Source organism: Staurois parvus, unplaced genomic scaffold, assembly GCF_062004578.1.
Source record: "Staurois parvus isolate SC_StPar_1 unplaced genomic scaffold, SC_StPar_1.0 ptg000019l, whole genome shotgun sequence".
Classification (NCBI taxonomy): domain Eukaryota; kingdom Metazoa; phylum Chordata; class Amphibia; order Anura; family Ranidae; genus Staurois; species Staurois parvus.
The window spans coordinates 6,195,056-6,267,144 of NW_028317815.1; the positions used below are offsets into that span (position 1 = coordinate 6,195,056).

The window sequence follows — 72,089 nt, forward strand, 5'->3', positions numbered from 1 at the left end:
TAGCCTCAGCAATCTGCCCAGAGCCTGAGCCAGCCTTTCCACAACTCAACGCTCGAGTGCTGAAGGGACAGAACAGAGAGCAGGAGACTGAAAGTCGTGGCTCTCTGCTCAGAGTGGATGGAAGAACTGAGCAGCCAGTGGTGTTTGATTGTTCAGTTCTCACTGCAGAGCCAGTGCGGGGACAGATGCAGCATTGAATCAACCTAGGTGCATTATTTTTTTTTTTTTTTTTTTTTTAAATATAAGGCACCACCTAAGACTACGGAAGTAGGAACACAAAAGTTAACAAAACCTATGAAAACACCCACCTTATGTCTATATCTATTACTCTTCCAATCCAATTTACAGTGCTGAATACAAATGAATGCTGCTGTTCCCTTGTTGTCTTTGGACGCCATTCTGCTAATATACTATATACTCATCTAGTACTCATTTCCCCCCACACACACACCATAAAAAAAAATCATAAATAACCATATAGCAAAAAAAAAATACACTCACCAGCCACATTATTGGGTACACATTGCAAGTACCAAGAAAATACCCCCCCCACACCATTACACCGCCACCAAGAACCACTGATACAAGGCAGGATGGATCTATGCCTGCGTATTGTTTACATCAAATTTTGACCCTACCATCAGAATGCCGCAGCGAGTCTACTCATTCTCCTTTGCCCTCAACAAGGCATTTTCATCCACCCAGCTGCTTCTCACTCGCTATTTTCTTTTTGAAACATTCTCTGTAAACCCTAGAGATGGTTGTGCATGAAAATCTCAATAGATTGCCCGTGCCATGTTCAAAGTCTTCCTCATGCTGATGCTCAGTTTCAAGTGGTCTTCACCACATCTAGATGCCTAAATGCATTGAGTTGCTGCTATGTGATTGGCTGAGTAGAAATTTGTTACCAAGCAACTGAACAGATGTCTAATAAAATGGCCAGTGAATGTATATTAAAAGTCCTAATCTTCCAGTGCCCTGCACCCAATACTATATCAAAGTCCACCACTACAGTGTTTCATAACATTCCTCCCATCACTTGGGTCCTGTGAAATTCTCATAGCCTCCCTATGCTCATACACTCAGCAGAGAATAGTGATCCCCTACTGTATAGCATACTCGTCAGCATCGCTTGTGGATATCAACTCTTTCAGGTTCTTCACTGGTCCTCCTGTGTTCTTATCCTGGGACCTCCTCAGTTTCCAACACCAGCCAACTTAACACACAGATCACTTCTACCCTTGGGCGGGTGAGAGGAGAATTGGGAGAAAGGGACACTTCAGTTATAAGCACATGGTTGCAGAAGAGTATACAGAGAATGTAAGGCTTAATGGAGCTGACCAGTTGGAAACAGTCCTGTCCCAACACAATCTTTGCAAAAGGGTTAGAGGGAACCTGAGCACTTCAAAAGCAGTGGTATTGAACCAGGTTAGGCACTCTTTGATGCAAAAAGCTGAGAGTTTAAGGACTACCCACTAGAGGCAAATTTGAGTTACTAAAGATGAAAGCTCAAGAGGTAAGATAATGCTCTACTGACTACCATCATCCAATCATGAGCAAACAAAATATATGTATATTTATTTGTTTGTTTCACATTCCCTAAGCTCTAGGGAAAATCCCCTTGCAACAGCCTTTATCAAAATCAACTGAAGCATTAGCATGACAGTCAGGCAGAATCCAGCAGCTCACATATTTTGGGACAAACGGTACCTCATTACAAATAAGCAAGCTAATGCTATAGAGGGGGGGGGGGGAATGACATGGGATATTACTCATCTCAAATCCCTTTCTCTGAGTTCAAGAATAATGAACAGCTTCAAGAGAACACCACTAGGCAGAGGTTTTTTTTTTTTTGTTTTTTTTTTTTTTAAAACTAAATTGGTAGTCCTTGTAGCCAAAACATGCATCTGAAGATTCTCAAACATCTACTCTGTAAACCTTAGTAAAAGGTGTGCACAGGAGACCAGGTAGCTGCCTTGCAAGCTTGATACGGACACTTGATGGCAGCAGGGACAAGAGGCATCCAAAAAGCATGGGACTTAATAAAAAAAAAAAAAAAAAAAAAAAAAAAGGGAGGATGCTTTGGACATTTCAAATATTTGTAAATAAAAATAGGCAGGGTAAGGAAAAAACCTTAGCGAAGTGCACCAGCTTGTAAGGATCCAAACAGACGGCCCTATTCATTTTTAGGAGTTTCCTGCCCAAAAGGTAATAAGTATGGAAACCAGCACCTTATTGTGCATAGCATCAGTAGCAAAGAATTCATCTTATCTATAAGAGGGATCACCGAGCTATAGTCCAGCTCAGAATAATCTGAGGAAGGCCCCCCCCAGTCGAAAAGGCAGGAGGGGGAAGTACTAGACACATGCAACCCAGACTTGGATAGCAGAAGACCTGCAGGGCCAACCACCTCAGGGAGTACCTGAACCCATCACCATGCCAGAGGGAGGCAGGGGGGAAAAGAGAAAAAAAAAAAAAAAGGGGGGGGGGGTAACTTCTACTCGCTTGGTCCAGAGGAGGTAGCAGGTAACATTCCTGAGCCAAACCACCTCTCACCTAGTTGATGGGGCTGTCGGCCAGGGAAGCACTGTGACACAGAAGCCAGGTGCCTGGTCATGTGTGTCGCCCATGGGGTGACTACTCCATCTAGATTATCCAACCTGTCACCCAGCCCAGTTATTGATTAAAATTTCTTCACAGGAAAAGAAAAAAACATGTAACCAAACACAACCCAGCAGGGAACTAGGTCTTTACTCCTACACTAGGCAGAAGAAACTGAGCTGCCTGTAGAAGAAAGGGGACTCCAGTTAGGATGCCCACAGGCAGTGGTGTTTTTTTTCTGCCTAGTGTCCTACTGTGGAGGGTGGAACTATAACCCTACAAGCAAGAATAACAAAGCTGTGCCCTTCAATGAATGTGTTAAAAAAAAAAAAAAAAAAAAAAAAAAGCTACCTTCAAATTTACACCAACCTTCAAAACATCCATTATAAATCAAATAGCTGTTTAACTCACAGAAATGCAGAAAATTTAAGTAAACAGAACTTTGGTTTGTGAATTAATCAATGACTGGATTTGAGTGCATTAAATATATCCCTTTAAAGAAATTGCAGGGAGTTTTCCCACTTGGGTACATATTATACACATACAAAGCCTTGACCTAGACACCCCTGCTGAGCGTTATGAGCCCAGGGACCGGGATTGTTTGTTCTCCCTGCAATTGAGCTTATGTATAGGACTGATTTTCCATGCCTAGATGGAGATGATCTTGGTAAAGATAAAACAGCTTCCTCATGCCAGAACTGCCTGCTGATAAATTCTGAACACCCAAGCAGCAGAAGAGGGTTAGACAGCAAAAATCCATATAATAAAGTAGAAAGAGCTCCTTGCACTACAGCTCTCCCTCCAGCAAGTAGAGCACCACACATCATGGCAATGGCATTACAGAATCTCACAGGACAGCTTTACCACCTAATAGATCAATAAAATTATAATTTTTTCACTTCCTGTTTTGGCTACAGAACCGGAAGTGAAGGCAAATGTCCCCAATGGGACACAGGTGGCAAAAAATAAACTGCCAGGCATTATAATCCTCCCTTACTCTATCCAAAAATGGTAAAAAATTTTGGCTATAGTTTTACCTTAAAAAAAAAAAAAAAAGGATTGGTGAATTAATATATTTCTATATTGGGCACTTTAAGGTTTGTTGCACTTAATGCACATACGCACTTTAAATTTGAGGGTTTTATTTATGTTCCATTTATTGATGAAATTAGAATTTTTTTTTATGAGGCAGTAGCATTGTCATTTACAACCAACTATATAGGAGGTGCTTTTTATACCATTTACATAGGAGCCACACCAAGTATTTGAGAGTCCCCTTTTTAGCTTTCTGTGGCACAGTCCAAATTTTTGCTTTTCCATAACAAAATCTCAGTAGCAGCGCTTTAGATTTTATACTGCAGATATGAAGCCATGGGGATGGTGGCATAGGTGTGCCTAAACAGAGGAAATGCACTGCCATGTTTCATAAAACACTAAAAGAGAATATGGTGCATTTTTCAGGGTACTATTTAGGAAAACATTCAATACTTTATCTAGATGTAATTATTCTCTAAAAGATAGCCACTTCACTTTGAGTTCAGTTCCATTTAAAAAGAATGCATCTTGTCCCCAAGATGCGACTGCGCAATAGAGGTATAGAAGCACACTCACAAGGTTACATATCTGCTCTCTGACTTACTGAAGGTGTTCAACATGTCCACTCTCCAAAGCAAATCTGTAATTTGCTTAGTAAATGTGTAGAAGCCACGTAAAAAATTTACTTTCCAAATAAGCTGCAAGGAAAAAAAAACAAAAAACTATTTTTGCATATACCTGACTGAATGATTGAAGTCACCAGGAGATACATTGGGGATACCTTTAGTTGCCATTGTACTCTTGTTGGATGTCCAATGCATGCTTGTGCCTTTAGAACGAAAGTTACCTACAGGTAAACCCACCATTAAATCACCATGGCTTGGCCATTCAAGTACCTGGAGCCCACAAACCCAGAAGCAAGACCAGGTGAAGATAGAAGCCTTTTCAGAAGTGACAGCATGCTGCTGGAGGACTTTGTTTTAAGGCAAGTCTTTCAAAGTGTGTTCGTATGCAATACATACTAGCACATTCTCAAATTGCAGGGTGAAGATTTGTTTTCCTGCGATTTACTACCGCTTTAATTTATCCACGACTATATGTGCGCCAGACTGGAGACTCTCAAAACTATAGGAGTTAGGACCACAGTATACAGAAGAGCCTTGGCGAGGCACTGTGCCTTTCACACACATTTGCAAATATGTGCAACTAAAACCTCTTTAAACGCAAACTGTTACAAAGGGCCAATTTGGTTTGGTTGCAGGACTGAAGTCAGCAAAGCTACATCTCATTCACTAAGCAAAGCGAAGCGAATAAACAATTCACTGCACATGCTCTGCAAAGTGTGGGTAAACCACCCACTAACATCTACACAAGTCACCTCACTGTAAGGTCACACTAAGCATTTCAAATTATTCAAAAACTACAAACTGTCCTGCCAAATCACAAAAGAATTCTGTATATGATTTAATTCTGAAACATTGTTTGACCATTTATAAATACACAGTTTTAAAAAAAGATCAGACCAGTACAGTTTTCTTAAAAATACAATTAAAAAGTAAGAAAATATAATACAGCAACAAAAAGGAAATGTTAGGTCATTTATGGTGATTCCTGATGTTTGTGAAAGCAGCATATGAAATATTTGCTCAGATTTCAGGGTTTACAATTCGGTGTTAAAAAAAAAAAAATAAAAAATAATAATTTGTCTGCTAAATCTATGTACAGGTTTTTCAAGTTAACATTTGCACAATGCAGTGCTCAAAAGTATAGGAGGAGTGTCTCTAGGGTATTTTTATATCCATTTCTGAATTTGCATTTTATTCAGTGGCACAGCTTCTGATGTATTTTACAAATTAAAACACTTTAATATTAAATAAGACATTACCAACATAAAAGGTCTACAGTAGAACAGTACTGGAAGTCTTTTTTGACTGCAGGCAGTTGTACACATTTTTGTTGTTCCACATTCTGGCTGTTCTCAGACAAAGTTAATGCACTGGAGACTATACTGACAGAAAGCAGTATGCATTTTTCCATTTCAAATACAAACCAATTGGGCTGATGTAATGTAGTCCAAGCAACTGAAACTCAGAGTGAACCTAATTTTACAAAAACTTTGAGGCAACAAAAACGCAATTGGTTACTAAAGACTACATTAAACGAGCACCTATGATGAATTTATAACCTGATATTCAAAACACAGAAGTACAAAAACCACTATCAAAAGCAATATGACTAAAATACAGTACCTTTCCATTTTGTACATAAAAATTTAAGTAAAACTACAGAATAAAACTGTTTACATCTTTTCCCCCATCCTATAACAAAAGAACTCATTTTACATACATATTTACAAAATATGACAACTAAAACAGAATCTTATACCCAAATCTTAATTTCTAAGGTGTTAAAAATGTACAAGATCTGGTTGTCTGAAAAACCAAGTAAGGCACATGTAGACAATATTTAAAGCGAAACATTGTAACGCAAAAAAACTAGTCACTTATTCAGTGTCATACATGGCCCCAATAGGAGCAAGTTAACAAAATGTACAAAATAGTTTAATTCATTAAGGAACAAGTTTGTGTTTTTTTTTTTTACCTGACAAATTCTATCATTTCAATACTGAAAGTATATTAGAGGGAGATTAACCTTTAAAAATATTAGTTGCTCAAAATGTTCCATCATTAGTCTAGTTTGGTTAAAACTTGCACTGTCATTTGAGGTGTTAAAAAGCTTCTCTGATGGAACAATGCTAGGTGGACAACCAAGAAATCGGACTGCCAGTTTAGAGAGAACTGGCCATGAGGATTTCTTCAAATTCCAGTAAGTGAGTGGATCACAGTTATGCTCAAGTACTTCTTCTTCTAAGTATGCCAACACAATATCTTCAGGCAATTTCTCTTTTAAATTCTTGGACTTTTTAATGTTGGCCATGAGTGACCAAATATTGTCCTCTTTGTGGTTAGGAGAATGTTTATTACACCCATTAAGAACAGGAGCATCATCTGAGGTAGAATTAAGTATTTCCAGTTCCCTGATTAATCCTAGTTTGTACTCCTCGGCTTCCTCCTCAGCAAATAAGGATGCTTTGTACCGAGGATCTAAGAGTGTTGCAAATACATATCTTGGATCATGAAGTGTGGAGGACAGGCGACAAACCATAGCCTCCTTAAGTGATTTTAGCATGGTGTCTATCCCCATTGTCTCCTCGAACAACATTTCAATCTTTCGGTTAAGTATATGAATCATTGGAATTACCTGACTTAAAGTAGCTGTGTGCATGCTCATTTCTTTACTGGCAGCTTCAAAGGGTTTTAGTGCATGACACACAGACTGCATAACCTCCCATTGGTCACAGCTTATCAATTCCCGGAAGTTGCATTCGATTGACATCTCATCAATTGCCCTTTTTTGTTCAATTAACCGTTCCAACATATGAAAAGAAGTATTCCATTTTGATGGTACATCTTGAATCAGTGGATGCTGAGGTAATCCATACTCTCTTTGGAGTTCTGCTAGCTTCTCCTTTGCTCTTGTTGATCTGTGAACACGCTCACAAATTTTTCTTGCAATGCTAAGCAGATTTTGAACCATTCTTTGACTCTTAATGGCCTCATTTACGATAAGATCAACAGTGTGGCCAAAACACTCGACACTTGACCGTTCATTTTCATTCAATGTTTTCCCTATGCTATGATTATCAGTAACAGTGATGCCTATCTGAAGCCCAAATGAGGTAATCCAGGACTCCCACAAGTATTCTAGATGTTTTTGAACACTGACACCATTATAATCACAGTCAATCTGGGAAACATGCAGAAGTGCAGAACAGTGGTAGTCTTCATTGTGTGGCTTAAAAGAGGAATCGAAGGTAACCCAGTGAGCAGTAAGTGTTAAGTATTCCCGTGTCTGACTGCTCATCCAGATTCCTGCTGTAAAATGTATCATACCACTCTCAGCTTCTTTTAGGTGGGACACAATTATGTGTTTCACATTTTCATACATATCAGGAATAGCTGTCCTAGAAAAATAAGAAGAGGGTGGCAATGAATATTGAGGTTGAAGGTATTCAAGAAGTCTGTTGAAACCAACATTATCCACAAACGAGTATGGTTGAAGATCAAGTGCAATCATTTCGGCTACAAGACTTGTGATTTTTTTGGCAACAGGATGAGAGTCACTAAATTTATCATTGGTTTCATCAAAAGAGGAGACTGATAAACCAGAATTTACTGGCAAATGTACATCAGCAGATGGTGAGGCTTCTGAAACACCATTGGTATGTAACACATTGCTGTGAAATCTCTGCAAGTGTCTCAAAAGACAACTGGTGCCTAAATTGGTTGGTTTCTTCCCTCTGCTTATGGTGCGTCCACAGTGCATACATATTACTTTAGTTGAATCTGCAGAACAAATTGAAAAGTGATTCCACAGTTTTGAGGTCTTCTTACTATTTGAGGGAAAAACAACCTGATTATCATGAACTGCAACAGTTGACAAATCTGTCATTTTTGAGGATGAGCATTCTGCAGATGCTAATGTAGCATATGGAGAATTAGCTAGACTGACGTCAAAACTTTTTTGGTTTAAAACGATTTCTGGATGCCGCCTATAAAGATGTCTCATTAAACAGCTAGTTCCGAAATCTCCATTCTTACCTCTGCTAATCGTGCAGTTACAATACCTACACACAGCTTTTAAATTATCATTTGGGGATAAGGTAAAGTGAAGCCAAACTTCAGATTTTAACCTTTTCATTGCTTTTTTGTTTTGCTGAGGGACGACAGGTGTTTCATATCCTGGTGAGCTATGACTAGGCTTTCTTTTTCCAGAACAGAAAGCTTCACCCACATTTTCTGAAGAATGCAGGACTTGTGTTCCGTCATCAATAATTAAGTCACCATTAGAAGTACAGTACTGCAAATCTTCTGATCCCCTATCAGGAGATGGAGGTACAGAAATGGGGTCTTTTCCCATTTTCCCTGGAGATGCAGCAGCAGAAGCAACCTCTCCATCTGCAGGTAAAAGAGATGGCAAGAGAGTAGGAGGAACAGAATAAGGAGGTGGCAAACTCGTGCCTCCACTATTTTCTTGCAAAACTATAGAACGGTGAGCCCGCCACATATGTCTTATTAAGCAACTAGTGCCCAAATCTTTTCCATTCTTGCCCCTGCTAAATTCGTTCATGCAGTGGATGCAAACAGCTTTTGAGTTATCCAGTGGAGACAAATAAAAGTGTTTCCAGACAGCAGATCTTCTTCTAGAGCCAGAGGAGTTTTTGGGATTTGAAACCGGTTTCTCTGTTGTATTTTCTGCACTTTCATCAGACTGGCTGTTTGGTAGAGCAGAGGGAGAAGCAGAAACATCTTCCTTACCATTTTTTTCAGATATTGACAAGTCTGAAGAAATTTCATCTGAAGAAATAACGGATGAAGGCTCATCCACAACCTTTTCTGGAGAAATCTTTGTTGCAGGTTTCCTCACTTTTGTATGTGTGATAGTGTCCACATTATCTGGAGGCTGCAGAGGTAGAACTAATGTGGGAGGAGAATATGACATACCAGATGAATTTCCATTTTCAGAGGCAAGTACTCTAGGGTGTGCCCTTCTTACATGTCTCATGAGACAACTTGTACTGAGGTCTTTTTCATTTTTGCCCCGACTAAATTCTTTCATACAGTACATGCATATAGCTTTGGTACTGTCTCGTGGAGAAATGAAAAAATGGTTCCAAGCTGGGGACTTTTTTCGATTGCTGATATTTTTATTGGTAAGTATGCTTTGTGTAACAGCTTCCATAGCTGCATCATAGAGTGTTGTAGTATACTGTGAAAACAGAATTCCATAATCTTCCTCGTTTTCAGTAGATAAAGTCTGTGAGGTATCAGGGCAATGTTGTTCTTTGTCTTCTTGTTCATCACCACTTTCACCTTGTTTTATTTCCTTTGCTTCAATTTTTATTTGTGCATGGCTGACATCACCATGTATTTCATCATCTTGTTCAACTTTTACCGTGCTTGTTTCCATTTTGTTAAAGAAACCCCTTAGTTAAACTTAAATCTGAAGATTGGTCATTTAAAAGACAGACCTCTCTCTTCACATACAATGGGATCTTTTGTTTTGTTTATCAATGTCATCAGAAGAAAGTCAATTTGGTCAACATGAACATCCTTTTAGCCAATGGGTGATTTACAAGATGGAGTTCCTTTACATGAAGAGCACTGCTGTCATCTGGAGCGTTTCCAGGCTTCACAAACAAAAAAAAAAAAAAAAACACATTAGCCTTCATTTTACCATAAATTGCACTGTATAAACCCACCCAGCACCAATTATTTTATTATTTTTACGAGTGAAGACCTGTGAGTTAAGAGATACAGAATATCTAGACCTAATTGCTAACAACCTTCACAAAATGCTGGCACTTGTCTATTTCTGGCTTCAAACACAGAGTCACTCACCCAGATCATCTATCCAGCATTTTAATGCAAATCACAACAGCAACAATGTGCAAATGGTCTTTTACAAGGCCATGTGCATGGATAATTCACATTAAGAATGTGCAATTGTATGTGGTTTTCTTTGCAACCATCTACATCACTACAGTTTCCTGCAATGACTAGAAAGTCACTAGGAGGACAACAGTTACCAAATTGGGAACACACCATTTGAAACACTGACTGCTACAGTCATATAGCGCACACAGTGTGGGTTTTCCTCCCACTATATGTCCACATCCAAGCAAATCATGTACATCTATGAACAAAATATAGTCATGGACTTTGTGAGGACATATAGAAGAGAAACTGGGTACCATAAAACAGCTTTAATATGTACCATAAACCATTACACAGCATTAAAAATTACTCTCCACATAGGGGCTCACAAGATGCAAAGAGTCTGATTACAGTTCAGATGCGTTCCGGAGATCCTTCTTCAGAACATGTGACAGAATCAGTACACTGGAACCCATTTGTAATCTTTAATAGAGTAATATCAGCCAGTAGGGTAGACTGGAAATTCATAGCATGTGCATGTTGCCCATAGGGGTGCAAATGAGTAGACTAAGATTAAGCCACTGCCTCTTGGGTGGGAAATTCTGGTACATTCAGTAAACAACCAATGATCTTTTATACATAACCTAAAAATAGAAGGGCCAGCTTGCCAATGGGGAAACCTTCCAGACCCAAATGCAAGTAAATCACCCTAAAGGAAGCATGGTACCCAAAGTAGTCAAGGCACATATTCCAAAGAGGGTGCTCTTGATATGCATCTTAGAAACACACTCACTTCACATCAATCCAACCTGTGAACTGAGTTTGTTCACTCACATTGGGTTGGTATGGTTACCCATTGGGTACTCAGTCCTATTTTAAGATTATGTGTACAAGATCGTCGGCTGTTTATTGCTTGTACCCAAAATTCCCAGCTGAGGGGCAGTGGCTTCACCTTGACGTACCCATTTTCACCTCTATGGGCAACATACACGCTGTGAATTCCAGTCTACCCTACTGGCTATCACTATTAAAAGATAAAGAGTGGGTTCCAGTGTATGGATTCTGCCACATGTGCTCTTGAAGAAGGATTCCCGAAACCCGTTGAGCCCACATATGAATTGGAATCAGAATCTTTGCATGTTGTGCATGTGTGGAGAGTAATTTTAATGTTGTGTAATAGATTTTTAATGGTAGATAAAGTTGTTTTATGGTACTCAGTTTCTTTTCTATATGTCCAACAAAGTCCATCACTACATATTCTGTTCATAGTTGTAGAGTACCAGATAGTATTGAGTTGTGCAAGAGCAATGTTTTGGCAACCTGGCTACCACACAGGCAAATATGAACTTGCTTCCTTCCTATAAAATATTGCTGTTTTGATATTTTTTCCCAGCAGAGCTCATGGCTCTACTGACTTCATGCTGTATTCTTAGTAATGCAAAACAGACAATTTCCCATCTAAGGAAAGTTATGTAACTCTTCTCTGGGGTTGTTCTATTTCCAGCCTAATTTTCCCTCTCTCCCACCTGCTTTTATCAGCAATTTGTTTTACTAAATGCAACTGACGAAAAAGAATGAAGAACACAGGGCAGGACTGAGAGGGGCATATTTTCTGTAATGCCCTGTCCTTTATGCAAATTTAGGAGCTTAATAACATACTGAGAGGAAGGTGTGTAAAGTCTATGACCACTGAGTTGTGCAATCAGCAAATGATCACAGAGAATCCCAGGTCTTTATGGGTATGACCATTTTAATTTAGAAGGCTCACAATGGATTATTTGCTTCTGTCTTTGAAGGAATTCTCTGCAGTGACAATTTTGTCCAACAATTCAAACCTTGTTAGGTATACATGGCAGATGGATATAGGTATACACCTAGTGACTGAAAATAAAAACAATCTTGGAGAGCAGAAGAAGAAAACAAGATTGCTGCATTTGATAGTCCTCGAAAGACTTGCACAGTTTAACTGGTTAGACACAGTGTTCCTCTTGAATCAGCACAGAACTGGTAAGCCAGTAGCTCAAATAACTAGGCAGTTTGAGCTCTTGCAACAAAGGCTGATCAACAAATGTCCTTTTCACAAAGCAAGGACAAGTTTCAATCCGTATAGCAAATTTGCAGAATTTCTTAGCAGTGAAACCAGATTTTTCAATATTTTATACAGAATCGTAAATATAATTACAGTGATGATTAAAGCTAAAAGTAAATATGATCCTAATTTTATTATCCTAATTTTATTGCACAGTTACATTGGTCCAGCTTGGACCAATGTAAGCATGCATCTCTGATATCCGAGGGATCACTGTGCAAAGTGACAGTTACATTGGTCCAGCTTGGACCAATGTAAGCATGCATCTCTGATATCTGAGGGATCACTGTGCAAAGTGACAATCACTGTCGTATTCTATGCTATGTAAAAGGCAGCAATGCTAAACAAATGACCCAGTAATCAAGATGTGGTTGGGCAGCTGCCTGGCAAAGGACCTGGAAGATATCTCAAGTCACATCTATAGTCACAACTTCAGTGGTCCCTAAGGTATGAAAAGGATCAAGGTAAGTATGCAATAAAGATCATCCCTAGATTTCAGATTAAAGACAAAATTTTCTAAATGTTCTCATGAGTAAAAGGTAGCCAAAAAAATAAATAGAACAAATGAAAGTATGCATCAGCCATACAGGGAACAGTTTAGCTATAGAGTTCTTCTTACACAGAAAACCTAAATAACACATGCTTACAAATCTGCCATTGCTCATCAATTACAGTACCCAATTATAGAAAGTAATGGTCAACCACAAACTTCAGTCTAGGTACAGGCACAATAAGATGATCAGATACCTGAAGCAAACTTTTCCAAAGGCATATCTTCTACCACCTTGAACACTTTTGTACAATGTCCAAATGCATCACCTAGGTGGGAAGAGAGGAAAAAAAAAAAAAAAAGTCAGAATTTACATAGTTATAGTCACCATATAAAATACTGGCAAACAGGTTATATCAATCAATACAATTCCCCAAACAAGTATACTTGTTTTTAACCACCTCCTGCCTGGCCTATAATATGGGCAGGTGGGAGCACCATTATCCAGGGCGGATGTGATGATGTCCTTCCACTTGCACGCCTCGTGAGCGCCTTAGGGTCTGTGCAGTGGTGTGATCTGTGATTCACTGTGTTCATTGGACACAGTGGAAGACAGATTGTTGTGCCAGACCAGCCCTGGTACCAAATGATCGCTGTTAACAATCACAGCCATCATGTAAATTGTACATATTAGCTTTTGTTTATAGCCATTCACTGTGTATTATTGTGCACTTTGTGACTGGTCACAGCGATCACATGCTACAGGGCCAAACTGTAGCAGACATGTACCATGTGATATATGTGGCCAATCACAGCTATCACAATAGTACACAGTAGCAAAATTAATGTAGGTCATTCAGGACTTTTTTTACACTATGATTGCTATTAATAATATTTATGATCACCTCCCTGGAGGGGGCAGGGGCGTGGAAATGTAAAATGGAAATGTAAAGAAAAAAAAAAAACTACTTGTCCAGGGACTAAATTGGTGCCCCAATCTATTTGTCCCCCATGACAATCTACTTGTCCAGATAAAAAAAACAAAAAAACCAAACTATTTAAATCGGAGGTGATATTAGGAATGTCTGGGGCTTTTAAAAACAAAAGGGGCTTTATGGCGACTTAACCGCTTGATGTTTTTAACATTGCACTGTTTATCTCCTCCTCCCCCTCTCCAGCCCCGCACCCAGGGAGGGGAGAGACCTTGTAGTATAATGAGCACCGATTGGCTGCTCCTCAGGAAAGGGTGGGTCAGGGCTTATCCTTTATCCCTTTCGCTGCCAGAGCCCTTCTTGCAAGTTTAAAAAATCCTTTTAGGCCTGAAGATTACATAAAACACTCTAACATATTTTCTGAAAGCTGAGACCCTAGAGAATAAAATAGTGGTAGTTCCATTTTTTATGTTGCATGATATTACCGCAAAATTGCAGTAAAAATGTTAATTTTAGGGCACAAAAAAAAAAAAAAAAACAAATTACCCTATTTTTGTAAAATATAAAAGATGAGGTTGCACTGAGTAAATAGATATCAAACCTTAAATTTGTGCGTGCTCGTGAAATGGCGACGATCTTCAGTACCCTATATTTTCAACAGGTCAACACTTTTAAAGCTCCTTATAGTTCATCAGTTATGGAGGAGGTCTGGTGCTAGAATTATTGTTCTCATTCTGGCGTGCACGGCGATATGTGACATATGTATCGCAATCGACGTGTTCATGCATAGGCATCCCAGCGCTTGCTTTTACTTTTGTACGTGCGTATATGTGGGGGGGCCTCAAATTTTTTTATTTTTTGCGTGTGTGGGGGGAAATGGTATGTGCTTAGGTGTAACTTCATCATAATGCCACTTCCAGGTCAGGACAAGAATGGGAGGGAAGTGAACTGTGTGGAGGCAAATCAGGCAGTAGCGCTGCCACCCGAATGCTTCCACTTGACAGGGCTATAAGTATATAAAAAAAAAAAAAAAGCCTACCTGCACGATGCCCAGAACTACATGTCCTGGACGTCAGGCGATAGGAATCAAACATTCCTGGGGGGTGAGTGTCCGGTATTGAAGTGGTTACAGTATATGTAGACCTAGTCTGCTAATGTAATTTCAACCTTTTTAAATCTTCAACTTTAATTTAAGATACCTGATAATTCTGCTTCCTGTTATAGGGTGACGTTTTCTCCATGTCTCAAACACTTTCCTGAACTATCAACCGTGTCACACGAGTTTCCTGATCAAACCAAGCAACCATGGGGGGCGGGCGTACCGGCCAGAACATAGCAATTACTGCTAGCGGCTATAATTTCATATAAAATCAGACATGGTGGTATGACTTAAGTCTTGGGTACAATCAGCCTGACCATAGATGGTTTGAATCTAGGTCAATCTCTGCTGAATCAGCCTTGAGTCAAAGCATGTCTAGCTTAACTCTCAATGCATCCATTAAATCCAAAGTGCAAATTCTCTGCAACAATTTCCAATAGGCTGTTCAAAAATGTTCATAAAAACATCCAACATATCAAGAGCACAAACATTAGGTCACAAAAAGTCCCTATAAAATTCCCAGGGGAGTGAAATTCTCTCATAGAAGAGATGGGTAACATTTTTTACATTACGGCGCCGCGGTACTTTAACCTCCCTGGCGGTATTTCCGAGTGTAGCTCGGGGTTAATTATCAGTGCCAAAAGCGGTAACCCAGAGCTACACTTGGGATTACCCTGCAGCATTGCTCTGAGATCCCTCTTGCACTTACCTTGGCCTTAGCTCCCGCGATGTGTCCCCTGCAGCGTCCCCAGCCATCTCCTCCGGCCGATGCCGGCATCCTTCTTCCGGGTTCCGGTCCCTGCAAGCGCCGGGATGTACGGGGGCCGGAACCGGCGGGAAATTTAGAAATGTTAAAAAGTGACCTTCACTAATACACTGTTTTACTATGTTAGTGTATCAAACCATTTCACATACATTTTGTCCCTACTGCTTTGTCCTGTGCCCTGCCTGCATTTTTACTGTTCTTTCTGCCTGGAAACTGAGAAATGTCCATGGCGTCCAAAAAGCGTCCCTTTAGGTCAAAGGTGGTTTTAGACCAGCGATATTAAATCAGAACCACTTGCAGAATTGAGTGATTTGTGGGGAAATTCGTCATCGGACACTAAAAATTATTTTGCAACTAAGCTCAGTGATGTGCGAAATTGGCGCTATATTTCAAATTTCAGTGGTTTTGGTTTGATTATATTATTGAATTAAACTTATTATTTTTTATGATTTAGATTATAATTTATGATTTTGGGTTTCAAATTTTATCATACCCGGGATGTTTATTAGACTCTTGTTCGGACAGATTTCAGCAAGTCATTCCTAAAAATTACAGGCCTACAATAAAAAAACAACATATATCCATGCAAAAAAAATGGACCGCTTTGAGCACAGAAATATTGACATAATCATACCGCTAGGGAGGTTAACTGACAATTGCGTCGTCATGCAACACTGCACTGAAATTAAATTTGTCCTTTTTCCACCACAAATGCTTTCTTTCGGTGGTATTTCATTGCCTCTGCGTTTTTATTTTTTGTGCTATAAAAAATAAGAGCAAAATTTAAGCCACAATGTATTCTGCTACATGTCTTTGCTAAAAAAAATCCCAATACATGTAAATTAATTGGTTTACATGAAAGTTCTGTCGTCTACAAATGGCGGTACATATACACACACTTTTTTTTTTATACTACTAATGGCAGCGATCAGCAACTTATAGCGGGACTGTGGTGGGCATTCTGGCACTGGGGGAGCTGATTGCCACTGACATCCCCAGTGACACTAATACAGTAATCAGTGCACAATGTATTCTGCTACATGTCTTTGCTAAAAAAAATCCCAATACATGTAAATTAATTGGTTTACATGAAAGTTCTGTCGTCTACAAATGGCGGTACATATACACACACTTTTTTTTTTATACTACTAATGGCAGCGATCAGCAACTTATAGCGGGACTGTGGTGGGCATTCTGGCACTGGGGGAGCTGATTGCCACTGACATCCCCAGTGACACTAATACAGTAATCAGTGCTAATAAAAAGCACTGACACTGTACTGACACTGGGCAGGAAGGGGTTAACATCTGGGGCAATCAAAGGGTTAACTGTGTGCTGTTTTACAATGCTGTCTGTGTGCTTTACTGTATAATCACACTTCTTTGTATTGCTCTGCATGCTGGTGCTGACGGGAGAGATCTGTACGGTTTACAAACAGACCTCTCCTGTCAGTGTTCCTCGGCAATTGTCGTGCGCCGGTAGGGAATCTACGGTAGGGACCCAGTAATCGACAGCTGTAGCCATAAATGGCGGCGCACGCACCCCCTACCCGTAAATACAAAATCACGTAATACATGATTTTGCACAGCCCTGCAGCAGTCCTGCTATAGGGTGGTCGGGAAGTGGTTAAGGATGACAGGACCATATCCACATTGAGGTGGAATACTTTAACCATCTCTGGAAAAAGGATGGTTTTGAGTGTAAGACAACTTTGTCATTGTAAAGTATGAGAAAAGGCTCTAAACAGGAAAGGGCCCCCCAGTATAGACACCCACCTGAGAGATGATTGCTACCAAAAAGTCTACTTTGCAGGAGAGATACTCCAAGGGAATATATCTGAGAGGTTCAAAGGGTTGATTTCTTTAGAGCAGAGAACACCAAGTTGAGGTCCCGAGAAAGCAAAAAGTGCTACGAGGGCAGCTTATTATTGTGTATGCTATTCTTCCATTTTGCCCCAACCACTGCTGAAGTGAGGGAATTTCTTGTGGCGTACTCACAGAACAGATACAGAAGCCATGAAGTTGTCTGTCTGGAATACAGGAGTCACCATAACCCACATGCTAAAAACAGAACTGGTCTGTGTAGAATGTGGCAGAAGTGTAGTACAAAAAGTATTACACATTTTCTACAGCTATGGTGGGGGGAAGTGAATCAGTCAGAAGACCTGCTGCAACTGCGTCTCTATCGTTACAATGTCCAGATGTGACAAAACACCAATTTTAAACTAAATAAAGTTATCCTTAGTGCCAAAAGCGTTATTGACAAGTACAAAGGGAATAAGCACAAGGGAATAACTCCTCAGTCCTGCAGTTATGCATCCATTTCTGTGCTAAGCACTGTGGGTTTGAAACTAGTCTACAATATCAGGAAAACAAGTGTTACCTTATCCATGTCACTGTACCTGCTAAGAGTCCATGCTTTCTCATCACGATGGGCATACCCCCCCAGTGGGTCTTCTAGGTTTCAAAACCATAGGGATCAATGACGTCCCTGGACCTATACCACTCCCTGTGGCTAACTACACTCATTGCAATAACGTACAAGAGGAGCACCAAATGCAGAATCTAAAGCTCAAAGCAAGCATTACAGGCCAGCCCCACACACACTGGGGTCCAGGGACAGTTCTCAAGGCACTCAAGACACTGAAGGTTACCAATCCACTGCTATGTAACCACAGGCAGCAAGCAGGCAAATCTATGTAGAAGTGGATAAAAAAAAAAAAAAAAAAGTCTCAAGGAGAGGGCGGGGTTATATAAGCATCTCCATAGTGGTGGACCCAGCAATGATTTTGCTACAGACAAACCACCTGAAGGTAGCCTGCATATAACCCATGGTCTATGAATAAAAGGTCCTTTGCTATATAATTAATACTTTTTATTATATAGACAACATAGCAAATAAAATAATTTTAAAGACAGTATTGCCATAAGAAAGCCTCGTCTCTTCCCTCCCCCCCAGAAAAGTGTATTATTTAATCTTAAATAATGACAAAGTTATAGTCAAAGTGGCCCAGCCCATAGTGGGAATGTAAAAAATGCTCTGATCCATCTTGTGTTTTGTATGCGCCAAAATTAATTTTGTGGTAAAAAAAAAAAAAAAAATACACCCAAAGTAGATTTGATAAACAGTACTTTATTTTTAAATATTATATATAATATCTGTACTGCTATCGTTTTTATTTTCTATAGGTGCTGCTTTCAGAAAGTATATGCAGTGGAATTCAAAGAGTTACACAATTCTGTCGCACCTCCACACCACAAATGCACCAATCAGGAAAGGCACATGAATTTGTTGCAGGAAGTGGCTGTCACTGAGGCTGGAGTGTCCATACTAGACACTTCAGCTTCAGTGCAGCTCACCATTTGAGACTTGTAAAAGGCTGTTAAAAAATGGTCAGCTGAACAGCATCTGCACCCAAATCAGATGCAGTCACTGTTCAGGTATTCTGATATCCTAAGGGCCATTCACAAATACTAAAGAAAAGAGCAGTGCCTGCTCAGCTTGTGTTTTTTTAGGAGAAATGCAAAAAAAGTTTGACTGGTTGGTATGGCGCTTTGTTTCTTTGTCTCCATTTTTAATGAATCAATCTCATTGTAACAGAAGTTGAAAGCGTAAAAATTCCAAAGTGTGCACAATGAGGACTTTAACTCAGTAAACACACTACCCACCCCCATTTTGAGTTACTAATTCTGCAAAGCAAGGACAATGACCAAGCCAAATATTTAGATATCTGTCAAGTCTCCAACCATCTCAAGTGACAACAGAAGCCAGAATTGAATAACGATGAACAGCTATACTTTTTATTCCCCCCAAACACCCTTTTATTGCTCTGCCAACTTCCAAAGCCAGAGGCTCACAATGCAAATTTATAAAGCACATCATTGCGTGTTATAAATGTGTGGAGGTTTTTTTTTTTTTACACCCTATTACTGCTGGGCTATTTTTTTCACACAGATGCCAAAGTGCTCATTTTTTTTACATGAGAACCATACTTTGCGTGGTCCCTTAGCTCCTCTTTGGCGGACTCCACTGACACTGTCCGCTCCTCCTTCCTCTAAGTGCCCCCTTACCAAGCACAGTGCTAAGAGGACACGTGCAGCCACACTTCTGAGACAGGCTGTGTGTGTCCTCCAGCACCTCCAGCACTGAATGTATGTAATGACAAGAGGTGCTGCAAGGTCTAATGATGCTGGCTGCTGGGGGATCAGTCACTGGAGGGGACCTGTTTTTGCATAGTGGTCTATTGTTGCTGGAAGGGATCTACTTTTGAGGGAGGGGTCTATTGTTGCCAACTGCTGTTGGGTGATCTGTTGATGCTGCTGGGGTCTATTATTGCTGGGGTGGTATTTTGTTGCAGGGGGTGTGGGTTGTATTGCTGCTTTTCTTGTTATTAGCAAAATTTCACACACATTACATAGTACCACAAAATGAAACTTGGCTGTGTATTCTCTATCACAACCTTTCTCAACCAGTGTGCCCAGGCACCCTGGGGTGCCTTGAGGTTTCTTCAGGGGTGCCTTGGCAAAATGTCTAAAAATTACCCAAAACTTGTATACAAGCCAGCGGGTGAACAAGCCTGTCTTAGTTACACAAAGCCATAGGTTTTCATTGCACACTATTACGACCTTCTAGCTGCCAGCATCCTGACAACCAATGACATCAGTTGATAAAGAGGATGTCAGCTGCCTGCACAGCATCCTAGTTTGACCCTCCCCTGCACCTCTCCATCAGTGCTGGGGTCACATTAGCTCAGTGATAGATAAAAATTGAGGGAGAAGAGAAACATTGGAAAACTACTCAGTACCAGTGTGCAAAAGTGTATTTGCTTTGAAAGAATAAATCACCTCCAATGTTGGGTGTCCTATGTGTGTGGATGTTGCCGCGTTATATATACTATTAGAATAGTCTTTCACATTTTAGAATGCGGTGCCTCAAGACTATCAATTTAAAAGGGTGCCTTGTGACTGTCCATAATTTTAAAGGGTGCATTGACTGAAAAAAGGTTGACAAACACTGGGCTATCAGTAAAGGATCAGTACTGTGAGGTGGGTAGGTGTGGAACTGTGCTAGGAGGTGGGTGGAGACAAGAAGTGATTGAGAAGGGGGGAATTTCTACACCTATTCTTTGAGACAAAAGAAATTACATACACCCTGTTCCAAATTATTATGCAAATTCTATTTAAGTGTCACAAAGATTAAATATTTTGTTTTTCAGTTAATTCATGGATGACATTGTGTGTCAGGGCTCTTTTGATCACTGAAAACAATCTTGGACACCTGTGATAATTAGATTGGCAGGTGAGCCCAATTTAAGGAAAAACTACTAAAGGAGGGTGTTCCACATTATTAAGCAGAGCACCATTTTCCAGCAATATGGGGAAGAAAAGGGATATCTGCTGCCGAAAAGAGTGAAATAGTTCAATGCCTTGGACGAGGTATGAAAACATTAGATATTTCTTGAAAACTTAAGCGTGATCGTCGCACTATTAAGAGATTTGTGGCTGATTCAGAGGAAGGTACATTGAGGAAGATTTCTGCCAGATCCATGCATCGGATCAAGAGAGCAGCTGCTAAAAAACCATTACATAGCAGCAAACAGATATTTGAAGCAGCTGGTGCCTCTGGAGTCCCACGACTCTGCATAAACCTTCTATTCAGCCACCACTAACCAATGCTCACAAGCAGAAACGGCTGCATTGGGCAGAAAAATACATGAAGACTAATTTTCAAACAGTCCTGTTCACTGATGAGTGCCATGCAACCCTGGATGGTCCAGATGGATGGAGTAGTGGATGGTTGATGGATGGCCACCCTGTTCCAACAAGGCTGCGACGTCAGCAAGGCGGTGGTGGAGTCATGTTTTGAGCCGGAATCATGGGAACAGAACTTGTCAGCCCCTTTAGGGTCCCCGAAGGTGTAAAGATGACCTCTGCAAAGTATATGGAGTTTATGACTGACCACTTTCTTCCCTGGTACAGAAGGAAGAACTGTGCTTTCCGTAATAAAATCATCTTCATGCATGACAATGCACCATCTCATGCTGCAAAGAATACCTCTGCATCAATGGCTGCTATGAGGATAAAAGGAGAGAAAGTCATGGTGTGGCCTCCATCCTCCCCTGACCTCAATCCTATTGAGAACCTTTGGAGCATCCTCAAGCAAAAGATCGATGAGGGTGGGAGGCAGTTTACATCCAAACAGCAGCACTGGGAGGCTATTCTGACATCTTGCAAACAAATTCAAGCAGAAACTGTCCAAAAACTCACAAGTTCAATGGATGCAAGAAAAAAGTTAAAATGTTGTTAAAAGTTTGATTGAAATAGCTTTTAATTTCAGTAAATATGCTGCAAACACAACAAATGACAATTTTCAGTTCTTTATGGCATATAAAGTGTTTTGAAACTTACTGTGCGTAAAAATTTGGAACAGTGCATTGTAAGTTTATGTTTAAAAAAAAAATACTTTTATCGTTAGGTTTGTTCAATAAAATTTGAATTGTACTCTTAATAGTTGATAACATGAGAATTATGCTGTTATTTACATCAATTATTTAGGTAAAGGAGAAAAATATAATTTACATAATAATTTGGAACAGGGTGTATATCACAGACATACACACATCAGATCTCAGTTGAGGAAAAATATCATGCCGGATATCTATACTGGTATGGACTGGGTAATGTGTTAGGAACACAAGGATGCCCCATCGTTTGACAGAAATGAAAATTAACCTACAGAGGACTGAATTCAAAGAAAATCAAAGTGAAAAAATTATGCAGCAGGCTAGCCCATTTTGCTGAAATTTCATTGCAGCAACTCAAAATGATACTCAGTTTGTATGGCTTGTATGCATGCCTGACAATGGCGGGGCATGCTCCTAATGAGACAGATGCTGTCCAGGGGTATTTCCTCCCAGATCTGGACCAGGGAATCCCTGAGCTCCTGGATAGTCTGAGGTGCAACCTGGCGGCATCAGGTGGGCCCAAACATGATATCCCAGAGGTGTTCTATTGAATTTAGGTCAGGCGAGCGTGGGGGCCATTCAATAGTATCAATTTATTCATCCTCCAGGAACTGCCTACATACTCTCGCAACCTGAGGCCGGGCATTGTGCACCAGGAGGAACCCAGTACCCACTTCACCAGCGTAGGGTCTGACAATGGGTCCAAGGATTTCATCCCGATACCGAATGGCAGTCAGGGTGTCATTGTCTGGCCTGTAGAGATCTCTGCGTCCCTCCATGCATATGCCTCCTTAGACCATCACTGACCCACCGCCGAAAAGGTCAAGCTGAACGATGTTACACGCAGCATAAGGTTCTCCACGGCTTCTCCAGACCCTTTCACGTCTGTCACATGTGCTCAGGGTGAACTTGATTTGTAAAAAAGTACAAGGTTCCAGTGGCGGACCTGCCAACTCTGATGTTCAATAGCAAATGCCAATCAAGCTCTATGGTGCCGGGCTAGTGAGCACAGGGCCCACTATAGAATGTCAGGCCCTCAGGCCACCCTCATGAAGTCTGTTGCGAATGGTTTGGTCAGAGACATTCACACCAGTGGCCTGCTGAAGGTCATTATGTAGGGCTCTGGCAGTGTTCATCCTGTTCCTTCTTGCACAAAGGAGCAGATACCAGTCCTGCTGATGGGTTAAGGACCTTCTACGGTCCTGCCTAGCTCTCACAGAGTAACTGCCTGTCTCCCGGAATCTTCTCCATGCTCTTAAGACTGGGCTAGGAGACAAAGAAAACTTTCTGGCAATGGCACGTACGGGTGTGTCATCCTGGAGGAGTTGGACTGCGTGTGCAACCTCTGTAGGGTCCAGGTATCGCCTCATGCTACCAGTAGTGATATTGACCCTAGCCAAATGCAAAACTAGTGAAAAACAGTCAGAAAAGATGAATAGGGAATAAATGTCAGTGGCCTCCACCTGTAAAACTATTCCTTTTTTGGGGGTCGTCTCATTGCTGCCCATTTTATTAACACCAAAGCAGCTGAAACTGATTAACAACCCCCTCTGCTACTGACCAGATCAATATCCCAGGAGTTTAACTGACTTGATGCTATACTCTGATTGAAAAGTGTTCCTTTCATTTTTATAAAAAAAAATTTTAAACTTTCCTTTGTCAAAACCACAAGAGCTGGCAAACCACTATTAGTGGATTTTTTGTCAGTTTATGTTTTTTGCCACCTGTGTCTCAATGAGGAGATTTACCATCACTTCCTGTTTCATATCCAAAACAGGAAAGGAGGGTAATCCCTGCAAATGAAGGGAATTCCTGGGGGACCACCAGGTAACCAGAACTAGTGTCCCCCATCTGAAAATTTCCCATCTTACTTTTCTGGGGACAACTCAAAATTTGTGATTTTCTTTTACTTTCGATGATAATGGTAAACAGGACAAAAAGAGTGAATCTCCCCAACAGGGGGGGCTCAGACTGCAATAAAAAAACTTAATAGGTGTTCTAATCCCTCCACTATTAAAAAAAAAAAAAAAAAATTGGAAGGAACCAAAAGTAATTGGACAATTGAATAGAATAATAAATGTTAATTTTTAATATTTTGTTGAGAATCCTTTACTGGCAATGACTGAATGACGTCTACAACCCATGGACATTACCAAAGACTGGGTTTCCTCCTTTCTGATGCTTTGCTAGGCTCTAATTGCAGCTGTCTTCAGTTCTTTCTACCTTTAGTTGTGCCTTCAACGAGTGAAATGCATGCTCAATTGGGTTGAGATCAGGTGATTGACTCGGCCATTGCTGAATATTTCACTTCTTATCCTTCAAAAGCTCCTGGGTTACTTTTGCAGTGTGTTTTGGAAAATTGTCCATCTGTACTGTGAAGCGCCGTCCAATCAACTTTGCTGCATTTGGCTGAATCTGGGCTGACAGTATCTCTCGAAACACTGCAGAATTCATCCGGCTGCTTCTGTCAAATCATCAAACACCAATGACCCAGTGCCACTGGAAGCCATGGATGCCCCTGCCATCACACAGTCTACACCATGTTTTACAGATGACGTTAATGCTTTGGATCATGAGCTGTTTCAAGCCTTCGTCACACTTTTTTCTTCCCGTCATTCAGGTACAGATTAATCTATTAATCTTAGTTTCATCCGTCCAAAGAATGCTTTTCCATAACTGGTCTTTTTTTTTTAGAATTTTTTTGGCAAAGTCTAATCTGATTTTTCTACTCTTCAGGCTTATGAATGGTTTGCACCTTGTGGTGAACTCTCTGTATTTGCTCTCGTGAAGTCTCTTGATTGTAATCTTTGACAATGATACGCCCACCTCCTGGAGAGTGTCCTTCACTTGTCTGGATGTTGTGAATGGGTTTTTCTTTACCATAGAGGATCCTGCGATCATCCACCACTGTTGTCTTCCGTGGACGTCCATGCCTTTTTATGTTGCTGAGCTCCCCAGTGTGTTCTTTTCTCAGAATGTACTAAACTGTTGACTTGGCCATTCCTAATGTTGCTGCTATCTCTCAGATGGAGTTGTTTCGTTTTTGAAGCCTTCAAAGGAGCTGCCCATGCAAGTGTAACAGACCATTGTAACGCATGATGTAGGTTCACAGCAATAGATTCCAAATGCAAATACCGCACTTAGAATCAACTCCAGACCTTTTAGCTGCTTAATTATGAAATAACGAAGGAGTAGCCCATACCTGGCCATGAAACAGCTTTTGATTCAATTGTCCATTACTTTTGGTCCCTTGAAAAAAAAGGGGGATGGCTACTCTTAAGAACTGTAATTTCTAAACCCTTCCTCTAATTTGGATGTACCAACCCTCAAATTAAACCCGAGAGTGTGCACTTTCATCCCATATCCATTAGTTAACTAATCGCTTGAATATGTCTTGGTAAATCACCAAAAAAAATAAAAATTGTGCCTGTGTCCAAATATATATATATGGACCCAACTGTATGTGAACTGGCACTAAAACAAATCTTAAAACAAATACAGTTTTGAAACTTTGGCATATTAATAAAATTGTACATGAATTGTACTTTTTTCATGCAAATTTGGTTTTCATTTGGTGGTAAATGGTAATTGATATCTCCTCTTATTTTATCAAAGGAAATTTGGCACAGAATAGGAAAAAAAATATATTTTTTTTAAATGTATAAGCTGTGTATTTCTATTACCATAGCTAAGCAAAGAACAACTAAAAATAAATTATCCTGCTTCTGACAACTGCAGCTATGCAACATGTGTATGGTATTTGTTGTTTGTATCCATAGTACAGCTCAGAAACAAACGTTTTTGCTTTTTGTAAATCTACCTAAAATACATGATAACCAACACTAAAATTTAAAAATGCTTTTTTGTAATCTTACCTATAATTTACTGATCCTGACTTTGACCTTAAACCTGATCTAGATCAAATGCTTATCCCCAACCCCCACTGACACTATGGCAAGGAGAAAGATATGTTGCATCTTTTCTTTCACTTAAGAAGAGAACATGAAGCTGAGACACAGTAGCAGGGGCCACTGGCTCCCACTGCTGTCATTCACAGCCAGTAAGAACGCAGGGGGCGAGGCCAAGCTGTGGCTATGCGTCTTATGGATGAATGGAGTGGGGCTCAGAAGCGAGAGGCTTGCCATTGGCACTGGCCAAGGGGGAGAATCCAGGAGTGCCAGCGGTGGGCATGAGGAGGATCGGTGCTGCTCTATGCAAAACCACTGCACAGAGCAGCTAAGTATGACGTTTGTTAAAAAAAAAAAAAACATTGAACCATTAATATCACTTTAGGACATGATATTGCGTTTATGTTGTAAAACATCATATATCTTTCACTCTGTAATAGCAGCAGTGTCCACTGAATCTGCTAGATTCAAATCAAAACTGAAGTACTCCGATGTCAAGTCCCACAAATTACTCAACTCCGTCTAATCTAATCAGTCAAATCTAGAGTATAAAGTGCCCTACAAGTGTATTAAAATGTAAGTGTAAATTAGCATGCAGGTACCCTGGCAGCAAAGGAAGGTGACATTTGTGAAAGGATATCTAAATGAAAAAAGTAATATATTGCAGCTTACCAATCCTTAGATGTGGCGAGTTCCTTAATTTTTCCCTAGGTTTTTTGCCATTATTTTCACTTTGTGATCCAGCCATTAACATTTCCTGTCTCGGGGTGTCTCCGCTCTAAGACACTTTTGCACAGAAGCATTGTTAAATTGGGAACAAGTTCGATCTACTAGCAGATTTACATGGACTTGACTAACATATTCAAGCCAAAGTCCATCTAACACTTTTTAAGCAGTTATATCAAACTTTTTTTTTTTTCTTTTTGGGAAAAAGGTTTTACATAAATGAGTAAAAGCTGACTATTGAAATCTGCAGCCCTATTAGTGTTAAATGGTTAGTCTAACACTCTAAAGCCTGGTACACACAGGCTGAATATTGGCTGCTATCAGCATGAATCACTTCTGACAAATTTTCCTGACACCAAGAGAAAGGTGATGGGAGGGATATCCAGCACACAGCATGTGATTGACAGACATATCAGCTCCTCACTACCCTCTAAACAGCAATCCACCACAGACCAGGCTTGTGCATATACGCTGGTATGCTCACTGCAACTTTTGCTGGGCAGTTTTGTCTGTTAAAGGAAGTTGGAAAATAAGTTAGAAGTATGGCCAAAGCTGTTTTGGCTATACTTGACTTGCGGGTCACAGAAGTAAACTATCTTTTGCTCTCCTGTGACCCAGAGTCAGCGTATAGCAGACTATTTGCCGCTGTCAGCTGACATAGCCAAGCTACTCCAGGTTCTGGAAGAATCCAGACAGTAGTATCTGCCCAGCTGCTTGATTGGCTGCTGCACCTACCCCATCCCGACATCCAGGCAAGTATTGGAGGAGCAGAGCTTAGAGCTGGTAACTGAGCGATCAGTAGTCACGTGATCGCTCAGTTCTCATTGTTAGAGCAGATGTTAGACAGCTACTGCATCACAAAGTTGAGCAAAGAGATTTGTTTTTCGTTTATAAACCCCATCCAGGCAATGCTGAATAAGTAAAAGCAATCTAAGCAACTAATTAGCCACTGGATTGCTTTTACATGCGGCGGAAGGGGGTTTCCTCCCCACACCTTCCCAGGCTGTCAGATGACCATAGAGATGACCATCCCAAATTATCTCTATGATCTAAGAAACCGGAAGCGATGAGTATTTTGTCACTTCCGATCTAATGTAAACAGACCATTGCTGGCCTGTGAAAGTATCTGATCAAACCGATCTGGGTTTGATCTGATGCTCTGAAGAGCAGAGAAATCTGGGGGTCTATTAGACCCCAGATCTCTCCATAAAAAGGACCTGTCATTGCTCCAGCTATAACAAGGGATTTAAATCCCTTGTGATAGCCATAAAAAAGTACTTAAGAAAAAAATTATACTGTAAAAATAGAAAAAAAAAAAATAGATAAAAGTTAAAGCACCTGTGTTCCTACATGCAAATGCGAGCGCATACGTAGGTCATGCACACATGTAAACTGTGTTCGCACCACACAAGTAAGAACGCGTGTGTAACTCTAAACTGGTAAACTGTAAAGGTTTTTAAAGTGTTGCAGTAGAAAATTGTGACGTTGGGCATCTACTCTACCCAACATCTTTTATATTTTACCAAACAACTGAGTATTTGTGCATCACAATTATTCTTTTTTATTGTGTTTGAAAAATTAATGCACAAATACGTGTGACATAAAAAAATGGCAATACCATTTTATTCTGTAGGGTCTCTGCTTAAAAATACTGTTCAGGTGGGGGTTCTACTGCTGATTTTTACATGTAAGAGAACTGGCCTGGGGCTCAAGTGGTTATTAGCCAGATCACCAGATGACAATAAGGGATAAAAAGATAATGTAGCCACTGCACTTAGAGCACAACTAAATCCTCCTATCCTTTATAGCCAAGGAAGATGCCATCTTAGCCTCGGATTGGCAGTTGCCATACTGCTGCATGTGATCAATTACACCAGCTATTTTATGACTTGACACTTGGTTACAAGCCAATATACAGTAAACACACTAGCAACTGCAACAGTTGTCATTCAGGGCATGCCTTGAATTAAAGTGGAGTTTTTGAATCTAAAGTGGAATTCTTAAAACTTCTCCAACCCCCTTCTAACACCGATACCAACTACCCTGTGGAAGAAAGATGCACATGCTAACCTATTCTCAGGGCACGCATGTCTGGGTGATTGGCTCTCCCCTGTCAGTAAGCAGCTGCTTCAGGGGAGAGAAGGAAGCTCTGGCATTGGATTGCCCACAGTAAGCATGGGGGTGACATCACTACTTAGGCATTCCAGACAGAGTCCTATCTACTTTCCCTTATGGCTGACGGGAGATCATGTGACTGTACCAAAGCAGCCTGAGAATAGGCAAGTATTTGCCTCTTTATTCTACAGGTTAGATAGAAGGGAGGTGGGAGCAGTTAAATTAGTTTTATTGCAAAATGCCACTGTAACTGCTTTGGGAAACAGGAAATTGGTGGGATTAGTTCCACTTTATAGACTGGTAAGCCGCCATTTATTTAATTTTTGCTTCTGGGTTTAGATACCCTTTAATCAAACATAGAAATTGTCCCTAATTCACAAAGGACACAAACGAGGAGTGCATCCCAAATTAATGTGGCCCTTGCAATAAAATGACAAGGTCAGTTTAGTTATTAGACTGGCCTACTCCTCAGGATTTTGTGGAAGACTGTGCAGGGGAAAGGGTGTCAGTACAAGCCTGATCATTGGAGGAGAGCAGGCTGAGTTCCCAGCACAGCTAGAGAACTGACAACGCTGTGTTCTGCATAGTGTGGTCAGTTTTTAAATCGGAAAGCAGAGGGACTGGCAGGAACACCAGAGATTTAACACAAAGGAAGCAATACAAAGAACAGGATACTCTTTCATACAAGTACATTTTACAACAGGTACATATCGGGAATATGAAATGTTGGGTTTACATATTCTTTAAAGTGAAGTTTCACCCAAAAGAGAAAGTTCCGCTTTAAAAATTGGTCCCCCGCTCCCCATTAAGGATTGGCACCTTTGGGGAGCAGGCGGGGGTTGGGCACAGGGGAAACGGGTACCTGAATTTGACAGTTGTCCTTCTACCCTCCCCGAAGTCTTGTGGGACACATGACAGGTCCCGGAAGACGACGGGGCCATTCAGGAAGTGCAGCGCTACTCACGCATGCGCAGTGGGCACCCAGCTGTGAAACCGCAAGAGGTCACAGCCGGGTGCCCACACTGAAGACCTCGACACCTGGAATACAGGACTGTTAGCTAAATGGGCTGCAGCAACGGCAACGCGGGACAGGTAAGTGGCAGTTTTTTTTTTAAAGTCAGCAGCTTCAGTTTTTGTAGCCTCTGACTTATTTTTTTTACAGACTGAGTGGAACTCCGCTTTAAGGGCTTTTTCCCCACCTTATTGCATTCTTTGCACTAAAGGATAAGTTCACCTTTGGGAACCTGTTACATATTTCACCCATTTTTAGGGTGGAACATGTAATGTTCTCACTGCTGCAGCCATCGCCCTCACTCCCTGTGACGGCAGTACGGGGAGAAGTTCCCCGTACTAGCTGTCATTTTTTTTTAAACAGCAGGGCTGCACTCAGTACACCTACAGGGTCACATCATTCATTCCCAGATTTCTGTGAATGAACAAGTCTCGACAGCCTTTGTGGAGGGGCCAGGAGCGCCAAGCAGGGAACCCCAGAAGAAGAGGACCTGGGCTGCCCTGTGCAAAACCATTGCACAGAGCAGGCAAGTATAAGCCTACATGTACACTGGAACTGCCGTAGCCGTTAACTCTATTGGCAGCAGAAAACCGTTAAACATGGCAAAAATGCATGTAAACATGGTACCGCATTTATTAATTTCATTGGCCAGAGTTTGTGGCGCATTTACACGTGTTTTTTCCGCATTGGGCTTTTTTACCTAAAACGTTCCTCTCTTGAACAGGATTCTTCTGCGTTCAGGAGAGGGATGTTTAACAGCCCCTAAACTGAGATAAAAGCCTAGGTGTGCATAGTCAAAAACTTGAGTTGAGCTCAGGGGTTTTGGCAAATAAAAAAAAAAAAACACCAAAAAACTCAAACTCACATTTAGGAGCAGCAGTGTACATTTATTACAGGGCAGCACAGTGGCTAAATGGTTAGCACTTCCACCCGGCAGCACTAGGATTGTTGGTTCAAATATCAACCATGGCACCACCCGCCTGGAGTTTGCATGTTCTCCCTGTGCTTTTTGTGGGTTTCCTTCAGGTACTCCAGTTTCTGTCCACACTCCAAAGACATGCTGGTAGTTGTTTTGACTCCTGTCTACATTGGCCCTAGTATATGCATGTAAGAATGTGAGTTACTGACCTTAGATTGTAAGCTCCTTGAGGGCTAGGGACTAGCATGAATGTATATATACATATGATAGTGAAAATTGACAGTGCTATACAAGTACCTGTATTAAATAATACCCGCCAATTTACATGTATTGGACACACTGGTCCAATAAATTAAAGGAACACTTTGTAAACACATCAGATCTCAATGAGGAAAATATCATGCTGGAAATCTATACTAACATGGACTGGGAACATGTTAGGAACATAAGGATGCCTCATTGTTTGATAGAAACATGGAAATGAAAAAAAAAAAATAATCAACCTACAGAGGACTAAATTCAAAGACACCCCGAAATCAATGTGAAAAAATTATGCAGCAGGCTAGTCCATTTTGCTGAAATTTCATTGAAAAAACTCAAAACGGTACTCAGTAGTTGGTATGGCTCCCATGTGCTTGTATGCATGCCTTACAACATCAGGGCAGGCTCCTAATGAAACGACGGATGGTGTCCTGGGGTATTTCCTCCCAGATCTGGACCAGGGCATCACTGAGCTCCTGGACAGTCTGAGGCGCAACCTGGCGACATCGGATGGACCGAAACATGATATCCCAGAGGTGTTCTATTGGATTTAGGTCAGGCGAGTGTGGGGGCCATTCAATGGTAACAATTCCTTCATTCTCCAGGAACTGCATGCATACTCTCGCCACATGTGGCCGGGCTTTGTTGTGCACCAGGGGGAAGCCAGGACCCACTGCACCAAGGGGAAGCCAGGACCCACCGCACCAGCGCAGGTGATGTGCAAGCCTGGAGGAGTTGGATTGCCTGTGCAACCTCTGTAGGGTCCAGGTATCGCCTCATGCTACCAAAAGTGACACTGACCCTAGCCAAATGCAAAACTAGTGTCAAAATGATTAGGAAGGCTGGCTATACACTATGTAATTTTCTGTCCAATTTCCTTTAGATTTACCTTCCAACTGTGTAGTACAAGAGCCTACCTAATTGGATACAACTGAAAGTGTTGTTAGGTTTGACCTCCTATTATATGGTTTTTGGTAAATCTAAACCAAAATTCTCAAGAAAATTGTATAATGTATGGCCAGCCTTAGGAAAAAATGTCAGTGGCCTCCACCTGTAAAACCATTCCTGTTATGGGTTTGTCTCATTTTTGCCCATCTAGTGCACCTGGTAATTTCATTAACACCAAAAGCAGCTGAAACTGATTAACAACCCCCTCTGCTACTTAAACTGAACAGATCAATATCCCAGGAGTGTAATTATATACACACACATATACACACACACCCACCGTGACCAATTTAGACAGGAGACAACCTACCAGCAGGTCTTTGGAGTGTGGGAGGAAACTGGAGTATCTGGAGGAAACCAATGCAGACACAGGGAGATGCCATGGTTGGGAATCGAACCAAAGACCCTAGTGCCACCAGGCAGAAGTGCTAACCACTTAGCCGCTGTGCTGCATAAGAGTTTGTTTTTTAAAAAAATTAAATTGCAAATCGCTTTAAGGCTCCCCCCATTTCCAGCACAGCCACAATGAATAGACAAAGCTAAATGCCTTGTTTCCTATTTCGCCAGTTTACACCACAGCTGGTGTGTGCCTAAAAAAAACACACCAAGTACTAAAAAAACCGTACTGCAAACTACCACATGGCAACACTGCTAGGTGAACAGAACTTTATGAGAAGTCACTTTGTCAATTCAATAAAGTTTGAAAAAACAAGTAAACATCAGCACTGTTCCTGCCAGCGCACCCTAGTGGCCATGTGATCAGCGTGTGGAGGAGCCTCACCTGGGGTGACGAGGTCTCTTTAATCAGCAGGTTACACATTGTGAAAGTAGACGGTCCCTAGATGGGACTATGTATATTCGATGGAAGGAAGTCCCAGCATTGGTAGAAGGGGACAGTAATGGCTCCCAGCTCCCCGGACACACCATTGTGAATCATTGATCGCACACAGCACAGCTGCATCTGTCTGTCTATCCGGGGTGAAGAGGTGACCGCAGGCTCCCCCTCTGATCAGCCCTAGTATACCCCCGAGCAATGTGGAGGGGTCCCGGAAAAGAAGACACATAAGGGAACTGGGTGTATGGAGGTCAGTGTGTGTGTGGCCAGGCCTTCCTCATCCAGGAACTCAGGGCTCAGAGGTGGCCGCACTTGTCCCACATACAGCACCGTCCCCTGACACTCACCTGCCACCTATGGGCCGCCGTAGCCACCCGCTGACCGCTCACTGTTCACGGCTCGGAAACTCGTCTCTCCGTCCCCCATTCATTACTTTAATGCTTTGTCTCCCTCCCGTTCCCGCGACGCTCCGTCCTACGGCGAGATGAAGACGAGAGGCGGGGCGCAGTCTGCGTGCGGCTACGTCAACAAGTCAAAGGTTCTCAAAATGGCCGCTTCCTCCAGGGCGCGGGGGCGCGTGACACAGTTGTAGTTGTAGGGCGCGAGAGCGCGCGGCAGGGAGAGCTGGAGCACAACAGCCGGAGGAACGGCCCCGCCCCGCCTCTCTGACCCATAATACAAATGACGCTGTGGGGGAGGGGGAGGAGTTCTCCTACTACCGTTTGTTTTGGTAGCGAGCTGGGGTTTCCGGCTCTTGGCTGGCCTCTGTCCTGGGTGGGGTGCGGCGTAATGTCCGTGCAGCCCTTCTCCTCTCATCAGTAATCATTGTCCATAGGCCATGCAGGCGCCTTAGTAGCAGGCACATGAGTTGTGGGGTTAGGATTGTGAGGGACTCGGACCATTTTGCTGCTAGAGCAGCTTTTGAAGTTTTTTTTCCCCCACACGTGCATTTGAAGTGATAGTAAAGTCATTTTTTCATGTTTTATCTACAGGTAAGCCTTTAACCACGTGCCCTCCAGAGGATTCCCCCCCTCCTGACGAGGCCATTTTTTTGCATTATGGCGCTGCATTACTTTAACTGACAATTGCGCGGTCATGCAACTCTGCACCACAAATTGGGCTTTCTTTTGGGGGGGGGGGGTATTTGATTGCCTGTGCGATTTTTATTTTTTGTGCTGTAAAAAAAAAAAACAATTTCGAGAATTTTTTTTTCTTTTTGTTATTAAACATGTCCAGTAAAAAAAAAAAAAAAAATCAAACGTAGTCAAAATGTATTCTGCTACGTCTGCTACAAAAAAAATCCCAATATGTGTAAATTAATTGGTTTACATGAAAGTTATGGCGTCTACAAATGGCGGTATAGATAATGGGATTTTTATATATATATATATATATATATATATATACACACACACACACATACATATACATACAGTTGCAAGAAAAAGTATGTGAACCCCTTAGGATTACGTGGAGTTTTGCATGAATTGGGTATAAAATGTGCTCTGAACGTCATCTAAGTCACAACAATAGAAGAACACAGTCTGCTGAATATAATACTACACAAACATTAGATGTTGCCATGGTTTAATTGCACATAACATGTAAACATTCACAGTGCAGGGGGGAAAAAGTATGTGAGGCCCTAGCTTAACCACTTCCCGACCGGCGGTTGCATATAAACGGCAGGACGGTGGCACTGCAGGGTCAGGTGGCCGTCTATAAACGGCCTCCCCGCACCCTGCTTGTGCGCGCTCCCTGGGAGCGTGCAGCACCGCGATACGGTGCCCGCTGTGTCCTCCGGACACAGTGAAACACTGATCGTCGGACGGGACCTCTGTACGAGGTCCCGATCATGTGATCACTGATTGGCCAATCAGTGATCACATGCAAAGTAGTAAGCAAGATGTCACTTCTGACATCATTGCTTACTACGTGTGAAATCTGTGAATGATCACAGAGGTCACATGGTACAAGCTTATTCACAACAGGCTTGTACCATGTGACAAGCTGTGACCAATCACAGCTCAGTCAGTACTTCTCAATGAGTGCATGAATGCACACAGAGAGAAAGAGAAATGATTGCTTTTACATCCTATATGGGTGTAAAAGCAATGTGTAAAAAAAAAAAAAAAAATCTTCATCACCCCCCACAAGTAGTACAGTGTCACCATGGTGACAGTATGTAAAAAAAAAATAATAATATAAAAAAATAAAATAAAAATGTAAAAAAAAATGTTTAAAAATTATAATTTTTGTTATAAACTAATTTGGATTTTTTTTTTTACTAAAAAGATAACGGAATAAATTTTGGCAAAGATTTATGATGAAATATTATTTATTTGCAAAATTTTATAAAAAAAACACCTGTTTTCAAAATTTTTGGACTTTTTCATTTACATAGCAAAAAAAATAAAAATCCCAGCGGTGAATAAATACCACCAAAATAAAGCTTTATCTGTTTCAAAAAAATGGTAAAAAATTCATTTGGGTACAGCGTTGTATGACCGCGTAATTGTCATTCAAAGCATGATAGCGCTGAAAGCTGAAAATTGCCCTGGTCAGGAAGGGGGTAAAAGTGTCCGGTCTTGAAGTGATTAATGACTTCTCCCAGAGCTAATTGGAGCCAGGAGTGAGCCAACCTTGACTCCAATCAGTGTGATGATATTGGATGTGTTGCTGACAGCTGTCCTGCCCTTAAAAAACACACCTGTTTTGGGTTTACTGGTTTGGGTCACTGTCTGATGTGAACCATGCCTCGCAGAAAAGAGCTCTCAGAAGACCTACGATCAAGAATTGTTGACTTGCATGAAGCTGGAAAGGGTTACAAAAGTATCTCCAAAAGCCTTGATGTTCATGTGTCCACGGTAAGACAGACTATCTACAAATGGAGAAAGTTTAGCACTGTTGCTACTCTCCCTAGGCTTGGTCGTCCTGTAAAAATGACTGCAAGAGCACAGCGCAGAATGCTGCATGAGGTAAAGAAGAATCCCAGAGTGTCAGCTAAAGACCTACAGAAATCTCTGGCACATGCTAACATTTTTGTTGACACATCTACAATAAGGAAAACATTAAACAAGAATGGAGTACATGGGAGGACACCACGGAGGAAGCCATTGCTGTCCAAAAAGAATATTGCAGCACGTTTGAAGTTTGCAAAAGAGCACCTGGATGTTCCACAGCACTACTGGCAAAATATACTGTGGACAGATGAAACCAAGATTGAGTTGTTTGGGAAGAACACACAACACTGTGTGGAGAAAAAAAGGCACAGCACACCAACATCAAAACCTCATCCCCACTGTAAAACATGGCGGAGGGAGCATCATGGTTTGGGGCTGCTTTGCTGCCTCAGGGCCTGGATGGATTGTTGTCATTGATGGGAAAATGAATTCCAGAGTTTATCAAGACATTTTCCAGGAAAACGTACGACCATCTCTCCGCCAACTGAAGCTCCGCAGAGGATGGGTGATGCAACAGGACAATGACCCAAAGATCACAAGTGTAATAAAAGCGCCACAACCTTAATACTTTAAAGCAGCAATTCCACCTCAAAGAAACCAAATAAATTTCTTAGTGCTATAACTTAAAGGAATGCGCTAAAACCACAAACTATTCCTAATTTAGTGTAGAAACATTAGTGCAAAAGATATATATATCTATTCTCAATTAATATAAAAAAATATCAAAATTATGTGCAAAACTATTTTTTAGTGCATAAGTAATTTAAATAATTAAATCAGTGAATATAAAAATTGTCCAATTTTGAATTTCTTCAAATGTCCAAACAAATCCTTTTCAAATTCAAGTGCTCTCAAAGAAATTGTGCCAAAATCCACCACCAAAGTAAAGTTGGGTAACTCACCAGAGCTCCATGCTGATCAATCTCTAGATCAGCAAAAAATGCTTTTTGCTCTGGGAGCAGATGCAATAAATCAACTTCTCAGGTGTGATGATCAATAGCTACACAATCATCCATAAGGTAGGTATCCGCCACTCAATATAACGGTTCCAGGAGCATTATATCACTCTCTCTTTTTATATCTCTCCACCGAGGTCATGTTTGGGAATGAAAGAAAAAATCATGGTGCAGCCAGTTTTTTTTATAAAAGTGTCCAACAATTTAATAAAGATTTACACTCACAAAAAGGGTGTCTTCACCGACACCAGTATAACAGCATAAAACAGCAAATGGTATAACAGTCTCCTGTTCCCCGCACACTTACTACAGCGCTTGTGACTCAATCCTCTCCACAGACGTCGGCATCCAGCAAGCCAAGCCCTACTAGTTTCGTCATGACCTTGAAGACGTCATTCATGACGAAACTAGTAGGGCTTGGCTTGCTGGATGCCGACGTCTGTGGAGAGGATTGAGTCACGAGCACTGTAGTGAGTGTGCAATGAACAGGAGACTGTTCGGGGCGGACCGCCCCTTGAAGACGTCATTCATGACGAAACTAGTAGGGCTTGGCTTGCTGGATGCCGACGTCTGTGGAGAGGATTGAGTCACGAGCGCTGTAGTGAGTGTGCGGGGAACAGGAGACTGTTATACCATTTGCTGTTTTATGCTGTTATACTGGTGTCGGTGAAGACACCCTTTTTGTGAGTGTAAATCTTTATTAAATTGTTGGACACTTTTATAAAAAAACTGGCTGCACCATGATTTTTTCTTTCATTCCCAAACATGACCTCGGTGGAGAGATATAAAAAGAGAGAGTGATATAATGCTCCTGCAACCATTATATTGAGTGGTGGATACCTACCTTATGGATGATTGTGTAGCTATTGATCATCACACCTGAGAAGTTGATTTATTGCATCTGCTCCCAGAGCAAAAAGCATTTTTTGCTGATCTAGAGATTGATCAGCATGGAGCTCTGGTGAGTTACCCAACTTTACTTTGGTGGTGGATTTTGGCACAATTTCTTTGAGAGCACTTGAATTTGAAAAGGATTTGTTTGAACATTTGAAGAAATTCAAAATTGGACAATTTTTATATTCACTGATTTAATTATTTAAATTACTTATGCACTAAAAAATAGTTTTGCACATAATTTTGATATTTTTTGATATTACTTGAGAATAGATATATATATATCTTTTGCACTAATGTTTCTACACTAAATTAGGAACAGTTTGTGGTTTTAGCGCATTCCTTTATTTAAATGACCCAAAGCATACAAATAATTCAACAAAACAATGGCTGCAACAGCACAGAATACGCCTTCTGGAGTGGCCCAGTCAGAGTCCTGACCTCAACCCAATTGAAATGCTGTGGCATGACCTTAAGAGAGCGATTCACATCAGACATCCCAAGAATATTGCTACACAGAAACAGTTTTGTGAAGAGGGGTGGTCCAAAATTACTCCAGATCGTTGTGCAGGTCTGATCTGCAACTGCAGGAAACATTTGGTTGAGGTTATTGCTGCCAAAGGAGGGTCAACCAGTTATTAAGTCCAAAGGTTCACATACTTTTTCCTCCCTGCACTGTGAATGTTTACATGTTATGTGCAATTAAACCATGGCAACATCTAATGTTTGTTTAGTATTATGTTCAGCAGACTGTGTTCTTCTATTGTTGTGACTTAGATGACGTTCAGAGCACATTTTATGCCCAATTCATGCAAAACTCCACATAATCCCAAGGGGTTCACATACTTTTTCTTGCAACTGTACACATAAACATACATACATACACACACACATACATATGAATACACACACATACATACACACACACACACTTATTTTATTTATTTCAGGTACTTACAGTGGGGATCGAAAGTTTGGGCACCCCAGCTAAAAATTTGTATTAATGTGCATAAAGAAGCCAAGGAAAGATGGAAAAATCTCCAAAAGGCATCAAATTACAGATTAGACATTCTTATAATATGTCAACAAAAGTTAGATTTTATTTCCATCATTTACACTTTCAAAATAACAGAAAACAAAAAAATGGCGTCTGCAAAAGTTTGGGCACCCTGCAGAGTTAATATCTTGTACTGCCCCCTTTGGCAAGTATCACAGCTTGTAAACGCTTTTTGTAGCCAGCCAAGAGTCTTTCAATTCCTGTTTGAGGTATCTTTGCCCATTCTTCCTTACAAAAGTCTTCCAGTTCTTTGAGATTTCTGGGCTGTCTGTCACGCACTGCTCTTTTAAGGTCTATCCATAGATTTTCAATGATGTTGAGGTCAGGAGATTGTGAAGGCCATGGCAAAACCTTCAGTTTACGCCTCTTGATCTAATCCCCCGTGGATTTCGAGGTGTGTTTAGGATCATTATCCATTTGTAGAAGCCATCCTCTCTTTAACTTCAGCTTTTTCACAGATGGCATCAAGTTACCATCCAAAATTTGCTGAAATTGTATTGAATCCATTTTTCCTTCTACTCGTGAGATGTTCCCTGTGCCACTGGCTGCAACACAACCCCAAAGCATGATTGATCCAACCCCATGCTTAACAGTTGGACAGAGGTTCTTTTCATTAAATTCTGTGCCCCTTCTTCTCCAAACGTGCCTTTGCTCATTCCGGACAAAAAGTTCTATTTTAACCTCATCGGTCCACAGAACTTGTTTCCAAAATGCATCTGGCTTGTCTATATGTTCATTTGCAAAGTTCAAACGATGATTTTTGTGGTGAGGATGTAGAAAAGGTTTTCTTCTGATGACTCTTCCATGAAGACCATATTTGTACAAGTATCTCTTTATAGTGGAATAGTGTACCACAACTCCAGTGTCTGCCAGATCTTTCTGGAGGGATCGTGCAGTCAAACGTGGGTTTTGAATTGTTTTTCTCACAATCCTGTGAGCTGTTCTGTCTGATATTTTTCTTGGTCTTCCAGATCTTGTTTTAACTTCCACTGTTCCTGATGACTGCCATTTCTTAATTACATTCCAAACATAGGATATTGACATCTGAAAATGCTTTGTTATCTTCTTATAGCCTTCTCCAGGTTTGTGAGCGTCAACTATTTTCAGTTTCAGTTTTCTAGACAACTGCTTAGAAGAACCCATGGTGCTGTTTGTTGGGGCAAGGTCAGATGAATCTGGGCATTTAAAACCTTTGAGATTGACATCACCTGGTCTTCCCAGACGATGATTGAGAACAATCCATGACACTGGCAGGTCTCAGCTTGGCAAAGGGGGCAGTGCATGCTATAAATTCTGCAGGGTGCCCAGACTTTTGCAGACGCCATTTTTTTGTTTTCTGTTATTTTGAAAGTGTAAATGATGGAAATAAAATCTAACTTTTATTGAAATATTATAAGAATGTCTAATCTGTAATTTGATGCCTTTTGGAGATTTTTCCATCTTTCCTTGGCTTCTTTATGCACATTAATACAAATTTTTAGCTGGGGTGCCCAAACTTTCGATCTCCACTGTATATAGCGCCGTCAATTTACGCAGCGCTTTTATACAAGGACCAATTTAGACAGGATCCAATTATCCTACCAGCATGTCTTTTGGAGTGCGATATATATATTTATTCAGGCCAAAATGTAGCCTGCTACATATTTTTGGTAAAAAAAAAAATCCCCATAAGTGCAAATTGTTTTGCACAAAAGTTATAGCTTCTGCAAATGGCGGTATATATACTGGAATTTTTTTTTTTATACTTGTAATGGCGGCGATCAGCGACTTATAGCAGGACTGCGATATTGCGTCGGACAGTTGGATACTGACACTTTGTGGGAACCAGTGAAACTAATACAGTGATCAGTGCTAAAAGTATACACTGTCACTGTATTAATGACACTGGCTGGGAAGGGGTTAAACATCTAGAGCGATCAAAGAGTTAATTGCATGCCTAGCCAGTGTTTTTGTGTGTACAGTGCTGTTTTTACTAAGCAATCGCCATTGACGTAACACAGCAGAGCTGTGTTCTGTCAGTCGCCTTGGCGATCAACAGGTGTCGGCGCCCATCCATAAGCTGGCACTTGTTGATCAGCTTCTGCTGTGTCCAATTACAGCAGAAGTGGCGCTCTGGCGTGGCGGAAGTGCAAAATCATGTTTATATATGTAATTTGGCACAGAACATACACCCTGTAGCAGTAAAACTGCTATAAGATGGACGGCATGTGGTTGAGAAAAAAATAAGGTCATTTTGAAACAGATGACAGCAACAAGTCTCAAAAAATCAGGGCAGGGCAACAAAAAGCTGGCAAAATACAGAGGTTGGACAAAATTATGGAGACACCAGGAAAAATAATGTAATTGTTACCTATTATGGTTTTGGACCTTTGTCATCTAAGACGGCCTGAATTCTCCTGGGAATTGACAAATATAGGTCTTAGATGGTGGATAATGGAATCTGATAGCACTCTTCATGCAAAAATTGTTCCAGTTCTTGCAGAGATACCAGAAGCAAAAAACGAGGCCAAACCTTGTTCTCCAAAACTGACCATAGTGGCGTTATGATATTGAGGTCCTGCGGCACCCAGGGAAGGTGCAAAACTTCATCAACATGCTCGTCAAACCATGATTTGACAACACCAGCTGTGTGAATTGGAGCATTATTGTCTTTGTAAGTGGCACTGTCTTTGAGAAACTCAGTAAGCTCTAACATGACTTACTAGAAGAGCACACAGCGAATGAGGAAAGTGAGGCTTCCTACCTGTTAGCTAAATGTCTCATCACACAGTGAAAGCAAAAGAATGTTACACTTCAGCTTTCAACACGAAACATGTCGTCACTTTCACACCTGCAAATCATATAAATATCTGCATTTTGCCGATTAAAAAAAAAAGTTGCGCCCCCCTGACTTTAGCGCAGAGTCGCGCCCCCTAGTGACACGTCCCATGGACTTTAATGAAAAAATGCCCCCAAGTGACTTCAATGCAATGTCACATCCCCTACACTTTAACAAAGTTGAGCCCTATCGACTTCGATGCAAAACCCTGTGCCATCGACTTCGATGCAAAACCCCGTGCCATCGACTTTAAAGCAAAGATGTCCTCTAGCAACTTCAATGCAAAAATGCCAGCCACATTCATTAAATTTAAGCATTTCCATACCGGGCACTTTTACCCTCTTCCTGCCCAGGCCATTTTTCAGGTTTCAGCGCTGTCACACTTTGAATGACAATTGCACGGTCATACAACACTGTACCCAAACTAAAATGTTATCATTTTCTTCACACAACTAGAGCTTTCTTTTGGTATTTAATCAGCACTGGGGTTTTTATATTTTGCTAAATTAACAAAAAAAGACATTTTGAAAAAAAAACAAGTTTTTCTTTGTTTTTGTTATAAAGGTTTGCAAATAAATAATTTTTTTTTCATAAATTTAGGCCAAGATGTATTCTGCTACATGTCTTTGGTGAAAATAACCCAAATTAGGATGGATTTAGTTTTTAGGAAAGTTATAGAGTTCACAAACTATGGGATATATCTGAATATTGATCAATCCTGAAGTACTGACAGCCAATCTAATTTCTTGAGGTCCAAGAATGTCAGAATAGTACAGATATCCTCCAAATGACCCCTTTTTGCAAAGTAGACAGTCCGACGTACTTTATAAAAGGAATTTCGAGTTTTTTGAAGTTGTATTTTTTTTGTCAGAATTTTTCGGAAAATTAAAAAATTTAAAAAATTTTCACGATTTTATTTTTACATACTGTCACCAGTGCAGTACAGCGTCATCATATAACTGGCATGGCAGTGATCAGGGACACTGACTGGTGACAGTATGAAAAAAAAAATATATATATTTTTTATTATTTTTAATTTTTTATTACTTTTTTTTTCTTTCTTTTAAGATTTTTTTTCATATTTCACTATGACCAAAGTAGTACAAGGTTACCATAGTAACCTTGTACTACTTTGGGGAAGTGATCAGTATTTTTTTTTTTACACAATTTGCTTATAGCAAAGAATTACTTTGCTATAAGCAAGCATTTACCTGAATGACATCGATTCATTCAGGGCTTTTTTTTTTTTTTTTTTTGTGCTTAGCTGTGATTTGGCCACGGCTAATCACATGACACAGCTGGGCTGTGATTGGCCCAGCTTGTGCATGTGATCGCTGTGACCATTCACAGCTAGGCACACTAGTATACAATGGATGGCATGAATGAAGCCATCCATTGTATACAACTGTCATGTGACCTGCTGTGATTGGTCACAGCAGGTCACATGGTACCGGCAACGGAGGCGGTACTCAGATCTGTCATCGGCCGTGTCCGAGGTACACGGCCGGTGACAAATCGCGCCGCTGCGCGGCTCTGTAGGGGCGCAAACTGCACATGCCCTGGAGGATGCCATATGGCGTCCACCCAGAATGCTGAAGGATTGTACCGGCCGCCATCTAGTCATAGGCCGGGAGGGAAATGGTTAAAAACTTTTTTTTTTTTTTTTTTTTTAAACTGTCCGTTTTGGTTTACAGCCAAGTGCATCTTGAATTTTAGGTTTTGGCACTGGAATTTTCATTTCAGTGCACTATTAGTTGTCTAACCCCTGTAAATGGTACTAACAAGGAACTGGAAGAACATTTAGTAACTAATTAGGTTAAGGCCTCATGCACAGTGGATGTTTTTGAAGCTGCTTCTAGGGGCATCAGGCACTCTTTTTCCTGCCTCTAAACTCCCCTGCTTGTAAGCCTATGTGTCCAGGCACACAGACTTTTAGCAGCGTTTAGTAGCAGGGGCTTTTAGAGGCAGAAAATAAACTCCACTGCCAGTGCGTCCAGGAGCAGCAGTTTGGCAAAAAAAAAAAGCTTGATGCATGTAAATGAGTGTTAACTCTAGGCGTGTTTAGCACTTGAGCGTTAATTCATTTCAATGGCCAGAAATTTTTTTGGCCAATGAAATGAATTATCGCCCAAGCGCTAAGGTCATGATGCCTGTAAATGAGCCTAAAAGCATTACACACTTTTATAAGTGTCAGGCGTTTTTTCTGCCAAAATGCTGCTGCCAGAAGGAATGGCTTCTAGGAGAGTTCAGTGTGCATGTGTAACATGACTGGGTATAAAAAGATCATCTTTGAGATTCAGAGGGCCTCGGAAGTAAAGACCGGCAGAGGTTCACCAATCTGTGAAAAGCTGCTTCTAAAAATAGTCAGTATGGATAATGGCCCTCAACGTAAAATTACAAAGACTTTAAAAGAGAAGAGTGGACGTATGTTTTTTTTCCCCAAATTATACTTACCTAGGTGGATGCAGCATCGGGCTGATGTTGCATCTGTTCCCCACTGACTCTAAGTGTGAGAACTCGGCAATCACATGACCGCTGATCGCTGAGCTCTCACAGCTGCTCTGAGCAGAGAGGGGTGACAGTCAGTCACCCCTGTCTGCTACTTCCAAAAATTCATGTCTGTAAACAGTTTGCTGTGCCATCCAAATATGCAAGATAAAGCTCTATCATGCAAAGAAGAAGCCATATCTGAACATGATCCAGAAATTCTCTGGGCCAAAGCTCATTTAAAATGGTCTGTTACAAAGTGGAAAAATGTTCTGTGGTCAGACAAATCAAAATGTGATATATACACACACATATATATATATATCTATCTATCTATCTACATACATACATACATACATACATACATACACACACTAGTAATGGCTTCGATTAACAACTTATAGCAGGACTGTGGCAGGCATTCTGACACTGGGGGGGGGGGTCGGACTTGGTGTCACTGACATCCTCAGTTACACCAATACAGTGATCAGCAGTCTGCCCGAGCTGACAGGGAGGAGAACTGTTAGTAAACAAAACAGTCCTCCTCCCTGTCGAACATGCTTGGTAATCACCATCCGGGACCCGGTGACTGGCGCTCGCGAATGGCGGCGCACACCCTATACGGAAATGCAAAATCATGTATATATACACGTGACTTTGTGCACCCATGCTGCCCTGTATCAGTATAACTACTATAGGGCATTGGGAAAGCGGTTAAAGGATACGTTCACTTTTTGGACAAACAAAAAAAATGAATGCACTTTATTTATTTTTTTTTGCAGGTATTTATTATTTTTGTCTACAGGAGCCTGGAAAGCATTGCACCAGGGAACAGTAGATGACTGATCTCATGCAGGTCTCCGGCAGACCTCTCAAATTATCTGCTTGCCATACGGGATGTACGAGCAAGCAGATATACTGACAGCAAGATTCAATGAACTACCACAGTGCTCCACAAGGCCATGGTAGTTCATTGAAAACTGCAAGCCCACAGCCACTAAGGCTGCCATTACTTGCAGTTCATTCACAGAAGTCCGTGAATGAATGACACGGCTGTGTGGGCAGAGCCCCACACGACCAATCTGTTTTCAAATTTGACAGATAGTACGGTGAGAAGTCTGCGACTGGCTATGAGAAAATGTTCCACCCTAAAAAAGGATTACCGGCAGGTACTGTAAATACACTGCTCAAAAAAATTAAAGGAACACTTTGAAAACACATCAGATCTCAGTGGGGAAAAATATGCTGGATATCTATACTGATATGGACTGGGTAATGTGCTAAGAATGTAAGGATGGCCAATCATTTGATGGAAATGAAAAAAAAAATCATCAACCTACAGAGGACTGAATTCAAAGACACCCCGAAAATCAAAGTGAAAAAATGATGCAGCAGGCTAGTACATTTTGCTGAAATTTAATTGAAAAAACTCAAAACGGTACTCAGTAGTTGGTATGGCTCCCATGTGCTTGTATGCATGCCTGACAACGTCAGGGCATGCTCCTAATGAGACGATGGATGGTTTCCTGGGGTATTCCCTCCCAGATCTGGACCAGAGCATCACTGAGCTTCTGGACAGTCTGAGGTGCAACCTGGTGGCGTCGGATGGACCGAAACATGATATATCCGATATGTTCTATTGGATTTAGGTCAGGTGAGCGTGGGGGCCAGTCAATAGTATCAATTCCTTCATCCACCAGGAACTGCCTGCATACTCTCGCAACATGAGGGTGGGCATTGTCGTGCATCAGGTGGAACACAGGACCCCCTGCACCAGTGTAGGGTCTGACAGTGGGTCCAAGGATTTCATCCTGATACCTAATGGCAGTCAGGGTGCCATTGTCCAGCCTGTAGAGGTCTGTGCATCCCTCCATTGATATGCCTCCCCAGACCATCACTGACATACCACCAAAACAGTCATGCTGAACGATGTTACAGGCAGCATGACACTCTCCACGGCTTCTTCAGATCCTTTCACGTCTGTCACATGTGCATTTTCAGGGATGAAAATGTAAAAGGAGAATGTGCTGAGTATATATCTACCCAACATGTCAAACCATAAAATTACATGCATCCGTGAAATGGCAACGAATGTCAATACTCTATATTTTCCATTTGTAACACTTTAAAAGCCCCTACAGGTAATCATTTTAGAGCTATACAGGCAGTCTGGTGCTAAAATTGTCACTCTCACTCCAGTGTGCCTGGCAATATGTAATATGCATATCGCAATCAATGTTTTTGTGTGTAGGCTTCCCCAACACGCCTTTATGTTTGTACGTGCAGGTATGGTGGGGGTAGGGGGCCTCAAACATGTTTTAAAGGGGGATTTGCCATTTCTCTAAAAGACCCCTGATGTCTCAACTGCCTCCTAATGAATCGAATGCAGTGCAGATTGCATTTGCATCTTCCCCAACCAGTATAGCTAGTGAAAGTGGGACTCGGAAGTGACGTCATACAAGACGCTTCAGGGTCAGCAAGAGGAGAGCGAACACAAGTCCAGTCATCTCCCTCACCTCTGCCTGGTGCCACCCACCATGCCCCCATAGCCTGGGTAGAGTGAGCCACGATGCCTTCTGGGACTTCTAGACTCTCTGCCAGATATGCCTGTCCAATTGCCAGTCTTAGCCACTTAGCCAAGTTGCGCTTAGAAGCCTTACAACCCTTTCTTTCCCCTGAAAATGATACAAAAAGGGAATCTGACTTCCTGATATCTTTAGTCCTATCTAAATAAAGTAGAATACTTCTTAACATCTAACTTGTGAAATTTCCTTTCTTGGTAACACGAAGGATTAGAACAAAATTATGGTAAAGTAATTTCTTAGCCCCGGCGAAATCTCGAGGCTATCGTAGTTAGGAAGGCCAGGTCCATCCTAAATGTTACCCTATCTGCAGAAACTGGAGGAAGGGGGCCCTGATTGATAGGGCTAACAACTCACTCTCCTTACTGTGGTAATAGGTACTCGGAATACTGTCTTGAGGATTAGAGTTTTCAGAAAACCTGAATCCAAAGGTTCAAAACAGGGAGATTGGGCACTGTCGTCAGGTCCCACTTCGGAAATGGCTGCTCTCTTACTGGCTTTTGTCTGGTCGAGGACTTAAAAAACCTCACCATAAGCTCATCCCTGGCTAAGGGTGACTTGAAGAATATGCTAAAAGCCGAGACCTGGCATTTTAGCATACTCACTGCTAGCCCCTTGTCAGCCCCAGCCTGCAGGAATTCCAGGACTGATATTAGACTATGCACTTCTGAGGAAGTTTGGGCACACCATCTGTAAAAAGTTTCCAGACCTTAAGGTAGATTGAACGGGTTTCTTCCTTTCTACTATTTAAGAGGGTGGATACTATCCTAGCAGAAAACCCTTTCCTCCTTGTGACGATCGCAACATCAGACGCCTGCCCTTCTCACCAAACTCGTGACCGAAGGACTAGCCAATCTAAAACCGTAATGTCACGTGCATAACAATGCCACACGCCCACCTGCACACAGATTTTCCAGCTAATAGTCTACAACCTGTGTGCTTGTAGCCTGAGCGCGATTGTTACTGGGTCAGGTTAATTATGCAATTCACCCTTCACACTGCCACCACCTCCTTTTTATACAGAGAAAGAGGAAACTAAGCAATATTAGAAATTCACTATGATGGTTGAAATAATCGTCTGTATACCACTGTCACCGCAGACAGGTTATACAGAGGGTTAAACACACACAGTAGCGTTCTTCAGCGGCATGAATTCGTGTTTGCATTAAAGAGCTTTAGAAACAATTCAACACTTTCAGAAAGTAAGATTTATTACTAAAAGGTCAAAAGGGTGCAATAAAAATATTTACAGAAAAAAGATGTAGCCAATATATATATATATATATATAAATATACAGAGAACAATAGCACAGTAAAGATATAACAGAAAGGAGTTTAAAGGGTTAAAGTACTTGCCAATCAGCCTTGGTTTAAGCAGTTTCAAGTCTTATGAGCTCAAAAAGGATTTCTTGTCTCTCACTCAGTTTCGATGTTAAACGGGAGACTCTTCTCTCATACACACACACTCAGCTTTTCTAGTATCTAAACCGGGTGCCTCCCTGGAGCAGTAAAACCAATCATCTCCTTTTGGGGAGGGGAGTGTAGGTGGAGACTTAAGTTATGATCAGAAACTCTTGTAGCTTCTTTTTTGGCCCATAACTTTTTCTCGGGGCATTTAGCAGCCTGGCCACTAGTATATTAATACTCAGCAGCATCTGTGGAATGGTTAGAGATGACACATGTCATATACACTTGAAGGGTTTAGGAGATACAATTTTCTGCTCTCTTCTATGTGTCAGATAAGGGGTGCAACATACCAGGAGAATGGCCTCAAATTGAGCCTTCCAAATATGGGCTCTGTGTTTAGGTAATTATGTCCTATGTGAAGATATCAACTTATATGAAAAGTGAGTTTTTAAAAGCAAGTCTGTCTTTATGACCACTTGGAAGGTCTTTTGAAGTTCAGTGAGGGACTTGGTTTATACTTTTACGATATGCCAGATTGCACAGTTTCTTAGACAGCTAGGCCTCAACTCCCTTGGGGGTTTTATAGCTCGGAGCTGCCTGCTGTGCTTTGGCTGCCTGTGACCTCTGCCAACACACACCGACCACATGTCACTCAACAGAGAGGGAGGGGGGATGATCAAAGAGGGGGGGGAAGGGTATACAAGATGGAGGGTTGGAGCAAAATGGTTGAACCGCGTCCATCTCTGTGTGTACGCTTGCTACACTCCTTAGTAGCTGTTCTTCAGAAACCAGGCTGCTAGATGCAACCTGCCTGCTTGGGGGCATAGGACCTGACCCTGTGAGAGAAGATCCTCTCGGCATGGCAACATGCAATGAGGATAAGTGGCAAGGGCTGTGAGGGTCAAAAACCAGGCCCACCTGGGTCAGTGCAGTGCTCTCAGGATCAGGGAAGTTCACTTGGACCTAACATTTCTCAGAACTGCCAGAGGCAGACGTAACACAGGGATGAATCCCACCATTGCGTTAGTGCATCCACCGCCAATGCCCCGTCCCAGCGGTTTAAGGAGAAAACTACCAGGACCTTGGCATTCTGGCACGACGTGAAAAGGTCTATGTACGGAGATCCCCAACTCCCAATGATGATGTGATAAATCTCCCAACTGAGCACCTACTCTGATATTCTCACCTGCCTTCTGCTGAGAGAGTGTGCCACCTGGTTCGGATCCCCCTTCACATGGACGGCAGATAGGGAGGCTACATTGGCCTCAACCCAGGTGAGCAGTTCCAAGGCAGGGGACCAAAGAGTTCTTTTTCTTGTCCCTCCCTGTCTGTTGATGTATGCCACAACCAAGGGGTTGTCCGACTGTTGTCCCCACAGCTGCTCCTTGAAGGCCACAAGGAACCGCGACACTGCTTTCAGTTCTTTCCAGTTCCAGGACTGCCCCCTTCTTCTAGTAGCCAAGAAACTTGCGCCACGGACCCCTCCACGTGTGCTCCCCAACCTCTGGCACTCACGTCCATTGTAACTTGTCTGGCAATGGGAAAGACCCTTAACAGCCCCTGAGCTAATTTGATTGACCTCCTCCATCACCAGAGTATTCTTTTCACCCCGGGGATGGGGGGGGTACCTGTACAAAGGAGTCCAGAGACTCCTGACAGCAATCCCAGACGTCCAAAATGAACAGCTGGAGGGGTCACAAATGCAGCCCTGTCCACTGCACTGCTGGGATGGACGAGGTTAGCAGGCCTAACACCGACATGGATTCTCTTTCTCTTAGGGACAGTAGGGACAGCTTGAGTCCCTAACAGCTGCCCGATTCCCCTGTCCAATTTCAGAATTTTCTCCTGGGGTAGGAAGGTTTTCTGAAGGGTGGAATCTAGCTCATAGTCCAGGTACACCATCGTTTGGGCAGAGACCAAATTCGACTTGGCTAAATTTAGTAGTCAACCTAAACTCTCCAGGTGTCTTATCATTAAGGCTGCATCCTCTGACAACTGTTACTCTGAATCTGCAAACAGGAGATCTTCCAGGTATGCCACCAGCGAGACTCCCCTTAGACGAAGAGACACCAGGGCCTCGGCCATGATTTTTGTGAAAATCCTAGGCGAGGAGGAAAGCCCAAAGGGCAAGACTCAAAACTGCAGGTGAAGTATTCCCCTGGGGCCCCGCACTGCCAACCTGAGGAATCTCTGAAAGGGCTCCGCAATTGGGACATGTAAGTAGGCGTCCCTTAGGTTTAATGAAGCCGGAGAGCAGTTGTGGGGGAAGAAGACACCTAACTGAAAATATGGAATCTATACGGAACCTCTTGTATTTTATGGCCTCGTTCAAAGGTCTGAGGTTTAGAATGAGCCTGTACTTCCCTGAGGGTTTTCTGACCACAAAGGCATGGGAATAAAAGCCTTTGCCTATCTCTGCGGAGGGAACCCTGACAACGACCCTCTGCTCCTCCAATTCCTGCAAGGAAGAGAGCAAGGCTGATGCTTTGTCTCAACATTTTGGGAGCTCCGTCACTAATAGCCTCTATGGCAACGGTTTCAGAAATTCTAGGCAGTACCCCCTCCTCATTATACATAGGATAAAGGGACTGGAGGACACTGCTTCCCAATGTGGGAGGAAGACCCCCAAATCTTCCTCCTACTGGGGGTAACACAGTCATTGAGAGTTTTGGGGCTGCTCAGGAGGATAGAAAAATCGCTCCTCCACTGACTCTTCCCTTCTGCCCACAGGGTTTCTTCTGCTCCTCTGGTCTATACCACCTTCGGGGGGCAAAATCTCTTCCTTTCCTATGCCTGGGGCTTTTTCTTAAGTGGAAGTAGAAGATCCCCTGTGAATGGGATGCTACAAAGCTTAACTTTGGAGACAATGTCCCCAAATGTCTTAACCACTTGCCGCCCAGCCACTGTAGATATACGGCGGCAGGGCGGCACTCGCAGGCAAAACTACGTTTTAAAACGTATGTCTTGTAAACAAATAGGGGGCGCGCGCGAAGCGCGCCGCCGCCCTATCTGTCCCGCCGATCACCGCCACAGATGTGAGTCGCCGGGTCACAGCCGGTCCTTAGCGGCTGTTTTCCGGCGATCGGCGGCAAACAGAGACAGACGGCACAACTGCAGTAGCTGTGCTGTCTGTCACTTCCCTGTCAGCTCGAGGATGAGCTGATCGAGAAAGAACAGTTTCTCTTTCTCGATCAGCCTTGTCCCGTCCAGTACACACCCCCGCCCCCTAGTAAAACAATCCCCTCACTCCTATAACCCTGCCCTGCAAAATAAAGTTAACCCCTTCCTCCCCATTGCCATTAGTACAGTGTCAGTGTTTTTTTTTTTTGCACTAATCACTGTATTAGTGTTTTTGGGGATGTCAGTGACTCCAAGTCAGTACCCCCCAATGTCAGAATGTCCGCCGCAGTCCCGCCATAAGTCGCTGGTTGCTGCCATAAGTCTCTGATCGCCGCCATAATTCGCTGATCGCCGCCATTATTAGTATAATATGAAAAAAAAAACTAAAAATCCCACTATCTTTCCCGCCATTTGTAAACGCTATAACTTTCACGTAAACCAATTAATTTACATGTATTGGGGTTTTTTTTAGCAAAGACATGTCGCAGAATGCATTTTGGCAGAAATTTATGACTAAATTTGATATTTGCATTTTTTTTTACTGGACATGTTTTATAGAAAAAAATTCCAAAATATTGTTTTTTTTTTCCTCAAAATTGTCAGCCTTTTTTTTTATAGCGCAAAAAATAAAAACCGCACAGGTGATCAAATACCACCAAAAGAAAGCTCAATTTGTGGGGAAAAAAAGGATGTAAATTTCATTTATGTACCATATTGCATGACCGCGCAATTGTCTGTTAAACTAGCGCAGCGCTGTATAGCAGAAAAATGGCGTAAATTGCAGTATTTATACCATAGTTTGTAGACGCTATAACTTCCACACAAAGCAACCAATATACACTTATTGGGATTTTTTTTTACCAAAAACATGTAGCAGAATACATTTTGGCCTAAATTTATAACCAACTTTGAGTATACTATATATTTTTTATAGCTGAAAGTAAAAACTATTGTTTTTCTTCAAAATTTTTGGTCTTTTTTGTTTATAGCGTGAAAAATAAAAAGCACACAGGTGATCAAATTACACCGAAAGAAAGCTCTATTTGTGTGAAAAAAAGGACGTAAATTTTGTTTGGATGCAGCATTGCATGACCGCGCAATTATCAGTTGAATTAGTGCAGCGCCGAGTAGCAAAAAGAGGCCTGGTCATTAAGGGGGGTAAATCCTCTGGAGCTCAAGTGGTTAAGCCACAGGGCTCTGCGGGCTGAGTTGATCAGAGCTGCTGACCTTGCCGTCATCCACACCGACTCTACTGAGGCGTCTGCAATATAACCAACCCCCTGTAATAAGGTCTGGAAAGATACTAGTATCTTATCTTTCAGGAAACTTGCAACAATATGGGCCTGTAGCTGCGTGAGCCTGTATTCCATGTTCCGAGCTACCACTGTAGTGGCCATGGCAGGCTTTAGAATGGATAGTGTGGAATCCCAGGACTTCTTAAGGGCATCTGCCCTTCTGTCCATGGTGTCAGACAAGACATCCATATCTTCAAAAGCAAGGTCCATCTTTCTACCTGGGAGAACGCTGCATCAAGCTTGGGGTTCTTATTCCACACTGCGGACAAATCCTCGTCAAAAGGGAACCTGTGTTTGAGAGATTTAGCAAAGAACAGTGTTTTCTCCCAGTCCTGCCACTCCTTTTTTTATGGATTCTACTAGAACCTTGTGGACTGGGAAGACTACACTTTTGTTCACTCATACCCGGATACATCTGATCATGCAGCATGAGGGGCTTCCTATCCTCAATCTCCAAGGTGGTATAAATGGCTACCAGTAAGTCATTCACCTCCTCCAGAGATAACATACCTAGAGGCACCTCTAAACTCACTAGAGGGACCCTACCCTTCTGAGTCTGCTTGAGAATCCAGAGTCCAGGGACGGATCCTCCTCTGCCAACTCAGCCCTTGGACCCCCCACCTCTCTACTGGTCACTGGGGAAACCTGAAGAGCCACTGCCTCAGTCTGTTGGATGGGGGGGGGGCAGAGAAGTTCTCTACAAGGGACTTAAAGGAATCAAAAGTGGCCATCAGCTCCCTTACCGACTTAGCCAGGTACCCCTGGGAAGGGGCTTCCTTCTTAATAAGGCCCTCTATACAAGACCCACACAGCACCTTCGTCCAGGAGTCTTTGAGTGTTAGCCTGCATGAGGGGCAATTCTTTTTAGTCCCATGGTGTGGCTTAGGCTTCTCTCTGGTCTTCGCCTAAAAACAGAACACACAGAAACAGGCCGCCCATTATACCACAACCAACCTGACGCCCCCCCCCCCATGCACGTTTTCTGTGCAATGCTTGGCAGGGCATGGGAATCTCTTAAGCAGAGACCCCCCTCACCCCCTGCCCCTCAGACCACCAGAAGGCCTTAGAAAACCCCCTGGAGCTAGGGGCCTAACAGGTAGGAGAATAGGCTCCTCTGAGCCACCTACCAGAGACTGGTTGATGCCGGTGCTTCTGCTCCAGACATGGCCTATAATGGTGGTCCGCCCCAGGCTCCACATGGCCTGCCTCTGCAGGATGCAGCTTCCCGCATCAGCCCCCAGAAGCTGGAAACCGCATCCCAGGAGGAAGTCCTGCCCCTCAACCAGAAGTGATGTCCCCCGTCATCCAGCCCAGCAAAAGCTCCACATGCATCAATCTTGGAGCGGCGGTACCTCTCCACTGGGTCCCCCTGAACAGGTGAAATGTGGATGCCCAGCACCCCTCGCATTCCCAGGCGGGGGCCAGGCCGGAGAACAGGAGGTAAAGGACACCCCCCCTGCCCCCAGAGGACTGACCAGGTTCTTATCTCCCCAACTTTGGGGGGGGGAACAGCACAAGGTCCTTCCCCCCCCATCTTCCAGGCACAATGCAGCCACCCTGGAAGGGCTTCCAAAAACATGTCTCCCCACCAAAGACCATTGCTGACGTCCTAGTGGGGAGGCCGCACTGTTTCCTCAGGTGAGGAGGAGCCAGCGTCCCTCAAGGGTGCTGTCCTGAAAGTCAGGGAGGGGGAAAATGAACATATCCTTGCAAACAACAAGAAACTTATTTATTTAATTCTTTGCTAATGAGCCTACAAAGCATTGCAACCACCAGCTACTGCAGAATATACAGTCATGGCCGAAATTGTTGGCACCCTTGATATTTCTCCAGGAAATCATGTATTTCTCACGAAACGTATTGCATTAACACATGTTTTGCTATACACATGTTTATTCCCTTTGTGTGTATTGGGACAAAACAAAAAAAGGGAGGAAAGAAAGCAAATTCGACATAATGTCACACAAACCTCCAAAAATGGGCTGGACAAAAGTATTGGCACCCTTTCACAACTGCGGATAAATAAGAATGTTACAAGCATGTGATGCTCCTGTAAACTCACCTGGGGCAAGTAACAGGTGTGGGCAATATAGAAATCACACCTGAAAGCAGATAAAAAGGAGAGACGTTCACTTAACCTTTGCATTGTGTGTCTGTCTGTGCCACACTAAGCATGGACAACAGAAAGAGGAGACGAGAACTGTCTGAGGACCTGAGAACCAAAATTGTGGCAAAATATCAACAATCTCAAGGTTACAAGTCCATCTCCAGAGAACTAGATTTGCCTTTGTCCACAGTGCGCAACATTATCAAGAAGTTTGCAACCCATGGCACTGTAGCTAATCTCCCTGGTCGTGGACGGATGAGGAAAATTGATGAAAGATTGCAACGCAGAATAGTCCGGATGGTGGATAAGCAGCCCCAAACATGTTCCAAAGACATTCAAGCTGTCCTGCAGGCTCAGGGAGCATCAGTGTCAGCGCGAACTATCCGTCGACATTTAAATGAAATGAAACGCTATGGCAGGAGACCCAGGAGGACCCCACTGCTGACACAGAGACATAAAAAAGCAAGACTACAGTTTGCCAAAATGTACTTGAGTAAGCCAAAAGCCTTCTGGGAAAACGTCTTGTGGACAGATGAGACCAAGATAGAGCTTTTCGGTAAAGCACATCATTCTACTGTTTACCGAAAACGGAATGAGGCCTACAAAGAACAAAACACAGTACCTACGGTAAAATATGGTGGAGGTTCAATGATGTTTTGGGGTTGTTTTGCTGCCTCTGGCACTGGGTGCCTTGACTGTGTGCAAGGCATCATGAAATCTGAGGATTACCAAAGGATTTTGGGTCGCACTGTAGGGCCCAGTGTCAGAAAGCTGGGTTTGCGTCCAAGATCCTGGGTCTTCCAGCAGGACAATGACCCCAAACATACGTCAAAAAGCACTCAGAAATGGATGGCAAAGAAGCGCTGGAGAGTTCTGAAGTGGCCAGCAATGAGCCCAGATCTAAATCCCATTGAACACCTGTGGAGAGATCTTAAAATTGCTGTTGGGAAAAGGTGTCCTTCCAATAAGAGAGACCTGGAGCTGTTTGCAAAGGAAGAGTGGTCCAAAATTCCGGGTGAGAGGTGTCAGAAGCTTATTGATGGTTATAGGAAGCGACTGATTTCAGTTATGTTTTCCAAAGGGTGTGCAACCAAATATTAAGTTAAGGGTGCCAATACTTTTGTCCAGCCCATTTTTGGGGTTTTGTGTGACATTATGTCATATTTGCTTTTCTGCCTCTGTTTTATATTTGTTCCAATACATACAAAGGGAATAAACATGTGTATAGCAAAACATGTGTTAATGCAATACCTTTTTTGTGTGAAATACTTGATTTTCAGGAAAAATATCAAGGGTGCCAACAATTTCGGCCATGACTGTAGGAGCCCCACATGCTGTCAGTGTGGATCTTTTTTAAAACGGGGGGGTGGGGTTCAGTTGGAAACATGACATGTTATACCCTAAATATGGGTATAACATTATGTTAAAGGTGGAGTTAGCCTTTAGTATGTCATGAACAATGCAGATACAATAACCTGTGAATGGATTGAGGTAAATTTCCCATATATTTCATTGAGACTGCAGCACACAGTGCCCCAAAATCTGCTATACCGTAACAGTGTTGCTGAGATTATTTGATATTACAACAAGCTTGTCCAGGAAATGTCACTGCTATGGCTGCAGCCACAGAATCCTTAGACTTTTTTCACACTAGCGGTCCAATCAGATCAACCTGTCAGTTTTCAGGCAGACCTGAACAAAAGCTCCATGTAAATCTGTGGGCGGCCGGATACAAATGGATATGCATCCATTTATGTACGATTACCTCTGAATCTAAAAATGGAAAAGGTCTGTCTTTTTCCGTATTTTTGTACCTAAACATGATGGGTCTGATCTAAACGTTCCATTTTCATCCAACCGCCTATTGATCCAACATGGGTCCAGAAAGCTCCAGTTTGTAAATGAGGAATAAAAACTGGATAGGAACAAATGTCCCAAAATTAACAATTGTATTCTGCTGATAGAAACAAACAGTGCCTGTGTGAAAGGGGCTTTAGGTTATGCATTCCCTAATGTTGCCTCCCTGCAACACTTTAAGTGGACTTTAACCACTTGTCCTGAGGATTTATCCCCCTTCCTGACCAGGCAATTTTTTGTGTTACGGCGTTGCGTCACTTTGACAGTTGCGCGGTCATGCAACGCTGCACTCAAATGAAATTTACGTACTTTTTTCCCCATAAATTGAGCCTTCTTTCAGTGGTATTTGATCGCCTGTGAGTTTTTATTTTTTGCTCTATAAAAAAGACCTACAATTTTGAGAAAAAAAACCCACTATATTTTCGACTGTTTGCTATTAAACACGTCCAGAAAAAAAAATTTAAAAATCAAAATTTAGTCATAAATTTAGGCCAAAATGTATTCTGCTATATGTCTTTGCTAAAAAAAAATCCCAATACATGTAAATTAATTGGTTTACGTGAACGTTATAGCGTTTACAAATGGCGGTATAGATACTGGAATTTTTTAAAAATTAATTTATACTAGTAATGGCGGCGATCAGCGACTTATAGCATGACTGCGGCAGACCTGCTGACACTGGGTGGAACTGACTTGGTGTTGCTGACATCCCCAGTGATCAGTGCTAAAAAAAAAAAAAAAAAAAAGCATTGATACTGTACTAATGGCACTGGGCAGGAAGGGGTTAACATGAGGGGCGATCAAAGGGTTAACTGTGTGCAGGGAGTGTTTTACTGTGTCAGTGTGTTTCATTGTAATCACACTGCTCTGGATGGCTGTGCTGGTCAGCGTGGGTCGATTTACCAGTCTAAAAATAATAGTTACGTTCCCAGCACATGCCAGGAATATACAGTAACTGCCACTTTACTTATGCTCTCAACCAAACTGTCATACCATCACCTGACTGGTGTCATAGCTGATCACATGTACAACACCGTGGCAGTTGAAGATCAAAAAGAGCCTACGAAGGCAGCTTCCTTGGCTGAAAATGATAGATGGGTTTAGCTCGGCTTTAATAATAAACTAACATTCTTTTATATAGTACCTTTAGAGGTAGCTTCTCAAAGCGCTTTACAATGACAAAAGAAATAAAAAAACAAGAAATACACAGGATAAAAAAAAAGGAAAAAAAGGGACAATTACATGAAAGCTTGTCTAAAGAAAAAAAGTTTAAATTTGTTTGGAATGAGTTTAGAGAAGATCAATTAACTTCCAAAGAACATCAGGGAGTCAAGGGTTTTCAGGAATAGCAGATAAAGGCTCTGTCTCCCATTACATGTATTAATGGGTATGAGGGACACGTAAGACCAGAATTTGAAGAGCTGAGGTTATGAAGGGCGGAGTAAGCTGGTAAAAGTTGAGACAGATAATGAGTTCCAAGCCATGAAGAGCCTTATAGGTGAGCAAGAGGACCTTAAAGTCTATTCCGAAACCTGATGGGTAGCCAATGCAAACACTTCAGGATAAGGGTAATATCACCACTTGTACCAGACCTAGTCAGGATTCTGGCTGCAGAATTTTGTGCATATTGTAGCTGATTGATAGTAGATTTAGGTACACGAGTGATTGAAGCATTGCAGTAGTCAAGTCTGGAGAACACAAATGTATGGATGAGTGTTTCAGCTACAATGTATGATAGCATAGGATGCAGCTGAGCAATGTGGAAAAAAGATGTTCTGACAACATTTTGTACATGTGGATCAAAGGTTACACTAGCATCAAATATCAGCCCCTAGATATTTCAATTTAGACTGAAGCTCAAGTACAGTGACTTCGATAGATAGGCTACCAGGACTGGCCTTACATAATTGATGGGGCGGGTGCCAATAAGCATGACTAAACCCAGGACCCTGCATCCACTCTATCTGGTCTCCCACAGTACACACAACATGGAAATGCAATTATTTTAGTATATATAAACTGCTAAATACCTTTTCTCATCAGCAGTTAGAGCAATCTTGTGACTTCTATCAGTGTCCAGCATAGCAACGGTTAAAGCTTGTAAGAGGAGTTTTCTTTCTGCTCTGGGAAGATCCAGAACCCCTAACCTCTGGACAGTGCTGATCACCTGCACTCTCCAAAGATTACAAAACCTAGCAACACACACCAAACTGAGCATATGCATAGTGTCTCCACATGATATGTCTTATCAGGAGATAAGAAGGGGGCACTGGAAGAAGGGGATGATCAGAGAAGTCAGGATCAACCAGCCTTATCACACAATTCAGAGGATTAACCCCTTAGGTTCTACAGTGAGTATAACAAGCATGCTTTACTGCATATACAGACTGAATTTACTGTTGTGGGTCTAGTAACACTTTAAAGTAATACTAAAGCTTTTTTTTTTTTTTCCTTTCTTTAATAACAAACATGTCTATACTTACTTGCTCTGTGCAATGGTTTTGCACAGAGCAGCCCAGATACTCTTCAGCTCCCTGCCAGCGCTTCTGGCGTCTCCCCCTCAAGTAGCTGCATGCTCATCCCCGAGCCACTGCTGTGTGCGTCCATAAGACATATAGAGCCGCGGCTCAGCCCTGCCCCCCACTCTCTCCTTATTGGCTCACTGGCTGTGATTGACAGCAGTGGGAGCCAACGGGCTCCTGCTGCTGTCTCAACCTGTCAGTAGAACAGTCCCCAGACAGCAGAGGCTGTCAAGAATGTCTCTGGATCGGAGAGGGCTCAGGTAAGGATTGGAACCTTGAGCCTTTAGAACCACTTTCAGTCTTGTCAGAGTTTAATTGAAGGAAATTGCAGGCCATCCATGTTTTTATATCACAAACACAGATAGGAGAGAAGCAGCCAAAGTAGAATCCGGTTTATTGTGGATGTATATCGGAGTGTCATCAGTATAGAAGTGATAACTGTACATGTGATCTAAGCAGTTGGCCAAGTGGAAACATGTAAATGCTAAAAAGTAAGTTACCTGAGATTGAGCCCTAAGAAACACCGAATGTGAGTGGACCAAATTCCAGCTTGGAATATCCTAAGAGAAACAAAATGACAGCAATCAGTAAGATACTAAAACCATTTCAGAGCCAATTCTGAGACTCCATATATAATTTCAAGGTGAGAGTATATCGGAATTGGAAGCTAATAGCAGGGCATTAGTGACTTTGACCAATGCGATTTCTGTACTGTGCAGTTGCTGGAAACCAGATTGGAGGGGTTCAGATAGGTTATTTAAAGTCAGGTGGTTATGTAACTGAAATATCAGCCCACTCAAAGGATCTTGGCAAGGAAGGGTAAGTTAGATATGGGACAAAAGTTGTTTAAATTGCCCAGAGCCAAGTTGGGTTTTTTTTTTTGGTACAGGGGTGATAGCAGCAGTTTTAAGGAAAGTTGGTACAAAATCAGTGCTAAAGGAGTCATTTATTATATTGAGAATAATGGGCTATAGAGAACAAAAACCAGATTTAGCATAGTTGGAAGATTTCATATTAGAGACCAATTTAATCAGAGGCTTTAATGCCTGGGAGGAGGTGTAGCCTTATATGTGAACGCAATGATTGGCTCTCAGAGAGGTCACATGATCAGGAGCCTTTCCCCAATTCCCAGTCAGAAGCCTTGACTGGTAGCTGTCAGTAATAGCTCAGCCAATGTACTGGCAGCGCTCAGTCATCACACAACCTAAGGTTGGTCTGAATTCACATGTGGATCACAGCTGGGTATTAAAGCCCACCTTTAATGCCCCTGCATACAGGTGAAACTCAAAAAATTAGAATATCGTGCAAAAGTTCATTTATTTCAGTAATGCAACTTAAAAGGTGAAACTAATATATGAGATAGACTCATTACATGCAAAGCAAGATAGTTCAAGCCGCGATTTGTCATAATTGTGATGATTATGTCTTCCAGCTCATGAAAACCCCAAATCCACAATCTCAGAAAATTATAATATTACATGCAATCAATAAAACAAGGATTGTACATAGAACAATATCGGACCTCTGAAAAGTATAAGCATGCATATGTACTCAGTACTTGGTTTGGGCCCCTTTTGCAGCAATTACTGCCTCAATGCGGCATGACATGGAAGCTATCAGCCTGTGGCCCTGCTGAGGTGTTATGGAAGACCAGGATGCTTCAATAGCAGCCTTCAGCTCTTCTGCATTGTCCGGTCTCATGTCTCTCATCTTTCTTTTGGCAATGCCCCATAGATTCTCTATGGGGTTCAGGTCAGGTGAGTTTACTGGCCAATCAAGCACAGTAATCCCACGGTCATTGAACCAGGTTTTGGTGCTTTTGGCAGTGTGGGCAGGTGCCAAGTCCTGCTGGAATATGAAGGCCGCATCCCCATAAAGCTCGTCTGTGGAAGGAAGCATGAAGTGCTCCAAAATCTCCTGGTAGATGGCTGCGTTGACCCTGGACTTAATGAAGTACAGTGGACCAACACCAGCAGAGGACATGGCTCTCCAAATCAACACAGACTGTGAAAACTTCACACTGGACTTCAAGCATCTTGCAGTCTGATACTCTGAATCCTTGGTTTCCAAATGAGATGCAAAAGTTGCTCTCATCAGAAAAGAGGACTTTGGACCACTGAGCAATAGGCCAGGGCTGTTTTTCTTTAGCCCAGGTAAGATGCTTCTGACGTTTTGTTGTTCAGGAGCAGCTTGACATTTGAAGCCCATGTCCAGGATCCATCTGTGTGTGGTGGCTCTTGATGCACTGACTCCAGCCTTAGTCCACTCCTTGTGAAAGTCCCCAACACTTTTGAATGGCCTTTTCCTGACAATCCTCTCCAGGCTGCGGTCATCCCTGCTGCTTGTGCACCTTTTTCTTCCACACTTTTCCCTTCCACATAACTTTCTATTAATGTACTTTGATACAGCACTTTGGGAACATCCAACTTCTTTTGCAATTACCTTTTGAGGCTTTCCCTCCTTATGGAGGGTGTCACTGATTGTTTTCTGCACAACTGTCAGGTTGGAAGTCTTTCCCATGATTATGATTCCTACTGAACCAGACTGAGAGACCATTTAAAGGCTCAGGAACCCTTTGCAGGTGTTATGGCTTAATTAGTTGATTAGAGTGGGACACTTTGAGCCTAGAATATTGCACCTTTTCACAATATTTAATTTTCTGAGATTGTGGATTTGGGGTTTTCATGAGCTGTAAGCCATAATCATCACAATTATGACAAATCATGGCTTGAACTATGTAGCTTTCCATGTAATGAATCTATCTCATATATTAGTTTCACCTTTTAAGTTGCATTACTGAAATAAATGAACTTTTGCACGACATTCTAATTTTTCGAGTTTCACCTGTATATGCATTACATGGTCAGTAAGAAGTCAAAGACAGGAGACATTATCTGGGCAGTATAAACAAACTTTTTCTTCCCAGATCCTGTGTTTAACCAGTTGCTGCCCGGCCTATGGCCAAATGGCACCTGAGCGAACACTTCGTCCCTCCGGGAGAACACCATATGGTGTCCTTCCTGGATTGCGCAGGGCCACGCTGCTGCGAGATCTGTCATCAGCCGTGTACCTCAGACATGGCCGATGACAGATCTGTGTGCCAGCCCTGTTGCCAGTACCATGTGACCTGCTGTGACCAATCATAGCGGGTCACATGACCATTGTAGACAATGGATAGATTCCTTTCATGTCATCCATTGTATACAAGTGTTTCTAGCCGTGAATGGTCACAGCGATCACATGCACAGGCTGGGCCAATCACAGCCCATTTGTGTCATGTGATTAGCCATGGCCAAATCACAGCTATTCACAACAAGAAAACCTGAATGAATCGATTTCATTCAGTTAAATGCTTGCTTATAGCAAAGGAATTATTTGCTATAATCAAAATTGTGTAAAAAAAAAAAAAATACTGATCACTTCTCCAAAGTAGTATAATGTTACATACTAATATGTACTAGTAGTAGTAATGTAACATATTACTTTGGTCATAGTGCAATACGAAAAAAAAAAATCTTAAAAAGAGAAACAAAATGTAATAAAAAATAAAATGAAAAATTCTTTTTTTTCCTACTGTCACCAGTCAGTGTCCCTGATCACCGCCACACCAGTTATATGATGACGCTGTACTGCACTGGTGACAGTATGTAAAAAACATATTTTTTTAATTTCTTCATTTTCCAAAAAATGATAACAAAATTACAACTTCAAAAAAACTCGCCATGCCTCTTATAAAATACATCAGACTGTCTACTTTGCAAAAATGGGTCATTTGGGGGATATCTGTACTGTTCTGACATTCTTGGGCCTCAAGAAATTAGACTGGCTGTCAGTACTTCAGGATTGATCAATTTTCAGATATAACCAATAGTTTGTGAACTCTATCTTTCCTACAGACTAAATAAATACTGATTTGGGTTATTTTCACCAAAGAAATGTAGCAGAATACATCTTGGCCTAAATTTATGAAGAATAATTATTTATTTGCAAACTTTTATAGCAGAAACAAAGAAAAACGTGTTTTTTTTAAATTTTTGTTTTTTTTGTTAATTTAGCAAAAAATAAAAACCCCAGCGGTGATTAAATACCACCAAAAGAAAGCTCTAGTTGTGTGAAGAAAATTATAACATTTTAGTTTGGGTAGAGTGTTGCATGACTGCGCAATTATCATTCAAAGTGTGAGAGCGCTGAAACCTGAAAATTGGGCTGGGCAGGAAGGGAGAAAAAGTGCCTGATATAGAAATGGTTAATTGTACTTGCATTTACAGTACTTGTGTTGAAATGCATTCAGAGTATCAAATTTGCCCCTAGATGCATAGAATTCTATTTTTGCTAAATGCAGCTAAACTGAACACACCAAAATGGAGGCAAACACACAGTGCAATTTCTACTCTTTAAAATCATTACATGCATTTACAGCATATGTGTTTTCGAAACATGCTATAATGGGAACTGCTTGAACAAGGACCCTCATGGCAATATCACTAGGTGTTATTTTAATTATACAAGGAATAATAGAGAATGGCGCAGGTAGGGATACTGCTGAACTACAACATAATCATACATGTGAATGTGCTGTGGAAGTGTAGGATTATACTTTAAAGTCCATAGGTCCAAAGGTTTCAGTGGTAGCTCCTCCATCAGACTAGAGTGATCTCTGCAATATATAAAGGAAACTGCAGAGGGCGCCAGCTAAGTGCAGTATATAGGAAAAGACTTTATTAACCACTAGCCTACCGGACACTTTTACCCCCTTCCTGCCCAGGCCAATTTTCAGCTGTCAGCGCTGTCACATTTTGAATCACAATTGCGCAGTCATGCAACACTGTACCCATATGAAATTTTTATCATTTTTTTGAGACAGATAGAGCTTTCTTTTGGTGGTATTTAATCACCTCTGGGTTTTTTATTTTTTGCTAAACAAACCAAAAACCACTGAAAATTTTGAAAAAAAAAAGTTTTTTCTTAGTTTTTGCTATAAACTTTTGTAAAGTGATTTTTTTTCCTTCACTGATGTGCGCTAATGAGGCTGCAGTGATGGGTACTAATAGGCTGCACTGATGGACACTGATTACGTGGCACTGAAAGGCACCACTGATAGGCGGCACTGATAGGCAGCTCAGATGGGCACTGATGTGGCATTGATGTGCACTGGTAGGCACTGATATGTGGCATTGATGAGCACTGACAGCTGGCACTGATGGACACTGACAGGTGGCATTGCTGGGGCTACACAGATCATCAGGGCACACTGATCGTCAGTGCCCTGATGATCAGTGCATGTCCCCTCCGAGGAATGCCGATTACCGGCTCTCCTCTCCTCTTGAGCTGTCAGCATGACAGCTCGTGAGGAGAGAAATGCCAATAACCGGCATTTCCCTATGTACAAGCGATCAGCTGTGATTGGACACAGCTGATCACATGACCGAGCCGACATCTTCGGCTCTTTCCGTTGATCGGTGACTGCCGCGCTCCCGGAGCTGCGCACACCTGGAAGGGCCGCAATGTGGGAAATGTGGCCTGTTTTGGAGACCAACTGCTCCTTTTTCAAGCTACTTTTTTTTGTTAAAGTATTTTCCTATATGCTGCACTTAGTTGGCGCCCTCTGCTGTTTCCTTTTTTATGGTAATTATAGCTGCATATTTGAAAAGACTGAAGTTTATGTTGAAATTACTTTAATGTGTTAAAGATTATATAAAAATTTACTGTGTCATACTATATTTCAAATGTAGATACATGCAATGACATACCTCCTTAGACACAGTCTGTGCAGACATTATGGGCACTTTTTGACTTGACAAAATCCACTGGATCAACAAGACACAGAAATTGAATCCATCAAGACATTGGGGAAGATTTACTAAAACTAGTGCACACAGAATCTGGTGTAGCTGTCCATAATAACCAATCAGCATCTAACTTCAGCTTGTTCAATTAAGCCTTGACAATAAAACTTAGAACCTGGTTGGTTACTAAGCACAGCTGCGCCAGATTCTGCATGCACCAGTTTTAGTAAATCTGCCCCATTGCCTCGCTTTTCCTTTGTCCCTGCAATGACTAATGCTAACTAAGGGAAGCAGGAAGGGTCTAGTTAGGATTGAAGTAACCAGCACTAAACAGGAGCAAAAAGCGATACCAGATACAGATAAAATATTTGTAATTGCTTAGAACTATCAATTGATGTCAGTATACATCAAAACATCAATAACGTAATCCAGTTTAATGCAACAACAGAAAAATACATCCTAGGTGGAGGACTGTCACAATCAGAGGGTAAGACCACCTGGGACTGTAACTCAAGATCTAGTGGGCCAGTGGGTCAGTGTAAACAACTAAACAGGTTCACTAGGGTACCAAACCTCACTGGTGCAGTGTGACCGCACAGAAATGGTGGTGTGTTAGAGTCGCAGGATCTAAGGAGCCACCCAGTCTTCACCAGAGCCACTGGAGGTGTGGATGTTGTGCTGCGTGACAGCCATCAGGTTGTGGCTTTCTAAGGGTTCGTTCACACTTCACTGTTTTACCAACGCTTGCCAAACGCCCCTATAGTGTTTGGCAAGCGTTGGTCCGGCGTTTGCGGAGCATTTTTTAACGCTCGGCAAACGCCGCATGCACGGTTTAGTGGCGGTTGCTAGGCGTTTGCCGAGCGTTAAAAACGCCCCACAAACGCCTATGATGCAGTTTGAATGGTGTTACCGCTCCGCAAATGCCCCGCAACCGCACTGCAAACGCCGGCCGGGCGTTTGCGGAGCGGCACCATGGACTAGGAGGCTTGAACGCCTCCTGACTCGACTAGAGGCATCCGTTTTGCTGCGACGCAACGCAAACACTCCCGTTAGAACAGCACCATGTGCTGTAATGTGCAGAATTGGCAGAGGCGTTTGGGAAGCGGTAAAAACGCTTCCCAAACGCCTCTCTGCCGCCTGCACACAATGCTAGTGTGAACGTAGCCTTGCACACCCTTGCAGGTATGGTGCAACAAAATTGCACACTGGAAGGAAACTGGGTACAACCAGGATAAAAGAAACCAAAATAACCAACTGCAATAAGCAGGGAAGGGACTGTTGGGTAGACAAACATCAAGAAACAATGCTGAGAAGGACACACACAGCAACAGGAAAGGAAGGAATCCATGGACAGAGAGCAAAGGGAATACAGCTGCACAGCCAAGAGGAAAACACTGAAACAAAGACAGGATCAAACGCACACAAAATGTGAAAATACTCAAATGGCAGCAAACACCACAAGATCCAGAGGGGTCTGGCTTCTACGTGAAGACACGTTTCTCAAACACTAACACACAGGCGCAAAGGCTTAATAATACCTAGGTTCAGGGTGGATAGGCAGGAACCCAAGCAACCTGGACAGGAGGTAAAGCCTAGCACTGGATCGACAATATAATGATACTTTAGGTCAAAAACACCACAGTCTGAGAGTAGTTACCTTAAGAAACTGCTTTGAAATTTAGAGTTAGTACATACAGATTTAATTTTAATAAGAGCACTGTGTATAGCATGCTTTTATACTATATATAAACCTGCGTTAATAAGAACCACAATAGATAATCAAATATGAGGTGTAAAACATATAGCAGCTGAACACAAAAACCCTGATACTAGGCAATCAACAATAAATACATAAAAGTGCAGCACTTAAAAAGTTACAAATAATCATAAGAAAACAGTGAAAAATTTGTCAAAAAAATAGTCCATCCAAAAATAAAAGAAAAGTCCCAGAGGCTGTGATGAAACAAAAGAAAACCAAGGACAGTTGTCATATCACCAACCACTACTACAGAAGGCTTACCAGAAAGGCATGACCCCCTGTTAAGAGTGGTCAATCACGCTTTGTTAAACAATCCAGAAAGCTGGTCACTGGAATCCTCCTCCAGATTACCAAAACAGCAGATAAGGATCTTCCAAACAATGGACCTTAATTAGTGTAGCTAAACCATTCAGGATAAGGCTGGCCATACACTATACAATTTTCTGTCCAATTTCTGCCCAATTTTCTTTAGATTTACCTTCAACTGTGTAGTGCAAGGGCCCACCTAATTGGATACAATTGAAAGTGTTATTTAGGTTTGACCTCATATTATATGTTTTTTGGTAAATCTAAAGCAATATTCTAAAGAAAATTGTATAGTGTATGGCCAGCCTAAGGCTTGGACTCGTAGTGGAAAACATGCAGAGAAAGAATGATCCACATAGTGTAAAACCATAATCATAACATTTATTTAAAGTATGGTTGCACTCACATGTAAGCAAACTTCATTAGGCATTGATTGGCAGAAAAATCCAAATTTTCCAATTTCCAAAATGGCCGCCAGCTATCCGCAGATGTATAGTAGCATGCGTGCGTGGTTCAACCCTACGCATTTCATCACGGGTACTGTCATCAGGGGAACACCCACACACTTAACCACTGATGGCGAGTAAAGTTGGAACTACACCTGTGAAGTAATCAGGCTCTGATCAAATGGGAAACATTGCCATCTAGTGCCAGAAGATCAAATGGCATTTAAAATTTGTATTAGTCCACCAAAGGTGTGCAAAATTGGAACATAGCTCTACCCTATGGGGACAATCAAAAATCATTGAAACTTACCGATTATTAAGCCATCCTGCTGGAGCTGACTATTAGAGAACCAACTAATGTTCTTATACAAAAATTACAATATTAAAATATGACAAAATAAAATAATAAAAAAATAAAAAATGAAATAAAAAATAAATTGGGAAAAATGAAAAGATCAACAATAAAAATTACCCCTCCAATCTTGAATATTCAAGGGCATATACAGTACATGCTAAATTGTAGATAAATTAATAATTAACTGTTATTGATAAAGCAGTTTATATCCCACTTGATGTTAAGACCACACGGCGAATAACTCTTGAGCCGATAAATCCAACTGGTCTCGGCTTTAGAGATAGTTCTTTTTGCATTACTCCCTCACCAATCCAGAATGTATTTCTCTAGAGCAATAAAGGTGGTATCTTCGAAGTTACTATTATGTTTCAGGGCATAATGCTTGGATACACTGTGTTCCTTGAAACCCTTCTTTATGTTGGCAATGTGTTCACTTAAACGAATATGGAGGCCGCGTGTTGTATGCCCAACATATTCTAAACCACATGGGCATGTCAACATGTAAACCACATGTCTAGTAGCACATGATATAAACGATCAAATTTTATATGTTGTACCTGTCAATGTACCAGTAAACTCAGTTACTTTCCTACCACTAAACAAGTTAACCTGGCAGGTTAGACATGCATTTCTTTTGAATTTTTGTTGCTATTCTGTCTCTCAGTGTTACAATACACCTACCATTCGATTTTTAGACTGATCATTTCTTTGTGAGTGGGCAAACATTCAAAATCAGCAGGGGATCAAATACTTATTTCCTTCACTGTATATCTTTCCTTGTACAAAGTTTTTCCATTCCTAGACTGATATCTTTATTCGGTTTGATATTCTTGATCCGTACTGACTCAAGATCTTTAAGGACTAGGTCTCGAAAAACCGAAATATTAGAGGGTATATTACCCAGGGGTTGAACAATGAAGCATTTGCCAAGTTTGAATGAACAAACCATGAAGAGACACAAGACTGATTTCTAACTGGATTAGTAGTTAGATATATTTTAACATAGTTTGCGTGTGTATTTCTGGATATCAATAAAGGTTTGGAACTTATTTAAATTACGAGGCGGGGCAAATTTTAGGCCCCTTGCTAGGGTATTCTCCTCCTCTTTAGTCAATGTTTTACCACTGAGGTTAATGATACCACTACCATTTACATTCTCCTTTTTGGAGTGTAAACACCTCCCCCCTCTGGTCCCTCTCTTGCGTCTATGCTTCTCTTTTGTCCCGATGATGTGGCCCAATGAAAACCCTGATTGCCAATATCCCTAACTGAATTCCTTTGTTGTCTATAATTACCCGGTGAAGATAATGGATGATTTCTTATAACTCTTTGCTCCATATGCCTTCTATCATCCTCCAAAGGAGTGAATCGATTGGATGTCATTACATTATAATTCTGTGTGGTTAGGTTTTTTTGTGAATTGGTGTTTGTAGCAATCGTGCACACAGAGATGGACGCAGTCATCCATTTTGCTCCAAACCCCCCATATTGTATCTCCCTCTCTCCCTCTTCCCTCATCCCCCCTCCCTCTCTGTTGAGTGACATGTGGTCTGGATGAGGCAGAGGTCACAGGCAGTCAGGCTTAGCGGGAGAGGTCCAGGGCTATAAAATCCCAACCGAGCTGGTGCCTAAATGTCTGTTAACGTCTCAATCTGGGATATCGTAAAGCCATAAACCAAGTCCCTCACTGAGCTTCAAGACATTCCAGATAAGCTATAAAGCAGACATCACATTCAAAAATCCATTCGCCCCTATGATTTTATATCTTGGACTATGAAAGACGTACCTAAAAACCAGGCATATATTCAGACCGGTTACTTTAATACAAGTCGTCTGATATATTACATCTGACATCTACAGGAGAGCAGAAAATGATATCTCCTTAACCATCCCCACAGGTATGTCATATTTCATACCTAGACGTTCAGCAGATGATTCTGCATATTAATCTACCCGTGGATAGAATGTTACATGTACATAGGAAACTTTATTGACCATAGTATAATTTGCGAGGGATTTGGTCATAGCCTGAGCTCCCCGCCTATCCCACCCCTCCCCAAATGAGGCGATTGGTTCTCTGCTTTAAGGAGACACCCTGCTGAGTTCCTAGAAAAAGGCTGTTATGCTTGGAATTAAGCTAAGCTGAGTTGAGCTGAAGTTGAAGAAGCTCCCTTTTAACATCGGAACTAACTTTGGGAGATAAGGCACTATTGCTCTGACACTTGAAAGCTGCTTAAACCAAGGCTGACGGCAAGTACTTTATCCCTCTACGTGTAAACTTCTAACTGTTATCTCTTTGCTGTGTTATTGCTTTCTGTATATTTATATATATATATTGGCTACATCTTTTTCTGTAAATATCTTTATTGCACCCTTTTGACCTGTTAGTGATAAATCTTACTTTCTGAAAGTGTTGAACTGTTTCTAAAGCTCTTTAATGCAAACTAAGAACCCCTGTCTCTGATGAGCGCTACTGTGTATGTTTTAAACTTCTGTATATCTCTGCCTGCGGTGACAGTGGTATACAGACAATTTTTCAACATCATAGTGTTATTGCTGATATTGCAGAGTTTCCTCTTTCTCTGTACAAAAAGGAGGTGGTGGCAGTGTGAAGGGTTAAATGCGTAATTAACCTGACCTAGTAACAATCGCTCTCAGGCTGCTGACATACAGATTGTGGTCCATTAGCTCAAGGGGCATTCAATCTAAGGTCCCTAACTTACATTCATACATACACATACTAGGGGCAATTTAGACAGGAGCCAATTCACCTACCAGCATGTCTTTGGAGTGTGGGAGGAAATCAGAGTACCCAGAGGAAACCCAGGCAGGCACAGGGACAACATGCAAACTCCAGGCAGGTGTTGCTATAGTTGGGATTTGAACCAACAATGTTAGTACTGCCAGGTGGAAGTGCTAACCATTTAGCCACTGTGTGCAATCAGAAAGGGCTGCAGGAGAGCACAAGGAGGCGGTGAGGTATGAGGGACCCAATGGGCCCGCTCCACCACAAATGTAGATGGGAGATCCTTGAGGCCTAGTAGTTTGGATAGAAAATACTCTGCAGACTCTGCAGGTTTTGCACCCTTTGCTCTCTTCAGAAGGCCTATCGCCCGCAGGTTGTTCTGGCAGAGCCTATTTTCCATATCAATAGTTTTGTCCTGGAGCGCCTTTACCTGCCTCCAAAGAGCTTTGATCTCTCTAGAGTCGGATTGAATTGTATCCTCCACCTGGGATATGCGAGATTCGGCCTCAGTCAGCCGAGAGCGGTATTCCTCCAGATCATAAGTCCAATGTCAGTGGACAGTGAACCAATCTTGGAGGTTAGCGCTTCTTTACAGAAGGCAGTGGCCGCATCGGATCACTGCATCCACCTAGGTAAGTATGATTTTTAAAAAAAACATAATCTAATACTTCTCTTTTCATGTTTCTTTAATGTAGACTCATTTAACCCCCTCTAGTGGACAAAATATATTATTATTCTCACTAATGGACTACTCTCTTGTAGCTTGGATGTGGATGGACGCAATCATTTCAAAAATATTAAAAAACTTTATTAATCATAAAAAACATACCAAACAAATAAAATAACAATGCATAAAAAATTACTTAAAAAAATCAACTATTATTGATGAGGGTATTCAGGTCTCATTTAATATGCAATCCCAGGGGATTATAAGATTTTAAATCAAATATTAATTTAAGGGACAAAATGATAGAAGGTTTGAATGGGCATTTCCAACAACTTTTTCTAATCAGCATAATATGATCAGGAAATTACTAACCTCCCTGCATACTCCTAACAGCGAAAGAACATTACATACTGCATGAAGATGTTGATGAATGTCAGGATAGAGGATTGTGCCATAATACTCGCTGTGCAAACACCCCTGGATCATCCTATTACGAATGTACCCCGCCATGGACATTGGATCCTCTGGGAAGGAATTGTAATCGTCCCGACATACAGTCAGTGGTGAGAGTCTGTGAAGATAGTGCTGTGTGTACCTGCAAGTATGGATAACCACTTATTGTGCTTTCACTAATATGATTGTCAGATTTTTGTCATAATATTTTTTTGAACACTTTATCTGATTTTGGTGAATTTGGTTTAATTATTTCTATAATTTATACAGTATATATTTTTTGCACATTGCTTATTCTTTTTCACTTTGATACATTGACATATCATTTTGTCATAATTACATTTTTGTGGCTCATCCAAATATATTCATTTTTAAATGTTTACATTTGATTTGTTTAGTGGGTGCACTCATTATCACTTCTTTTTTGTTATTTTAGCGCTACATTTTTTGGTTCTGAAATTGTGGTACTTTGTATTTGAATTCAGCTTCTTACAGTGTTTTAATTTTAGGCCCTAGAGTGTTTTTATCTTGGTCGTCTTTATATTTATGGTTATCAATAGACACAGCGCAACATTATTGGTACATATAAATTTCTACACTATTTTTTGTGCTTCTGAGTGCAGCTGTTATACATTTATATTATTTTTTTGTTGGCACTGAGTGAAGTTTCTTTTCACACATCCAAGTTGAAAGCCACACAAGTAGCAGCTAAAGCATGTTCAAAGAAGAAGGCTGTGACACACCAAGTGCTGTGGCAACCAAGTAATATAGTAATGTCTTTTATCCATCTGACCTGTTGTGTTACCAAAA

General features: G+C 41.7%; 1 protein-coding gene across 1 annotated transcript; it reads right to left on the minus strand.

The window, feature by feature from the left end:
• Positions 1-5,087: 5,087 nt before the first annotated feature.
• ZBED4 (zinc finger BED-type containing 4) lies at positions 5,088-33,221 on the minus strand. Its single transcript, XM_089684724.1, has 3 exons — positions 33,044-33,221; positions 12,970-13,041; positions 5,088-9,886 (listed from the first exon to the last, which is right to left on the minus strand). The coding sequence occupies exon 3, from the start codon at positions 9,664-9,666 to the stop codon at positions 6,256-6,258; it is 3,411 nt and encodes a 1,136-aa protein (XP_089540850.1). The 5' UTR covers positions 9,667-9,886; positions 12,970-13,041; positions 33,044-33,221; the 3' UTR covers positions 5,088-6,255.
• Positions 33,222-72,089: the final 38,868 nt, after the last annotated feature.

What these genes read in the sequence shown, in the direction of transcription:
- ZBED4 (XM_089684724.1), bottom strand. Translation starts at nt 9,666, where the DNA reads ATGGAAACAAGCACGGTAAAAGTTGAACAAGATGATGAAATACATGGT.